This window comes from Colletotrichum orchidophilum, assembly GCF_001831195.1.
Source record: "Colletotrichum orchidophilum strain IMI 309357 chromosome Unknown Scaffold_86.1, whole genome shotgun sequence".
Lineage (NCBI taxonomy): Eukaryota > Fungi > Ascomycota > Sordariomycetes > Glomerellales > Glomerellaceae > Colletotrichum > Colletotrichum orchidophilum.
In genome coordinates, this window is record NW_019173042.1 from 1 (window position 1) to 65,410 (window position 65,410).

The 65,410-nt window shown below is 54.7% G+C and overlaps 20 protein-coding genes across 20 annotated transcripts; 9 read left to right on the top strand and 11 right to left on the bottom strand.

Annotated features, from left to right (window-relative positions):
- Nucleotides 1–768: 768 nt before the first annotated feature.
- Nucleotides 769–6,849, bottom strand: CORC01_09457 (Sec63 Brl domain-containing protein; the record flags this gene model as incomplete). The annotated part of the gene is made up of 4 exons (XM_022621086.1): nucleotides 769–2,867; nucleotides 2,919–3,107; nucleotides 3,157–5,902; nucleotides 5,959–6,849. The coding sequence occupies 4 exons, from the start codon at nucleotides 6,847–6,849 to the stop codon at nucleotides 769–771; spliced, it is 5,925 nt and encodes a 1,974-aa protein (XP_022472358.1).
- A 1,032-nt stretch (nucleotides 6,850–7,881) lies between these two features.
- Nucleotides 7,882–8,871, top strand: CORC01_09458 (synaptobrevin; the record flags this gene model as incomplete). The annotated part of the gene is made up of 5 exons (XM_022621087.1): nucleotides 7,882–7,902; nucleotides 8,014–8,092; nucleotides 8,215–8,347; nucleotides 8,423–8,479; nucleotides 8,568–8,871. 5 exons carry the CDS (start codon nucleotides 7,882–7,884, stop codon nucleotides 8,869–8,871), a joined length of 594 nt encoding a protein of 197 aa, XP_022472359.1.
- A 1,739-nt stretch (nucleotides 8,872–10,610) lies between these two features.
- Nucleotides 10,611–12,752, bottom strand: CORC01_09459 (uncharacterized protein; the record flags this gene model as incomplete). Its single annotated transcript, XM_022621088.1, has 1 exon — nucleotides 10,611–12,752. One exon carries the CDS (start codon nucleotides 12,750–12,752, stop codon nucleotides 10,611–10,613), a length of 2,142 nt encoding a protein of 713 aa, XP_022472360.1.
- Nucleotides 12,753–17,325: 4,573 nt separating this feature from the next.
- CORC01_09460 (profilin) lies at nucleotides 17,326–18,104 on the top strand (the record flags this gene model as incomplete). The annotated part of the gene is made up of 5 exons (XM_022621089.1): nucleotides 17,326–17,338; nucleotides 17,489–17,504; nucleotides 17,597–17,681; nucleotides 17,762–17,908; nucleotides 17,970–18,104. 5 exons carry the CDS (start codon nucleotides 17,326–17,328, stop codon nucleotides 18,102–18,104), a joined length of 396 nt encoding a protein of 131 aa, XP_022472361.1.
- Nucleotides 18,105–18,610: 506 nt separating this feature from the next.
- Nucleotides 18,611–19,400, bottom strand: CORC01_09461 (Got1-like family protein; the record flags this gene model as incomplete). The annotated part of the gene is made up of 5 exons (XM_022621090.1): nucleotides 18,611–18,907; nucleotides 18,970–18,985; nucleotides 19,106–19,154; nucleotides 19,248–19,274; nucleotides 19,370–19,400. The coding sequence occupies 5 exons, from the start codon at nucleotides 19,398–19,400 to the stop codon at nucleotides 18,611–18,613; spliced, it is 420 nt and encodes a 139-aa protein (XP_022472362.1).
- Nucleotides 19,401–20,659: 1,259 nt separating this feature from the next.
- CORC01_09462 (uncharacterized protein) lies at nucleotides 20,660–21,265 on the bottom strand (the record flags this gene model as incomplete). Its single annotated transcript, XM_022621091.1, has 1 exon — nucleotides 20,660–21,265. The coding sequence occupies one exon, from the start codon at nucleotides 21,263–21,265 to the stop codon at nucleotides 20,660–20,662; it is 606 nt and encodes a 201-aa protein (XP_022472363.1).
- A 278-nt stretch (nucleotides 21,266–21,543) lies between these two features.
- On the top strand, nucleotides 21,544–21,991 carry CORC01_09463 (uncharacterized protein; the record flags this gene model as incomplete). Its single annotated transcript, XM_022621092.1, has 5 exons — nucleotides 21,544–21,546; nucleotides 21,609–21,665; nucleotides 21,716–21,766; nucleotides 21,824–21,908; nucleotides 21,963–21,991. 5 exons carry the CDS (start codon nucleotides 21,544–21,546, stop codon nucleotides 21,989–21,991), a joined length of 225 nt encoding a protein of 74 aa, XP_022472364.1.
- Nucleotides 21,992–22,583: 592 nt separating this feature from the next.
- Nucleotides 22,584–25,020, top strand: CORC01_09464 (actin; the record flags this gene model as incomplete). The annotated part of the gene is made up of 4 exons (XM_022621093.1): nucleotides 22,584–22,767; nucleotides 22,829–23,149; nucleotides 23,201–24,924; nucleotides 24,988–25,020. 4 exons carry the CDS (start codon nucleotides 22,584–22,586, stop codon nucleotides 25,018–25,020), a joined length of 2,262 nt encoding a protein of 753 aa, XP_022472365.1.
- Nucleotides 25,021–25,761: 741 nt separating this feature from the next.
- Nucleotides 25,762–27,709, bottom strand: CORC01_09465 (bZIP transcription factor; the record flags this gene model as incomplete). Its single annotated transcript, XM_022621094.1, has 3 exons — nucleotides 25,762–26,220; nucleotides 26,432–26,877; nucleotides 27,634–27,709. 3 exons carry the CDS (start codon nucleotides 27,707–27,709, stop codon nucleotides 25,762–25,764), a joined length of 981 nt encoding a protein of 326 aa, XP_022472366.1.
- Nucleotides 27,710–30,424: 2,715 nt separating this feature from the next.
- CORC01_09466 (amidohydrolase) lies at nucleotides 30,425–31,810 on the bottom strand (the record flags this gene model as incomplete). Its single annotated transcript, XM_022621095.1, has 1 exon — nucleotides 30,425–31,810. One exon carries the CDS (start codon nucleotides 31,808–31,810, stop codon nucleotides 30,425–30,427), a length of 1,386 nt encoding a protein of 461 aa, XP_022472367.1.
- A 510-nt stretch (nucleotides 31,811–32,320) lies between these two features.
- On the bottom strand, nucleotides 32,321–32,786 carry CORC01_09467 (uncharacterized protein; the record flags this gene model as incomplete). Its single annotated transcript, XM_022621096.1, has 2 exons — nucleotides 32,321–32,516; nucleotides 32,755–32,786. The coding sequence occupies 2 exons, from the start codon at nucleotides 32,784–32,786 to the stop codon at nucleotides 32,321–32,323; spliced, it is 228 nt and encodes a 75-aa protein (XP_022472368.1).
- Nucleotides 32,787–33,115: 329 nt separating this feature from the next.
- Nucleotides 33,116–33,968, top strand: CORC01_09468 (pterin 4 alpha carbinolamine dehydratase; the record flags this gene model as incomplete). The annotated part of the gene is made up of 3 exons (XM_022621097.1): nucleotides 33,116–33,466; nucleotides 33,594–33,656; nucleotides 33,732–33,968. The coding sequence occupies 3 exons, from the start codon at nucleotides 33,116–33,118 to the stop codon at nucleotides 33,966–33,968; spliced, it is 651 nt and encodes a 216-aa protein (XP_022472369.1).
- Nucleotides 33,969–34,490: 522 nt separating this feature from the next.
- On the bottom strand, nucleotides 34,491–35,635 carry CORC01_09469 (fatty acid hydroxylase; the record flags this gene model as incomplete). Its single annotated transcript, XM_022621098.1, has 4 exons — nucleotides 34,491–35,144; nucleotides 35,205–35,348; nucleotides 35,416–35,560; nucleotides 35,622–35,635. The coding sequence occupies 4 exons, from the start codon at nucleotides 35,633–35,635 to the stop codon at nucleotides 34,491–34,493; spliced, it is 957 nt and encodes a 318-aa protein (XP_022472370.1).
- Nucleotides 35,636–39,260: 3,625 nt separating this feature from the next.
- CORC01_09470 (ATP synthase regulation protein NCA2) lies at nucleotides 39,261–41,357 on the top strand (the record flags this gene model as incomplete). The annotated part of the gene is made up of 2 exons (XM_022621099.1): nucleotides 39,261–39,277; nucleotides 39,365–41,357. 2 exons carry the CDS (start codon nucleotides 39,261–39,263, stop codon nucleotides 41,355–41,357), a joined length of 2,010 nt encoding a protein of 669 aa, XP_022472371.1.
- Nucleotides 41,358–42,798: 1,441 nt separating this feature from the next.
- Nucleotides 42,799–43,722, top strand: CORC01_09471 (Ras family protein; the record flags this gene model as incomplete). The annotated part of the gene is made up of 3 exons (XM_022621100.1): nucleotides 42,799–42,828; nucleotides 43,006–43,273; nucleotides 43,331–43,722. The coding sequence occupies 3 exons, from the start codon at nucleotides 42,799–42,801 to the stop codon at nucleotides 43,720–43,722; spliced, it is 690 nt and encodes a 229-aa protein (XP_022472372.1).
- A 681-nt stretch (nucleotides 43,723–44,403) lies between these two features.
- CORC01_09472 (uncharacterized protein) lies at nucleotides 44,404–46,113 on the bottom strand (the record flags this gene model as incomplete). Its single annotated transcript, XM_022621101.1, has 1 exon — nucleotides 44,404–46,113. One exon carries the CDS (start codon nucleotides 46,111–46,113, stop codon nucleotides 44,404–44,406), a length of 1,710 nt encoding a protein of 569 aa, XP_022472373.1.
- An 846-nt stretch (nucleotides 46,114–46,959) lies between these two features.
- Nucleotides 46,960–49,467, top strand: CORC01_09473 (ATPase; the record flags this gene model as incomplete). Its single annotated transcript, XM_022621102.1, has 2 exons — nucleotides 46,960–47,416; nucleotides 47,597–49,467. The coding sequence occupies 2 exons, from the start codon at nucleotides 46,960–46,962 to the stop codon at nucleotides 49,465–49,467; spliced, it is 2,328 nt and encodes a 775-aa protein (XP_022472374.1).
- Nucleotides 49,468–51,433: 1,966 nt separating this feature from the next.
- CORC01_09474 (squalene epoxidase) lies at nucleotides 51,434–52,936 on the top strand (the record flags this gene model as incomplete). Its single annotated transcript, XM_022621103.1, has 1 exon — nucleotides 51,434–52,936. The coding sequence occupies one exon, from the start codon at nucleotides 51,434–51,436 to the stop codon at nucleotides 52,934–52,936; it is 1,503 nt and encodes a 500-aa protein (XP_022472375.1).
- A 1,071-nt stretch (nucleotides 52,937–54,007) lies between these two features.
- Nucleotides 54,008–55,375, bottom strand: CORC01_09475 (glycosyltransferase family 2; the record flags this gene model as incomplete). The annotated part of the gene is made up of 3 exons (XM_022621104.1): nucleotides 54,008–54,409; nucleotides 54,472–55,191; nucleotides 55,298–55,375. 3 exons carry the CDS (start codon nucleotides 55,373–55,375, stop codon nucleotides 54,008–54,010), a joined length of 1,200 nt encoding a protein of 399 aa, XP_022472376.1.
- A 3,809-nt stretch (nucleotides 55,376–59,184) lies between these two features.
- Nucleotides 59,185–60,614, bottom strand: CORC01_09476 (uncharacterized protein; the record flags this gene model as incomplete). The annotated part of the gene is made up of 2 exons (XM_022621105.1): nucleotides 59,185–60,056; nucleotides 60,119–60,614. The coding sequence occupies 2 exons, from the start codon at nucleotides 60,612–60,614 to the stop codon at nucleotides 59,185–59,187; spliced, it is 1,368 nt and encodes a 455-aa protein (XP_022472377.1).
- Between the last annotated feature and the right edge of the window lie 4,796 nt (nucleotides 60,615–65,410).

Sequence of the window (65,410 nt, forward strand, 5' to 3'; positions counted from 1 at the left end):
GCTTTTCTGTTTTGTGGTATGTCCTTGCTTAATGCGGCGCTCCTCAGTTGGCGGATGGTGCTCGTTTCTCGGGGATCACCGTACACGGGAGGAGGGATTACCATGGGAGCAGGCAGCCCCTGGGAAGGGCATGTCATGATGTCGGTCGTCTACATTTTGGCGGGGTGGGCTTTCCTATCACTTGGCTACTATCACGCGGGGGGGGGGGGGCGGGGGGCGCCCCCCCCCCGGGCGTTGGGGGGTGGGGGGGGTTGGTGGGGGGGGGTTGGTTGTGTTTCTTTGTGGTTTGTTTTGGGGGGAGGGGGGTTGCTTGTTGCGGTGCGTATGTGGGGGGGGGGGGGGGGGATAGGGGGCTCAACTCTCGTCCGATTTTTGCTTCTTGGCAAGAGAAACGTTTTTTCTCTTGGATGCGCTTTCTTGCCTTTTTATACTTGTTGACATGGGATAGGGGGTGGGGGCATCATCTCTCGCAAGAGAGCATTGTTCACAAATTTTTCAAATTTTTTCTGGTTGACGGCTTTTCCCTTGTCATTCAGCATGAGGAAGGAATCTTTTCGATTCTTGTTTATTTTCTTTCATCAAAGTTTCCAGACGGACCGCCCCACAGCAGCAGCGTTTTCTCATCATCTGCATCCATAGGGTAGCGTTTCCTCCTTCTAAGCTGCATCTAATATAGCCCACATCTCGTTACTACGGCCAACAACTCAGTCTGGGTCCACCAGCGGACTTAATTTATGGTGTTTGTGTGTATGTATGTGAGTGTGTGCTTCAAGCCCGAGAAGCGCCGCCATCGCTATGCTGCTGAGCCTGCGCCTTCTTGGACTTGTCAATATCGTCGTCCACGACTGGGGCCGCAGGGACGTCGACGGCCACGCGGTACTCCAACCCAACATACGCGTCGCTGACGACAATCACTTCGAGCTTCTTGCCCTGCGCGGCCTCGGGGACCTTTATGCTGACGCGCGCGGTAGGCTTGGAGCCGACGGCGACGCTGCGGCCGGGGCCCTGGGACCAGCCCGCGCGCTTCACGGCGAGGACCTCGTCGCGGGCCGGGTCGGCGAGGACGACGAACCAGCCCTCATTCTGGGGCTTCGGGAAGCGGGGCGCGTAGACGTGGGCGTCACGTTCCGTCAGGGGGTTCAGGCGGCGGAGGTCGACAGAAACAGCGAGGGCTGTGGTGTCGGGCACAGAGACGGACAGGTTCGGGAGCTGGGCTGCGGCCTTTGCGAAGCGTGGTTGCTGGTGCGCTGGGACGGAGAGTTGTTTCGCGAGGGAGGTGAGTTTGCCTGCGGAGAGTGCAGAGATCTTTGCCAAAGTGAGGTTGGACTTGTCGTTCTTGAGGGTGTCGACGCCGACGCCGGGGAGGATGGAGGCCGGGTGGTCCGAGGGCCAGCGGGCTGATTTGATGCACTGGAGGAGGGTGACGAACTTGAGGCAGGTGGAGAGGTGGCCCAATTCCGTGGTGACGTCGATGGAGGCCTGGATGATGCGGATGGCCTGGTCGAGGACGCTGGTCTGGTCGCCCACGTAGTCGGTGATGGGGAGCGAGATGCGCGACATGTGCGCCTGCAGCAGGAGGAACGCCTTGACGTGGGGGTCCCACATGGGGAGGTCGAAGGAGCTGCCCGGGAAGAGGAGGTTGCGGGAGAGCTCCTCGTTGATGAGGTCCTCGTTGTGGCGGACGGGGAGCTCGTCGTACTCTGTCGCGCGGGACATCCACGAGAGGACGTTGAGGAGGGAGGCGCCGGGCTTGACGTGCTTGACGAGGTGGCGGATGGTGATGTGGGAGAGGTAGTAGTAGCTCATGATCTTGCCCATCGGGGTGGGGTCGACGTCGCCGTTGGGGAAGACCTCGACGCAGCTGGACCGCGCGAGCTCGTCGAGGGACTTGTCAATCATCTCAATCATGTAGTCGTTTGCCATGGTCTGGGCGGCGATGCTGTTGTGCTCCTCGGCTGAGATCTCGAGGCCGTAGTAGGACGGATTCTTGTGCAGGCGGCGGAAGAAGAAGGTCCAGGTCAGGTAGTCCAGGGCGTCCTGCTTCGTGACAATGGTCTCGGCCGAGACCTCGGCGCATAAGTGGTTGTCGAGCACCGTGTGCAGGGACGATTCGACGGGGAAGCCGGTGTGCAAAAAGTGCTTGTAAAAGTCCTTCTTGGCGTCCTTTGTGAAGATGCGAGCCACGCCCGAGTTGTCAAACTGCGGACGGCCGGCGCGTCCCAGCATCTGGAGGACGTCCGTCAGGTCCATGTCCTTGTACCCCTCAATCTTGGCGTCGTAGAACTGCGTGCCCTTGACGACGACGAGGTGGGCCGGCAAGTTGACGCCCCACGCGAGAGTGCTGGTGGCGACGAGGATCTGGATCTTATTGTTCAGGAAAAGTTCCTCGGCGAGCTGGCGATCAGATTCGACGAGACCGGCGTGGTGCAGCCCAATACCGAAGCTGATGGCCTCCTTCAGAGCATCGTCCTTGACTCTGGCAAGATTGAGCTGAAGGTCGTCCTCATCCATGTGCAGGAATCGGCGAGGGTTGTCTTCCATACCGCAGTAATTGATGAGGTCCTTGGCGGTCAGGCGCGTCTGTCTTCGAGAGGGCACGAAGACGATGACGGGTTTTTCGGGGCTGTGCGTCTTGACGGCGAGGAACGTTGGGCGGTTCATGGATTGCATCAACGGGCAGAAGCCTCTGGTCTCGGGGAAACCGTCAATGTAAAGCTCCAAGGGAACTGGGCGTACGGAATGGCGGAAGTTGAATAGACCTTCTTTGACACCGAGCCAGTTGCCCAGGTCAGTGGCGTTGGCGCATGCCGTCGACATACCGAGGAGGCGGACAGAGTTCTTGATGGATGCTGCAATGTAATTCATACCTCGAGTTGGTCAGCATCTTGCTAGGGTACAGTCACCGCTTGCACACTTACGAGAGACGATGATCTCCAGAATCGGACCACGATCACCAGCCAGGAGATGGATCTCGTCAATGATGACGAGACTCACTTGACGAACGTAGCCTCTCGTCTGCCAACTACGAGAAATACCGTCCCATTTCTCGGGCGTGGTGATGATGACGTCGGCATCCTTGATAGTGCGCGTATCAGGGGTATTGTCACCTAAGGAGGTCAGCATATTTTCCAAATTTCCATGTCCCGTGAGACGTACCTGTGAGTTCGACCAGCTTCAACCCAAGAGGCCGAGCAAGTCGAGCTCCCCAATCCTTGACACGCTCACGAACCAGAGCCTTCATCGGCGCAATATACACAACCTTGGACTTTGGCCGCTCCCTGAACGCCCACCACATCGCCAGCTCTGCAGCAACGGTCTTTCCACTACCAGTGGGAGATCCGAGGAGAACGTTGGCAGGTGTGTGATAGAGGGTGTGGAAAATCTGAGTCTGCATTGGATTGAAGTATTGGAAGCGCTGGGCATAAATCTCCTCGAGAGCCGGATTCTTGAGAGCGCTGATGGGTAGCGGTTGCAAGTTCAGGAGGTCAGTGTACACGCTCTCAGTGTCCGGGCGAATCAGGTGCTGGAAAGAAACAGGCGTCACCGTCTCAGCGCCAAGCCATCGATCAGAAACCGCCCGTACGTAGATCTGAGTGGGCAAAGGATCCGAGAGGGGAATGGTGAAGTTGAGTTCGTGATCGTCATGGAGCTTCCTCCTGTTAAGAAGGAAGAACTCGTGGTGGTAGATCTCAGACGTCTCCGAGTTCTCGACCCAAATATAGTACGATTCGGAAGTTCCGTGGGTGTGGTCGTTCCATCGGAAGTCAGGCTCGATGAACAACTTGATCCGGAGAACATCGCGGTTGAGAGGTGCAATTTCCGCTTCGACGCTGATAGTCGGGAAGTTGTTCAGGATCGCGGCAATCTTCTTACCCGCGTTCTGGTTGTGGACTAGACTACCGATCTCGGCAGACTCCATGTCTCTCATTGCCTCCACTGTCAAATTGTCCTTGGCATCGAGCTGGTTGAAGACCGACTTGGGAAGGTCGAACTGGTGTAGAGGGTGCTGGAACGGCCAGATTCGTTTTTCAATTGACTTGGCGAGGGTGAGCAGAACCAGACACTGATGTCCCCATCTCCTATTCAGAGCGATCATGAACAAGGCTCTGCAAATACGACCAGCCTGCTGAGCAACGTAGTTGAGATCGTTGCCGAGGGCAAAGTCCTCTGGTTGCGCCCTCGAAATGTATGCCTGCAGCAAAATGTTGGTCTTGGCCTGGGGCGTGTCAATGCCGCCGTCAACATCACAGGGCACGACATCGTTCCGCAGGCGCGTCAGCTCCTTCTCTTCAGAGTCTCTGGACTGAATGTTGTCAAACTCTCCACTCATGGCGATCATCTTTAGAATATCGGCCTCAGTGGCCATAGGGCGCATCATGGTGTTGAAGATCTGGATACTGGTGTGCAAGATGTAGTACTGGCTAGCAATGCGGCCAATATCCTTGCTGCGAAGCTCCTCGGTCACTTCGTTGAAGACGATCATCTGGCTCTGTTGGAGAGTGCGGGCTGCTTGTATAGCCAGTGTGCGACGCCTTTGGACAAGAGTAGGATCGTCTCTGATTTCAGCCCACTCGATACCGTAGCTCATTGGACTTCGCTGCATGCGTACAAAGAGGTATGAGTACCCAATCCACTGGACAGCCTCGGGAATCGACGTCACAGTACCGAGAGAAATCTCGGCATTCAAGTTGTCGACGAGCTTTGTGGAAAACTTGGACTCGATCGGTTGTTGCTCCGTGACCGTGGTCAAGTAGTGATGGAGTCTGTCTTGGGTGGTACAAATCATACCGATACCAGTATCCTCGAACTGGGGACGACCAGCACGACCGAAGATTTGCAACACATCAAGAATACCGAGGTCGACGAATTTACCCTCCTGAGCGCTGTACACTTGGGTTCCCTTGATAACGACGGCAGCCGCGGGCAAGTTTACACCCCATGCGAGAGTCGCAGTACAGCAGAGAACTTTGAGGACGCCCTCTCCAAAGAGACTCTCCATAAGATTTCTGTCAGAGCGCGCCATACCAGCGTGATGGATACCCAAGCCCTTGGGCACTAGTTCTCGCAGGTCTCGCGCCTTGGATTGTTTCATGTCTCGTACAGCGTTCTCATAATTCGGGTGGTCGGTCGGATCGAACAGGTCCACGCAGAAGTCTTCCACGGCCTTCTCGTACAGCATTTTGGCCGTCAAGAGAGTGTCTCTTCGTGAGTGAACAAAGACCATGACTTGGTGACCTCTCTGTAGCATGTCCCTGACCTTTTCGAAAGCAACGGCGTCCAAATTCTCTCTAGACGCCTTCGAGCCGGCCTTGCCTTTCACACCAATAAAGTGCTGCTCCAAAGGCACCGGGCGGAATGAGGCGTCAAAATAGAACATACCGGCGTGGCGGTTGACTTTGAGAAAGTCGGCAACGTCCACATAGTTTGGGAGCGTGGCACTGAGACCGACAATACGAATCAACGACTGTGTGCTCTCGACTTGGCGCTCGGTTCTGGCAACGAGCGATTCCAGCACGGCACCACGCTCATCGTGAAGCATGTGGACCTCATCAATAATCAGGAGACGGACTTTCTGTACCAGCTCGGTATCGCCAGTTCCCTTTCTCGTCACGACATCCCACTTCTCGGGGGTGGTGACGATGATTTGGGTTTGCACAATCTCGGCCTTGGTCAGGTGCATATCTCCGGTGAACTCACGGCACTTGATGCCCAACCATGCCAGTCGCTTGCCGAGCTTTTCAGTAATTTCTGCAGCCAAAGCCTTCATCGGGGCGACATAGACGATCTTGAAGTCCTGGGCATCGACTGCAAAGTCCGTAGCAGTCGTGTCTTCGATGGGGTTGGGTGTGCAGTAATGACCAATGGTTTGAAGAATGGTGAGCATGGCAGCATCTGTTTTACCCTATTTTCGGCACGTCAGTAACCCGCTTATATCGCAATGGGTTTGGAGTGACTAACAGCACCAGTGGGGGCACAGATGAGCATATTCTCGTTAGTCCTGTATGCCACTGGATGAACCAGACTCTGCATACGGTTGAGAGATTTGTAGCCCTTGAAGGTGCCGCGACACAGGCCGTCCATATCTGAGATCTTGACCAGCCTCTGCCCGGGGCCCAGAACTCCCTTCTTCCCTGCGGGAATAGCATACTCCTCATACTTGTCGAACTGAAGCCTCTCACTGCCGCTTGGGAGGCCGTACTTCTTGCCCGAATGACTGAGGGAGTTTCCAGCATTGTATGCCTTGTACACATGGGGGTACTGGACTTCCTTGGTCATGGAGGGAGCGAGAGCCGCATTCTTGTGCTCAAAATCCTGTCGCCTCAAAGCCTCTTCACGCTGTGCCTTGCTCAATAGTCTCCCCTTGGGCTCCTGGGCTCCCTGAGATGCTACGGCCGTGACAATCTCGTCGCGGTGGCCGAGCAATTCGATGATGAAGTCAAAGTCGTCAAACCCGACAAGATCTGCCAGCTGCGACTGGAGCTCCTCGTCGCCTTGGCCGGATGTCAAGATGCTTACGATCTGGTTTTGGAATACGTCTTCGGCTAGACCATTCTTTGCAGCAATGGATGTGCACTTGCTCGCGAACCAGGCGGCGCCATAGGCAGCGTCCCCGTTGGTGGCGTCTTGACCGTCTAGCTGGTCGCTGCTGTATTCGTCATCTTCGTCGTCTGAAATAAAGTCCCAAACGTCCTGTGCCCCGCTGCCTGAGGAGTACCCTTCATATGCATCGTCGAAATCTACATCGGAGGGCGGCTCAGAGGGAAGCTTGAGACCTGCCAAGGCTGTCTTCATGGCCTCGAACTGAGCTCGCCACTGGGCCTCGGCACTGTCGAGATTCGCAGACGCCATTGATGGCCTGTTGAGAGTTCCTTGTCTTTAGAGCTTCAAATTCTAGGTCGGATTGTATGGGTGAGATAGGTAGGAATTGTGAATGATGAAGTTTCTTCCCAGGCCACATATAGACGGCCTGTGAAGTCGAAAATGTCTATGATGACTAGCGGTGGTAAGTAAGCCGGGCCCGGTCTTGGAGGAGTCATTCACCGAGTCGCCGTCCGCCGTGGTGCATAGTGGGGCTAGAAAAGAAAAAGGTGTGGTACCTGCAGCTGCCAACCACAGGTCAGCTGTAACCTTCAGTGTCGACCAGATAACCGCTGGGGCGGCTGGGCACGCACGGCACCTCAGGTTGGCAGAGTATCCATCGATTTGTTCCCGTACCCAATGACGTCCGTCTTTGGTGGGCGTTCTAGACTTCTGCCCGTCTGGTCACGTCACGCATATCGATCTTTGTAGGCAATCAAGTACCTAGGTACGGGCTGACCGCCACACTGAGGACGGAAGAGGGGACCGCCCGAGCCTCCGCAGGCTGCAGGCCGCTACACGCAATGCGGCAGAGACAGCCCAGGCTGTCACCACAATGCTTAGCGGACCCGCGCGAGGTACGCGGGTACGCGGGTACATCAATGCCTTAATTACTCTGTAGCCTAGAGGGGCAGTCCGCTGAGCCAAGTTTCGTAGTGGGTGTAGGTGGTGCATGTGATGTATCGCCCCTCTAAGCCAATGGTTCCCCAAGGTGCTCTGTAAACCTTGAACGACGCAGAGACTCTCCTCCATCGTCCTACAACTCGGATCGCCTCCTTTCTCCATTATCCATTCCAATTCCCTCTTCCTCCCACGATAACCGACCCTCTCCCCCGAACTCGACGTCCTTGATATACACGCGGATTGCCCACGAGCCTCGACAAGCAGAGTCCACGACAATACCATACACTACCCCTCTCGCCTCTAAAACTCCGCCGTAAGTTGCAGTCGGATCCCCCCCTTTGCCCAGACCGCCTCAACGGCGACATCTGCGATTGGTGACTAACACTACAACTCAAGACAATGAAGCTGCACTACATCGGAGTACGTCTCTCCCTCTTCGCTGCTCCCTGCGCTCTTGAGCGATCCTGGAGACGCCTGCCCGTACCGCAGCATTTCAATCCGGACATCGCAACTAACGCCTGTGTCGCATAGATCCTCCGCAATGACAGCAAGCCCGCCGTCGAGCTTTGCAGCGAGATGGAGCTGTCCGCATACTCCCGATTCACCAGAGGTAAGCCATTCATGATGCGCCAGGAAAGGGGCTTCCCCCGCCCAGCTACGAGCAGGACGGCCGGTCTCGACCTATCGCCTGCTCTTGTGCTCGGCTTTGTGCTGACGATCGTTCAAACACAGGTAGCTACGCCGAATTCATGAGCCTGTTCTCTAAGAAGGTGGCCGAATCGACGCGTCCCGGCCAGAGGCAAGATATCGAGGAGGGCGACAACACATTCCACTGCGTGGGAAGAAGCGAGGGTATCTGCGGCGTGTAAGTGGGCGACTCTCCAAAAACGACCTCTTGAGGGGCTATACACGAAGGGCGGTGCTGACATAGAATGCGCAGGATCATTTCTGATCACCAATACCCGAGTCTCGTCGCTCACCAGCTTCTCTCCAAGATGTACGTTCAACGTCACCCCGGGCGCCAAGACCCCCCGCCTTCCCCCCTTATCAACCAAAACCCAGGCATGCTAACGAGAGCACCGCAGCGTCGACGAGTTCCTCACCAAGCACCCGCGCTCCACATGGGCGACGGGCGAACCCAAGCTCGCGCTCCCCGAGCTTAAGGAGTACCTGACCAAGTACCAAGACCCGCAACAGGCCGACTCGATCCTCAAGATTCAAAAGGAGCTTGACGAGACAAAGATTGTGCTGCACAAGACCATCCAGAGCGTCCTGGAGCGCGGGGAGAAGATTGACGACCTGGTGGCCAAGAGCGACGGCCTGAGCTCCCAGAGCAAGATGTTTTATCAGCAGGCGAAGAAGCAAAACTCGTGCTGCATCGTCATGTAAAAAGAAATCCGGGAACGTCCTGGAACCCACCACCCTTTCCTCGCCTCATCCTCCTCCCCCTTGATAATTGTCTTTCACGTCTGGCGTTGGACCCTCGGAACTCGTCTCAGCATAAACACTCGCTCCGGCCACGCTCGCTAGGTTTCGCAAGCAAGAACGACGTCATTTCTCATACTCCATGCTTCGTCTTCTATTTTTTTTTTTTTTGGCAACAATGTCCGGGCGGAGGCAGGTGACAGGGGCCGATGTTCATATTTTCCCCGACCGGCCTCCAAACCGTTTCTAGTAGCGAAACAATGGACGGCAAGAGTTTAGGATTAATACAAATCTTCTGTTGCAAAGTAAAGGCAGTGCGTGCTACCCGCAGGAAACGGTATTGAGCCGAGACATTTTGACTCGAATCTTTTCATGGTGAGACAAAAGAAAGTTGGGGGGGCGCCTAGTTGCTTTTATAATGACTACCGTATTATGGCTCACCAACAGATAACAGGTCTGTCGGATACGGAAACTACTCGTGGCCAGTTTAGCTTATTGCCGTTGGGAACTGGCAAGGCTGTTGAGCATAGATCAGTTTCAGTCAACAAGCATAGTTTTGGATTCCATTCTGAATCTGCTCTCGAACCGAACAAGCTTGGCATCGATGCTTGCGGGCGACGAGGCTGAAAAGATTTGAGTGTCCTATCCTCGTCTCTCCTCGGACATCAGGATGCATTTTGACGGACTGGACACCAGTTGTCTTTGACTCTAACTCCTACTCAAACAACAACTTTTTCCGTGTCATCGAGGTCGCTTTAGCCCAGTGTGGTGACGGACTTGGACGAGAGGTTCCAACGGCCACGCGGAATCCACGCGGCTTTCCATAGAAAACTGAGTCTCCAATGAACTCACTCATATCTGCTCAAGACAAGGCATCCACCCGTGAACAACACTCAGACTTACGACAGCCTATGGCGTTACACAAAGTGTGACTTCAAATTGAACCTGGAAAGCCTGGTCATATTTAATCTTAAGCTTTAGGATTATCCAAGAAAAGACACGTCCCAAACGCTTTCTGTCACGACGTGAACCAAACTCGACAACACAATAGTATCGAGTTGAGAACCCCCTTGCTTGACCTTCATTCCACTACATCCGCGCCGCGCCTCGCCTCTTACACGAAGCCAAAACAAACAACAAAAAAAACAAAGCATGTTCCTGCTTTCCATTCTCCACAGTGGTATCGATTGCACAAGAGAAGAAACAACCTTCGAGATAGTATCGCAGGAGGGACCAAATCAGAGCCTGTTGAAAATCCTTCGGCGTGTTATGATTTTCGTTTCTCGCACAGGGGAGGGAGGGGGGAGGAAAACTCGCTTGCAAGAGACCAAAGAGACGTTTGGAACTTTGCTTTTATGATAGGGGCATACAAACATGACAACCAACCCATCAAACCTGAAACCTGAATCAAGAAACCCCTTTCACCAAGCGCGCCAAAAACCCCGCTACAACAAACATAGTCAACAAAAATGGTCCTCCAGAATAATAAGGGGAAAAGTGTGATAAAAAGGCGGAGTAAAGGAATATAATTGGTGGAGCGAGAAGGTAGTTGAGTAACAAATGTGGTTGGGTTAAAGTCTGATGGCGAATCCGAGCACCATCAGTGTGTGTGGACGAAGAGAATTAGAAGAAGAATGTCCAGAGTGATGCGGTGGCTTGAAGGGGCCAGACTCCAAAATAATCGCACATAAACTCATTCGAGATCACACCTGGTCGTCCTCGACGATGATGCGCGAGCTCTTGCGGTTTTGCGCAATTTGCTGCTCGGATGTCTGCCCGTGGCTGATGAGCGTCGGCGTGGAGCTCTTTGTCGTAGATAGCCGCTCGTTCTTGCCCACCGTGATGGTCGTCACTGGGCTTCTCAGGCCGGGGCTACCGCCAGCGCGGACAGCGTTCGTCTTCAAGGGGCGGAGCATCCGGCGCTGCTGCCGGGAGATGCTGATTTGCCTGGCAATCGAGATCTCCACGGCGGCACGGAGCGCATCGTCGGGCTCGGATTCATCCAGGGACGGCTTTGTGACGTGGGTGTGGACCGAGGTCATTGAGGCCGGAGAGTGGTCTTTTGCGCTAGGCGCGGCGCTTGACGGGGCGGTGGACTCTCCCGGTGTGGTGATCATCTGCCATGCGGGCTCGTAGATGGTCGGCTTCAACTGCTCCGTCACGTGAATCTCCTCAGACTCTTTTTCGTCCGTGGGTGAGTCGAGCACGAGGCCGGATTGCTCGGGGCCAAAGACGAAGTCGTGTACGGCGGAGGAATCCAATGGATGAGACCGGGTGCTCATCTCAGGTGATGGAGTCTTCCTCTTGATATATTCTGGGCTCGTTTCCTCCGCGGCAGGCTCGAAGCTTGCCCTCTGAGGAGACGACAGGAAAGCGGGTGAAGTGTTTGCGCGGAAACGGGGCGACTGAGGCGGGTTATTGGCCGATTCCGATGGCGTGGCGGGGAAAAGTGAAAGTGAAAACGTGGGCGATTTGAGCGGCTGTGGCGATGTTGCACTCCGACCCCTCATACGTTCCCTCTCCTCGTCGTCCCTCGTAACCTGATCATTGATCGTTTTCAGTCTGTCCAAAGTGGCCTGCCGCCTTGCCAGGAGCGAAGACGAAGGCTGTAATCGTTGCGGTCCCGAATCCTGTGATCCATGTGGTTGTCCCAGGACGTTACTAAACATAACACTATACCTCTCCATCTGGATGCTGGGAATTTCAACGTCCAAGAAACCGCCCGACGGCTTCGGCGGCAACGCCGGCACTCCCATAGACACGTGAACGGGCGCAGAAATATCCGACTTCTTTACGCTTCTGGTTGATCTTGTGGATGCCATCCTGCTCAGTAGTTTAGGGGGCTTGGAATCTTTCGGGCTCGGCGGGACCACCAGGCCAGCTGTCTGTGAGCGCTTCATGGCAGGTTTGTTGTCCGCCGACCTCTTCTCCGTGTTCCGTCTTCCCAAGTTGGTGGCTTGGTTTGTCGTCGGTAAAATGTCAAACTCTGTCTTCGTTGGTGCCGGGTGTTGAAGATTCATGGGCTGTGATATAGCGACCGGGGATGAAGCAAGTCTCTTGCTTTTTGAACGGCCAAATAGTTTCCACCTTCCTGACTTCTGCTTCGGCGCCGGCACGGGTTCCGGTATGTCCTGCGTCGGCTCTGGCGTTGGTGAGGCCCTCATCATGGTGGTGCTTAAGCTGGATGCCTGCGGTTGCCACTCGTCTCTCGGTGCGGGAATCGGCGAGGGGAGGAATTCGCGCGACGCTGTGAAGTCCGGAGGTGGATGTGTCGGGCTCCCTATGGCCATGCCTATTGCTATCGTACCCATATTGCTATCCATCGAATCTGGCGTTTGTGTTCTGACTGTAAATGTGCGCGCCGGCGAGAAGTCGTGTGAGAAGTCGCCAGTACTCTCTACCGGAGATGCTGGATTGTCCCGTATTGGGATGTGATACGACTTGTAACCACCACGTGCCGAAGAATGAGGCCTGAGGTACAGGTCATCCTTGGACATACGTCGATCAGCAAAGGATCTGAAGCTGGTGGTACTGTAGTTATGAGGTGAAAGCCCTCCACTAGTGCTAGGCCGCTCAGCCATGGTCGAAGACGCCTTGGATGGAGGAGGTGTAGGCAGCGGGCGATGGCGGTATGTGTTGCGAGTTTCAACGGCAACGGCAGCAGCGGCGGCGGCGGCAACAGCGTCCTTTGCGAAAAAGGGCACGCCCTCGTTTTGAGAAGCGCTCGAGTCTTCCTTGGTCTGTTGGAAACTTGACACAAGACCCGGCGACCCCAGGACGGGGGACTCTGGGCCGTGCGTCTGCACACCACCGGGGGTCCCTCCACCAGTCCTCATGCTCTTCATAGATCTGGAACGGTTGACCAATTTGAACATGCTCCTCTAATGGCCCGGAACAGGACTTTGCAATGCTAGCGCTTGGCGGATCCTTGTTTACAGGGCTAGATAGCAGGAACCGGGCGGGATGTCCAGAACGTGGAGCGGGGTGATCGGTTTCGAAAAAGGAGATGATGGGAAGCGGTCGCAGGAACTAGTAGAATCGAAGGACCAGAAGGGCGTCTTGCAAGTTGCGTCAAATGTGGAGGCAGAGAAAGAGAAAATGAAAAATATGGCTGCTAGCAGAAAGGCAGTTGCTGGAAAGAAAGACCGAAGACCCGACGACAGAGACCCCACGAAGCCCATATGCAGAGAACAGGAGAGGACCTAGACGGGAGGGGGACACTCTGACTTAACTCTACTTTGATATCATCCCCTCTGATTTCGCCTCTGCAGGGTCGACCCAGAGCCCAGAAGCCCTCGTTCTTGACCCCCAGCACGCGACTCGCAACCTCGTCGCCTGTTTGAGATTGATAGGACGGATATTTTAGGGGGGGCTGATCAACACAAGGATGACGACCTTCGACATCCTGTCCTTGAGCCAGTCTGTGGATCGAGGGTCCCGGTCGTTGTGAACGATAAGTCGCGTATCTTCTGTGGTCGAGTGGAGGTCTTGCGGTTTCGTGTGTCAGACTAGCGAGAACTGTAGGGAAGGACGGCGGCGAAGCATGATTAACGGAGTCGTCATCTGCAGGGTGACCGAGAGGTCTAGAAACTCCGAATAGTCTGATTTTGTTTTGACACTGCCGTGCGGCGTGGCGGTCAAGGCTGGTCCAGGGGGGCTGAGAGTCGAGAGCTGAGTGAGAAGCCTCGGATGACTCCATCGTCTATCCGCGGCAGGTTCCGGCAATATCGTTCTGGAGCTGCTCCGTGGAGGGCTCATGAGAAGCAATTTGACTTCAATTTGACTACGCCCACATGCCTTGGTGTGCCCCCATCGTAGCGTGCCGTACCTTGCCGCTAGAGAGAGCTGCACTAAAGAGGGGAGGGATTCGAGAAGCACGAGAGAAGGAGGGAGGGTCGCATCCGTGCTTGGTCTGCGGGACATCCTGGAAAGGTTGGGTTACCCCAGCCCGGGGGAAACATGCCTCAGGGTCGTCCCTGTCTTATTGCACGTCTTCTCGCCTTCGTTGTCGTCTGCCCTCCAAGGCCCAAGGCTCGTCCGTCTATGTAATCGATTCGCTTAGCTGAGAGAGCGCCACTGTGTTCCCGCAAGTGACCGTTGATGTCGTCGGACAGTCGGACTGGTCTGGTCCCCATTGCAAAATCGGGCAGCCGGGATCCGAATCGCCTCTGCAAGATGGGACTGGCCCAGACTCAAGATGAGTAACACGAAAATGTCTCCTCTGTTGCCCAGTGCCGCCCAAGGTTTGCTCAACAGCTGCCAGGCAGAAAATTGCTTCATTAGAGGTTCAATCTCCCGGCCGATGCAGCCAGCAAATGAGAGTTGGGCGACGTTGCAGTGGCGCGGATCCTCTCCGCACCGCTGGCTAACAAAGCCCTGCCCACGTATGTCCCGATCCCCCACTCTGACATCAAACGGGTCTCTCGTTTTAAATGAAAGGATCAGAGACATTGTTGCTCATCCGGCTTCACACCAACCATGGTCCACAATCAAGGAAATAACCTTCTCATACAACGTCAGCTTACCCAGCGTGCCGCCAGCGCTGGTCGAAGTAATTTGGTCAAATCTTGGCTATTTCCTGGTCGATTTTCCCACCGCTTATTGGTTCCATACCCGCGCAGGTACACTAGTGTAGACGGTTGTTCTCGTACTTCGTACACTTCGTAAGACGGCACCCACGTTCCACGGGTATAAATGCCAATTGTACTCCGTATTCCCTGGTACAACCACGCAATGATGTTGCAAAAATAGTGCAAGTCTATATTATCTCTTGGGAAGTTAGGGAGTTGGAAGGCCGAGAACGCGCCAACTTACACGAGATTGGCAGCTTGCAAGAGGTCGCCGCTGAATAAGTCTGCCGCTTTATGTGTCATCGCTCGGGGGATCTGGTGGATGACACACCTTGATGCCTCGTATGCGTCTGCTGTTGGAGCTGACAGGCATAGGTTGTCCCGTTTTTTCAGGGAAAAAAACAACCCTCCGTCTTAGAAGGTGTCGTATTGAAACAGACTTCCCGGGACATGGAGAGCTGTCGCGGAAGGTAGGCGTCGCCGAGTGTGGGGATTCGGGAGAGTTTTGTTGTTCTCGAACTCTTTGGCGTGTGTGCTGCACGCTCGGGCCCAGGCGCTGACAAGCACCTCCATTTCTTCTCGGACCATGGTAGGCCCACCGTCAGATCATCCTCTAGGCCCGAGAATCGGCATCAAAGGATCGCACGCGTGACAAGGCTGACCAGGTATTATGGCAAACCAGGAGCGTAAAAAGGATGGGAGGATGTGGCAAGGCTGCCCAGCAACTGGGTTTCAACTGTCTGGTCCAGGATGGACAGCCGAAAGATCGTCTCAAGATTGCAAATCCACTAGCCAGTGTATCCGTACACTAGGGTGGCAAGACGCCTGTCATTCTGGCCGCTTCTAGGAGATATCGTCCATTAGAAAGATGTCGAGAAGACACCCCTGGAAACGCTGTAGCCAAACGTGCCCTTGCCTTTCTTTTGCGATAACATGCCCTGTTGCCAAGGGGTGATTGCATTGATGCCAAAAAGTAAAACCGGTATGATGAACAGCAGGCCGCATTCTGAAAGTTCGTCTGAAGTGATGACTCGGATTCTTTTTCTGCTTTTTCGTGTCAGTATTATAATAGCCGAATCCTCCGCCGCAAGTAAGTCTGTCGCAGCCGATGCGAGTCTAAGCAGTGGCACTCGGCTGACTATTCTATGAAAAGAACGAGTTTGGGCTTTTGCATATGCGTCTCATCAACAAAGCTCCGCCTTCGTGCCGATTCTTTCTAGACCGCGGATGGATTCATAAATCCGTGCAAGATGAGGAGCCCGGAAATTTTGTTGGGATGACAAGACGACCAGGGCGATCAGTTAAGGTGTGAGACAGTGGCGGATCAAGCAACGTAGGCAGTGCCCTAGATGACGATCCGTTGACAGTGTAGCATCCCGCGAAAGGCCTTGGATGGAAACAACTCTGATAGTTTATCCAGATGATCGGACGTGTATGCTGGCGGAATTCCATCTGATGAAGAGAGGTCAAAGCATTGGAACGATGTCGTACAGCCTGGGACCCAGGGTCACGGGGACAAGAATTTCAAAAACCCGATCGGTTGGATGGACGACTGCGTCTGCGCGGAACCGAGCTGAAGACGGAAACATCCCATGAATATTCGACCCAGAGCTGCGTTGCGGGCGGACCTCCGTCGGTGGCCGGGCGTTCTCGACATTGCACATGAGGCTTATGTATCCGTAGACTGCGTTTGTTGAATGCATGCAGACAGACGTAAAATCAGTAGGCGCCGAGCGCAAGTCAGGCTGAAGTAACTGTGGTGGCTGGAGAATCTCGTTCATGCATTGGCGTGCGTACCGAACATCTTTAGAAAGCAGCTACTTCCTCCTGATGTTCTCACCAGTCTTTTGCATCCCTCGCCAGCTGTGCGTCCGTGCCACTGCTTCTAAGCCTGATGAGAACCAAAACATGACGGCCATGCGGCGAAGACGAAGACGGATACGGGAGGGGCAGAATGAGAGCTCTGCTGACGTGATAGGCTTGCCGAGGCCGAAGGTGGGAAATCGGGACCGCTGGCGAGGCGCGTTGAATGTGACAAGCTGAGGCGGTGACGGCGGTGGGATCGCATCATTGCCCCAACGCTGTACTGTGCGTCTTTTTGGTGAACTCGCACAGTCACCCCGCCATCACGTGACCCAGAGATGCGTTTGGCGGGGCAGCTTCCGGAAGTGGTCCCTGGGACATAAGGCGGTAAGGTAAGGTAAGGTACCTGAAGCAAGGTAATGGCTACAAAGGCGGTGATGGGAACACCCGGCGGATCGTGTGGACTCATGAGCTCTCGCGAGTGGATTAGCTACCCAAGGTATAGATAGATAGGCAGGATGTTCAATTGAGAGGACGAGGCTGAGCGTGGCTCCGAGCCGCGCCATCGAAAGGAAGAGGACAGAGAAAGAAAATGGTGAGAATGTTTAGATAACTTGAGGTACAGCAATCTTTTTTGGCAGTCCAGCTGCATGACTTTGCTGGATTTCCTGAACAAAGCACATTGACTGGGGGGTGGAAGCAACGAGAAGCAGAGGTATTCGCCTACGTGCCCGAGATGCTGAAGAAAGTACCCCGCACCGCTACTCTGGCGCCAGCGACGACCTCTCAACAGGTAGCGCGGTACCCCGCCCGGCCCGCTGGACCTAAAAATTGATGTATCCTCAGAGAGGGGCAACGTCAGGCAGGAAAGAGGAACAAGAAACATCAACAGTCACAAACCGAATTCCTCCGCTCCATATCCCACACCGCGTCAAAGCTTGAGCTTTTGCACACCCCCTTTCGACACAGAAGCTTTCTTGTCTCTTTTTCCTGTATTTGCACCAGCGAGCACTAGTCTCTTATTTCCCGTCTTCCTTCCTTCATCATGTCGTGGCAAGGTAAGCTCACTCGCAATTTCCCCAAAAGAGGCCGATGCGGGCGTTGGCAGCTCCAAGAAGAGAGAGAGAGAGAGGGGAGGGGAGGGAGAGGCCAACCCCGAGGAAACCCCACCTCGGGAATGAGAAAGAGCTAACTGTCTCCCGTTACAGCTTACGTTGACACCAGGTAGCTTCCCACCAGCTTTTTGTTGCGCGGTTTGGCATCGCGAGGATTGTTGAGTTGTACAATGGCCAGGGAGACTGACGTGGGATCTGTAGCTTGGTCGGCACCGGCCACATTGACAAGGCCGCCATTATCAGCATCGCCGGTGACAGCACGTGGGCGTCGAGCGCCGGTTTCACCGTACGTAAAACCACCTGAAATTGCCAACGGCCACCCTTCCTTATCCGTACCGTGCTGACAGCTGCTCTTGCGCAATACAGCTCTCCGCCACGGAGATGAAGGTCGTCGCCGACATCGTTACCGGAAAGTCGGACGTCAAGGACAAGGCTTTTGCCGATGGTCTGTTCATTGGCGGCGAGAGATACGTCATGGCCCGTGCCGAGGAGGGCACCATTTACGCACGAAAGGTTGGCGCACACCGAAGCACAAACATTGCATCGTCCACGGAGGGCTGACTGAATCACGCAGGGCAAGGAGGGCATCGCTGTCGCCAAGTCTACCCAGGCCATCCTTCTCGGCCACCACGGCGAGAACGCGCAGGCCGGCAGCGCTACTCTGGCAGTGGAGAAGCTGGCAGACTACCTCGTCAGTGTGAGCTACTAGAATACCAGCCGGTGATGATGGCGCAAGGCGGGGCGGGGGTTTTGCAGCTCTAGGGACCCCTGGAGTTACTGTGTGTGAGGCAGGCTGGGCATCTCGCTCCCGCGTACACGAGGATTTTACAATACGAATCGACGAACACTAGATTAGCAAGAGTTACCAATGGCGGAATCTTTGCTTAGCCGCGGCCACGTTCGAGTTCTGAAATAGGCCAACCCTGCATGTCACTCTTGTCTGCTTCCAAACCGCGTATGCCAAAAGGTTTCAAGTGTCTTTCCGTTCAGTCATTATCTTTGAGCTAATTTTCCGCCTCTGGACCGTGGTCTCGCCTTGACCCATGAATCAAAATCAAATTCGCGTATAATACAAGCCTAATCAAATCATAGGCTGGGAACGAAGCTGCGCCGTTATGGTATATAATCCGTCTATACGCTGTTTCCCGTCCAAAGAGCATGTCACTCATCAATGCCTCAAAATCATTGACACGTCCCTGACTCACAACACCGCCTTTACACAGGCAACTCGGCGTTCCGGCGGCCGACTCCAGATCGGTCGACCGCGGTTCCGATATACGGTCCAATGACTGGGATATTCCGCGCAAAGGCAGCGATCGTGCCGAGGAAATCGCCAAAGAGGACCATGATGCCGTAGAGCTCGACACAGAAGCCGATCAGGGGCCAACGCAGCAGGATCAGCGCGAGCCCGCCGAAGAAGGCGGCCGTGCCCTTTGCCTTTTGTTTCCGCGCAAAGAAGAGGAGCGTCTTTTGGGGTCCGATGATGATTGTCAGGCCGATGAGGAAGAGGATCTGTAAGATTTCGTCAGATTAGTTCCTCGTTCTTGTGGGAAGGGAGATTCGGGTTTTCGTACGTTTCCCATAGCCAGCCTGGATACACGGTGTTAGCGCTGTCGCGAAAGCGAAAAGAGAGAGAGAGAGAGAGAGAGAGAGAGAGAGAGAGAGAGAGAGAGAGGGAGAGAGAGAGAGATAAATAATAGAGCGACCTACATTGCCCGGTCAAAGAACATCATCACTCCGCCGATGAGGAAGAAGCCTCCTGTGGAAGCGCAAAAAGTCGGCGTCAGCTCCTGAAACCCCCTTCTCGTACGCTACTCTATGCGCCAGAGCTATTGGCGATGCGCAAACCTACCTCCGGAGCAGAAAATTACTCCAATTTCTGTAAAATGCATTAGCGACAGTCCTTGACGGTGCGTAGAGCTGCGCAGATGGTCGAGCAGCATAGTCGTACGGCCCGGCGGCGCAAAGACGTACTTTGAGAGTCGGACATCCACATTGACGCCATCTTGGGTATAATCCTAGCTTCGTTCGAGTCGGGGTATGTGTGTACCGGGCTTGGTAGGTGGGGGGTTGAAGCAAGCTTCAATTCGGTCGTCGAGGGCAGATTTGGTTTTCTTTCGCTGTAGAATCACAGGATCCGAGGAATGTTGCAATCGCGAAAAGAGGACTTCCTTTTGGACGAGCACCTGTTTTTTTGACTAAACAAAGAACAGATCACCAGGGGGAAAAGGTGCCGGCCGCTGGCACGCGAGCAGGGGTCTTTGCTGCAGTCTTGCTGCTCGCCGCGCCGTCACAGAACGAACCTAACTCTAGGTGTGCCACGGGGGCGCGGTACGTGGAAAGGCCGCTAAGGTATCCAGATGGTAGGACGGCATGGGGCCCCAAGGTCAACCAATTACGTCCCGCCGTAAATTTTCCCTCGATGGATTTAACCTGCGCTGCAGATGGGAAAAAACTCAGCTCTCTTCATCAACCTACCCAATATTGACTTTCCGCCCTGGATCTTGCGACGACACGCCCGTAAGGGTCGGCCAGCTGGCGAGGTTGCCAAGATTCGACCGGCAAGCACTCTATATTGTCTCTTTGGCAGCGTCTGGTGTCATCTGGCGGAACTGTTCTTCTGAAGACGCTCCCTCTTGACATCTTCCTCGTGGTCAACTATTGCGTTCGACCTCGTTGACTAGGTACAGGAGACCTCGCGATGGAGATGCTCAAAGAGACTTCCCTATGAAAAGACGAGGATTGCCCAGACAATCAGCTCCAGTATGAGCAGGCGGGATCACCGTGCCGCCATCATCGGACTCTAGAGAACCTTGAGAGGCCCAACGATATGACGGTAGGCAACAACACAGACTGCGCAGCAGTTCCGCCACGGCGGCCGTAGCTTTCAAGCTACGGCAACTGAGTATCGTCTCCCATACGTTCTCGGTAATCTGTCGACTCACAGGCGAAGAACAAAGGTTTATCACGATTAAGCCGGAGTGTCATCTAACACCCTTTGCTGAAAGGCGCAGGGCTGCATAGGTGAGATTTGACTTTGTTGGTCGCACAAGTAAAGATTCCCATAGTAGCTAGTCCACATGAAATAGAACCGTCTTCTTCATTGAAAAGACTTGTTCCGCTTGACCCCAATGAATCCAAAACTTGGTGATGGCCATGATGTTGATCCCCAAAAACGCCTGAACCGTGAAAAGCTGCAGCATCATATCTCTTGCCGTCGTCGTCGTCCAACCAATCCATTAAGTGTCTAGTAGTAGAGACCACTCATTTGAGAACAGTGTGCGCACCGCGCGCTTCGAGGTACTGCTCAGCCGCACCCTGCGGCAAGGTCCGAATCAGCCCAAACACCTCCTTGTCGTGATATCTCAACCGCGTCTTGGGGTCAATGTAAGGCGCCGGCAGTCCCGTAATATCACAGTACCGCTTCGTGTGTGCCAGCGACGGCGCCGACTCGACGTTGGTGTACGTGACGCTCGGCCCCGAACCGCCGGCGCCGTTGGGACGCAGACTCTTCTCGAGGACCAGCTTCGACAGGCTGCGCGAAGCTTGCGCGAGGTTCGGGTTGTTGCTGCCGCCGTTGCTGGTGCTGCCGCCGGCGGGTGTCGAGGCGCCGCTCGTAGACAGGCCGTCGTCCCCTTGCTTCCCCGCGGGCGTGGCCGCGGCGCTGGCCTCCTCTTGTTGTGGGGTCGCCAGGGCCGAGGCCTCACGGCGGGAGGCGTCGCCGAGGATGGTCTTGATGTTCTTGTTGCGGCGCTGGTTGGGTTTCCACGACGGGTTGCGGAAGCTCTTGTGGATGGAGTGGATGTCGAGCTCGTCGAGGAGGGCCTGGTGGGCGATCTGCGCCTCTGTTGCTTCTTTGGGGGCGGCCATATCGTTTTTGATATATTATTGTGCGGTTTGAGAGTTTCTAACTACGACATCTAGTCTTTGCCGTGTGAATTGGAGGCGAATGGCTGGTTGCGACAATGCGAGGGAAGCAGTGGCCGGGGAGCTTATTCTGCCAGGTCTCACCGCTCAGGCAGCAGCTCGGTGAGGCCGGTGAGCGGCTCCCTAGAGCGCCGCTGGGCTAAGCCATCTACAACTGTAGTGGGGGTAATGAGACTGAGTAAACAAACACACCTACGGCCCCAAATACGAGCACTGACAAAATGGTATGATACCGAACATGGTCGCCCGCAGTGCAGATGAACTAGTATTCTGATTATGAATATAGGAGAGTCCTCATGAGCACCAGCAGAACCTGCTGCTTTCTCGCATCATAACCAATGTGGTATGTCGCCCTCCATGATCACGCTTACTGGATCATGCGGACTTACACAGGCCCAGGAGAAACTCAACGAGGCCGTCATGGTCATGAACAGGTCATTGCAGGTGAACTACTTCATGCTGCTTTGAATGATAAGCGCTGTGGCTGACGTAGGATTCCAGGAGATCAACATTGAGAACATGAACGTCGAGCTCGTCGCTCAGATGTTCAAGAACTACCAGTCCAATGTCTTGTTCCATCTTGAGGGTAGGTTCTCAGCTACGTAGTATCGTGACCGACCTAATGTTAACTCTGAGCCAGCTACGGACAACCTGAAGCCGCCTGCCTGAAGATGTTGAGACCAGTTATCACGCGCTGGGAGCATGGACGAGAAATGAGACAAGATTGATGACTACATTTCGGGCGCACTTCACAAGTCTTAAAGCAGATACCCATGGAGAGGCCGCAACTGGAGAATACCTTAGCTTCAGATTTCTAAATCGACTAGATTTTCCCAATGTTCTTCTGCTATTTTGAAATCATCATGACTTTAGCTTGACAGTCTGTCCAAACGCATTCATCGTTTCCAGCTTGAGTACTGCACTTATGGGCCAGGCGTTGCACCCGGTACCTCTCACTCACTACCTCTGATGCGCTAAGATCGCGTAGCTGCGCTGCAACCCGAGCAGTATAAGCCGGGCAGCGGTCCACTGAAATTTACAGCCTCGCAGCCTCGCAAGACGGCGCATCGCAACTTCATCAATCGTAATCAAGTAGACGCATTGAACGCGACGCACGTGACGTAGACGCTCCCTGCCGTAACCTTTTCCGCTGAGGACGTTATCAGCAGTACAGCTTCCGAGTCCATCACCACTGCCCGTAATTCCAAGCATGGTTCGTCGCACTGCGACACCCTAGACCTTCCCAACATACAACATCGCGATGGCGCCCTCAGCAACGGGCGAGCTGCCTCCTCTTCCAGGACCTCCCGAGAGGACGTACCCGCCCGCAAAGATCTTTCAAGTCAAGGAATCCAAGTTCGAGAAGCCAATTCCGGTGCAGCAGGATGGACGGGAAAAGGCATTGGCGCAGTCTTCGGGAGGCGCGGCCATTGTAATCGACAATGGTAAGCTCGCAAGCGTCTCAAAAATGTCATCACAAGCAGTTGCCTGACTGACTGTCGACAGGATCTTCGGCGGTCCGCGCAGGGTGGTCTTTCGAAGAGAAGCCGCGGCTGAACATCCCACCGATCATGGCCAAATACCGCGACCGAAAAGCTGGAAAGACATATTCCTTTGCAGGCAGCGACTGCTATGCCGACACGACAGCGAGGAGCCACATAAGATATGCGCACGAGCAAGGGACGGGTATTGTCAGCAACTGGGATGTCATGGAGCATGTTCTCGATTACATCTTTCTCAAGCTCGGCTTGAATGGAGATGATGCATCCATAGACATGCCCATCGTCATGACGGAGGCCGTGGCCAACCTACCTTATTCTCGGAAATGTAAGCTGGTGCTCCGAGGCATCTAAAGATCAACAGCTAACGCTTTCAAAGCCATGACGGAAATCGTCTTCGAATGTTACGGCGCGCCGTCTCTGGCATACGGCATCGATTCGCTCTTCTCCTACGCACACAACAAGGGAAACACGGGCGTCGTGGTCTCGTCATCCTACACTTCCACACACGTGATACCGGTCTATAACCACAAGGCTCTTCTGAGCCAAGCCACAAGGTTGAACTGGGGAAGATGGCATGCGGCAGAGTATCTTCTGAAGCTAATCCGGCTGAAATACCCTGCTTTCAACGGGAAGCTCAACGTGTCCCAAGCTGAACACATGCTCCGTGATCATGGCTATGTTTCAAAAGACTACCATACAGAAGTAGGAGGCTTTTTGGACTGGACCGGCCTCGAGGATCGGGATATCGTCATCCAGTATCCCTTTACGGAGGAGGTCATTGTGCAAAAGACGGAAGAGGAGCTTGCTCGCATTGCCGAGCGGAAGAAGGAGAGCGGCAGGCGGTTACAGGAACAAGCTGCAAAGATGCGCCTCGAGAAATTGATGCGCAAAGAAAACGAGCTCGAGCAGTACAAGAAGCTCCAGGTCAAGCTGGAACAGCAGACCAACAAGAAGGAGGTCAGGCGACTACTCGACAGCAATGACCTCAAAGACGAAGCGGCACTCGAACGAGCCATCGCCACCCTCGAGAAGGCGGTCAAAAAGGCGCGCACAAAGGACGTGGGTGGCGACACCACGGAGGAGCAGCAAGAGCCAGTGTTTGACCTGCTCGATGTACCGGACGAGGAGCTCGACGACGCCGGCATCAAAGCCAAGCGCCAACAGAAGCTCATGAAGTCCAACCACGACGCGCGCGCCCGCGCCAAGGCTGAAAAAGAGGCCGAAAAGGCGCGCGTCGAGGAGGAGAAGCGCCTGGACGTGGAGCGCCGCGAGAACGACCTCGACGGCTGGCTTGAGGAGAGGCGCCAGGCCCGCGAGGTGACCCTACAGAAGATGAAGGAGCGCGAGCGCCTCAAGCAGGACCTGGGCAACCGCAAGTCGCTCGCCTCGCAGATCCGCATGAAGAGCATCGCGAACCTCGCGTCCGACAACCCGACCAAGAAGCGCCGCCGCGGCGGTGACGACGACAATTTTGGCCAAAACGACGACGACTGGGGCGTGTACCGCCAAATCACCGTCGGTGACAACAGCGACGACGAGCAGGAAGAGGAAAACCTCGAGGCGAACCTCAAGACGTACGAGGAGGACCTCCTCCGCTACGACCCGGATTTCACGTACGAGCACACCTACGAGGCGCAGACGGACTGGTCGACCTCCATGCTCCACGCCTTCGCCCGAGGCCCGCGGCCCTTTGACGCCGGCTCCCAGGCCGAGCTGAACCAGATCCACCTCAACGTTGAGCGCATCCGCGTGCCCGAGGTCGTCTTCCAGCCGTCCATCGCCGGCGTCGACCAGGGCGGCCTCATCGAGATCGTCGGGGACATACTCAACCAGCGCCTAGGTGGGGTGCCGAACCGCGATGACTTTTTAAAGGACGTCTTCCTCACGGGCGGCAACACGCTCTTCCAGGGCTTCGACGAGCGTCTCCGCGAGGGGTTGAGGCCGCTTCTCCCCGCCGGCGCGCCGCTCGCCATCCGTCGCGCCGAGAACGCCCTCCTCGACGCGTGGAAGGGCGCCGCGGGTTGGGCGGGGTCAGCCGCCTGGAAGGCTGCCACTATCACGAGGGAGGAGTACCAGGAGAAGGGTTCGGAGTATCTCAAGGTCTGTCTCGCACACAAACACACATCCGTTTCAACCTACAAAAGCTGACCTCATCATCCTTAGGAGCACGACCTTGGCAATACATCATATGTATGATTAGTTTAAAAAGGGAAAAGAGATCAAGGGGCGCTTTGCAGCAGTGCGAGTTTACGGCCAGGGAACAAATTTTTTAGGGGAAAGGATGGAGATTCAATGCCAGGCTTTTTTTTATTCATTTTTCCTTGTTTTTACCACGAGTGTGCCACAGTTCTAACGAAAAGCAAGCTTTGCTACCCCTTCGTGACACATCACGTCCGACCCTTATGCTCTCCGTACTGCTTATCAGTGCTTCAGCGGGCGGAAGTTGGAGCTTGTGAGACAACATCCATTATAAGGCCATGCAAAAGAATTTTGCGGATACTATCTGCAATGAGAATCAAGTGATGCCTAGGTCTCCTCAGCGTCATGGCAATGAACGTTGTCAGAGATGACGACCGCGGCCCCCTCCTCGATGTATATCGCGTATGAACCGAGTAGTACAATTGACAATCCCCCCCAAGACAATGCCAGAGAGCTCGCCTTGAGGTTCGCATCAGGTTCCCATCAGGTCCTCACATCCCCTTGCTTCGACACGCTTGCCTCATCGTGTCAAATGTTACAAGCACGAACCCCTACTTCGTCTCTCTTTTGAAGAACTCAAACCCGAGGGCATCGCAATAAATCACCCATAACGGGTGGATAGAAGCCATGCCGGTAACGCCAGTCCACTAGTAATATCTTCACAAACCATTGTACCGCAACGCCAGCGACGTGAAAACCATGATTCAAATGCGACGCGTCCTCGTTTTCTCGGCGCGCTCACATGGACGCAGTCGGAGCCGGTAGGCTGTCCGGCAGCGATGGGTCGACGGGCCCATCACCCTCGCGTTGCGGTTCCTCCTTGGTCGCTACCTCAGACTGGAAACCCTTGCTTGTGAATTGCTCTCTCTGCGCAAGCTGCTCCTGGGCCTGCAAACCGGCCACTGCCTGCGCAACGGCCTCCAGAGGGCCAGCACCCGCATTGCTAGGCGCGACTTCGGGGCCACTTGTCGGGACGGAAGGGGGCGGGAGCGACGGTTGCTGGAGGTTGACATTGGGTGGCGGCTGGGGGATCTCGCTCTGCAGATCAAGCAAGCGTGACTGGAGATGGATCACGTACTCGCGCAACGCATAGTTCTCTGACTGCATTGTCTTGTACTGACCCTCCATCTCCATGTAGTCTCTAACTTGCTGCTCAAGCTTCTTGATGTATCCCTCCTTTCGCTGACGGAAAGCTCTCTGCAGCGCATTAAAGTCAGCTCAAACTCATCATCAGGTGGCATTGGGGTTTTTGAGGTGGACGTGGTGGTTTCGATCGGCATGGCCGCAGTGATTGGTCATAGACAGCATTGGTGATCTCTCATGTACCAAGAGCGCTGCAACAGACGCAATGCATACCACGCGCCATGGACCCAACGCAGCAGTCCGTCCCCCATTGTGATCGTCGTACCTGGGCAGCTCGATTTTGCGCGGCGCGCTTGGATTGTGACAATTCGCGCTTGGCTTTGCGACCCTCCGCGCCGTCGTCCAAATCCATTTCTGTAGGGGAGTGGATAGGGGGCGCAGTAGAAGGACCAGCAGCCGCCACGGGAGGCGCGATCTGTTGCTGCGGTTGAGCTGGTATGCCAGCGGGCATCATATTGACGGCCGGAGCGTGCGTGATTCGAGCTCGGAGATCAGGGTGGATGTGCGCTTCCGGGTCGGCGTGGTTATTAACTATCGGCGGCAAGACGTCAGTTGGCGAGGTCGAGCCGTTACTGTAGCCATGTGCCGGTGACGCGCTCGAAGGGTGGGAAGCTTGAGGGCGAGGTCCGCGGGCTGGGCCGGTCGCGTTGTCTGACGAGCTGGGCGCGGTGTGCTTGCTTAGTAGCTCAAGCTGCGCGCGCAAGTCGGCGTCTATGGACAGCACATATCATGTCAGCAAGCAGTGTCCAAGTTCGGTGTTCAATCCAGACTTGTCATTCAAGACCAGTGAGATTCAGGGACCGTTTTGACTTGAAGTGGCAAGATAAGTCGAGGCTCGAAAGGGATTTCAGATTGGCGTGGTCGCCGGAGTAGCAGGGATATGTAGGAACGGAAGATGAGCCGTGAGACGAAAGGGAAAGTTTGAATGCAAGCCATTGAACAGCCGCATAAGCCGAATCTCTGTCTTCGAATCGAACTGCCTCTGTTTCGAGCTTCTTTTCATACAGCAACAAAAGAGGGCAGTGTCATGTATCTCAGAAACCTGCCGGCCTGCAGTGGTCGATGATGGAAAGGAAGCTGATGGGGGAAGGGGAGTGATTACATATCAACGCTGGCTAGAGGTAGCCAGGTCTCTCCTGGGATGTGGCAGGTATTGATGATTGTAACGGAGTTTAAAGTGAGAATAAAGGTTCGTCTCACTCAGAGTACATGAGATCCGAGCCAAGTACAAAGTACTGAGTAATGAATGAGAGATGAGGTAAGGCAAAAGGCTAGGGCAGCTGCCGGAGGGCAGGTTTGTAAAAGAGGTAGAGGAGGGAGAGAGGAATGGAACGGGATCGACGTGGTTCAGCAGAGCCCTTGCTGGTCGGGCGAAACGGCAAGACGGTGGGATGAATAGGACAGGACATGAGGATAGGGATCAGAAAGCAGAGAAACGAGAAAAGAGAAAGGTAAACCATTACTCACCTGTGTTAGTGGTGGTATTCGCAGAGGACGAGGGCGAAGCGCTCTGCATCTTCAAGCTCCGGTTCTGACTCAGCATGAAGGGAACGGAGGATTGATTACTACAGGCACCCGACCAGGACTTATAAAGAGGGCCCGGATGATGAGACTGGATGAGACGGAGCACCGATGCGGCAGTTCAACGAATGTTTAGGTAATCGTCTGCGACCTTAGCGCGTCGTAGAGGAGGGGAAACCTGACGAGGGTGTGGGTAATTTGTACGCGGTAACGTAAGGTATTCCGTAGGTACCGTACCTGTTCCGGTGAGGTGAGGCGGAGGTAAGGTAAGGTAAAGAGGTCTGTCGGTCGGGTCGCGCAGCTTGGACCTCTTTTTTCGTGTGTAATCCGTGGCAGAAGCATGCAATCTGCGTCGGGTGGTCTGGTCCCCTTCCCCAGGTGTAGCCAGGTGTGGGAGGAACTTTCCGAGAGAAGGCGGTTGCGAGAGCACGTTCGACGCGTTGAGTGTTATCGAGTCGTCCTGTCTTTTGTCTACCAGTTCTCTGTCCAAGGATTTTCGATGGAAAAGATTCAGGATTCCTGCCGAGTGGGAAGAGGACAGGAGATTAAAAAAAAAAACCGAGTGGCTGGGAATGAAGGATTTGTTGGTTGTTTGATTGATTGAATGGGAAGAAGAGGAGGGACGCGACAAGGAGGAATCTCGGTAGGGCGGAGGCAGGCAGGTGCAGGCAGCTCATAGCTTCCAGGTTGTCGGGGGAAGGCAAGGTGCTTTGGCGTGTACCTGCTTTGAGCTTGCCATGTACCTTTCCCGGTACGTACCTCATTCCTGCTCCGACCCAGTGTGCCTTCAGATTGTGCCCCGGGATGATGAAGGTGACTGAAAGCGCTTCCGGAGCCGACGGAGTCCAGGTCAGACAACACCCGACCACCTTCAGTCAACGCAGGAAGGTCCCGCGTGAGCAATCAGCTTCATTAGAGATGATGTAAGAAGGGACACGGAGCTTCTAGGTTTCAAGGCAAGCTCTCCGCGAGGAAGAGACGAAAGACCTTCGCTTCGAGTCATAGGCTCATAGGCTACGAGTTGCTTGTGTACCTGCGAATCTGTCCGTCTTGACAGTTAATCTAGCTTATGTACCGGGCTTGGAGCTGAAAGCCAAACTCTGAGCTGAAAGCAAATGTGCTCGAACCGCGACGGAACACTTACATCTGCGGTGTAGCCTTACTTGCTCCTTCGGGCGTCGCTGACGAAGATGTTGTGTCAGGCAGCACGACTCTACCACGTGATTCCGACCGGTCTGCTTCGCGGTGCCTGCTCATGCAATGGCAGAAATAATACCGCCGGCTCTGCCAAGTCCACACCTCTTCTTGTCGTCGCCATACTCATCACCATCACTCCTCGTATTCCCGCCCTCCCGTCCTATGAGGGCAGGTTAGTCCTTGCCTCTAGCATTCAGAGGGCAAAGAGCACCAGAGACGGAGATAGGAGAACGGGGCCGGCAGGAATTAGATTGTGGGAACATCTTGTCATTAGCTGTCCGGAGCTTCTTGTCAGCCGCAGACCAACGCGACCTCATTGCCAAAGGATTCATTGCATGTTCAATTCGATGTCGTTCAAGCCCAACAGTCAGCAAGCTGGGTTTGTCAGCAATCAGGAATGTGACACCCTGTGCTATGACAACCTTATCCACAGGGAGGGAAAACATGGCCCAAATTGCCCACCACCATCCAGTAAGTCTCCACAGGGACTAACCCGACAGCAGACTTGCTTGTGATTGGAACGGCGAGGCGACGGACTTTACGATTTGGCCGATGACAGGCAGGGCGAGACGACAAGGTTGCCAGAGCCACTGCACGCCCTAGCAGGCCGCAGACTGCAGACCAGAACAATCGTGGAACAAATAGGAAAATCGATAATCGACATCACACCGAAATTCCGGAATTATCATGGCTCGCGTCAGCGTCGTCAGCTGCCTGTACGATACGGATGTTTACCTAATGTAGGGCAGTCGTACCGCCAGGAAATCCCTATTCCGTTCCGGTGCGAAAGCGGCGGGAAGGAATGGGTGTGCGGGCTTTCCTCGGTCAACACGTACCGCGACTCCCGGTGTTTGACTTACATAAGCCCATTGGCTTGGCGCGTCTAGCATGCGGCGCCTGGTGCCCTGTGCTGCAGCTTTGGCGGAGCCTGTGCGCGTTCTGGAAGACAACGCACTCGCACGCATTTTTGGCTAGGATGCGTACGATCAACCAATGGCATGTTGTTCGACAATGGCTTGCATTGGCGAATGATCAGTGCGGCTTCATGCAACTCGACGATTTGGAAAGCCGCTGGTAAAATACCGAGGCTGTCAACATGCCGGCAGCGACCAGTCTATCCCCATCTTCATCCAAGACGTTCTCGCAGATTACCTATCGTGGTTATATTCCATAGAGAATACACGGAATAGGCGAGCGGATAGTTTATATTGACAAGACATTTAATGCCGTCGACAGTCCGTGGAAGGCCAACGCATCTGCAGAACAAATCGCTGTTATCCCATGACTGTTCCAACAACGTGAACAACAACAACAACAAAAACAAAAAAAAGGACCAGCGATTGTGACGCTGGGCCAGATCTGGTTGGCAAGTGGTATCATTATGGGACCCGATGTGATTTAATATCAATGGCCTCTGTGCCTGATGACACCAGTTGCGTTGATTGCGCCAACACCAACCTGTAGGACGACACCACCGACATATGCACTAATCAGCTTTCTAAACTACGTACTCCGTCCGCGACAAGCACTTCTCATACGATCATGGAGACTTGAACAACTTGCCCCCCTTCCAGACATGGGTAATGTTCTCCTTCTTCGTCAAGATCTCAATATCCTTTAGAGGGTTCCTCGCAACAGCAATCAAGTCCGCGTCGTATCCCTCCTTGATCTGACCGCTCAGGGGCGCCATCCCCCCCAAGACCTCGGGGCCGTTGGCGGTGCCGGCCTCGATGGCCTCCAGCGGCGTCATACCATTCTTCACCGCCCAGTACAGCTCCCTGGCGTTGTTCCCGTGCGCGAGAGCCTTCGTCCTGTCGCTGCTCCACGTGTCCGTCCCGAGCGCGACCTTGACGCCCCTCTTGATGGCAAACTGACACGAGTCGGTGGCCTTCTGCACGAGCTTCACGAGCTTCCGCGCCAGAGGCGGCGGCAGCTGCGACGGGTCCTCGGCCAAGCTCATGATGGCGTGCTGCGTCGGGACGAAGACGGCGTCCTTCTCCAGCATCACGTCGACGGCCTCGTCGTCGATGTAACACCCGTGCTCGATGCTCTTCACCCCGGCCCGCAGCGCCGCCATGATGCCCGCCTTCCCGATGGCGTGCGCGCCGACAGAGCGCCGGCTGCGCCCGGCTTCCTCGACGATCGCCCTCAGCTCCTCGTCCGAGAACTGCCTGTCCTCCGGGTCGTCCAGCAGGCTCAGCACGCCGCCGCTGGAACAGATCTTGATGCAGCGCGCACCCCGGCGGACGAGAAGCCTCACCTGCTTGGTGCAGTCCTCCGGCCCGTCGGCAATGGAGCAGGGGCCGCCGCACTTTGCGAAGTCAAGTACTGTCTGAATGGGGAGGGTGTGCTGGTCGCCGTGGCCGCCGCTAATGGACATGGCCGCGATCGACGAGTAGACGTTGGGTCCCACGAGGCGTCCCGAATCGATGCCGGGGACCAGGTCGCCGGCGTACCCTCCCAGCTCGCGGACCGAGGTGTACCCCGCCATGAGCGTCGCCTCCAGGTCCTGAACGATGACGGCGCCGATGAGCGCGTTGGACCCCGGCAAGACGTTGAACATGCCGTCGAAGCCGGTCACGACATCGATGCCGAGAAAGTGGACGTGAACGTCCCAGAGGCCGGGCATGATGACGGGCACGTGGACCGATGTGACTGAATGGTACTTATCGGGGAGACTGTCACGCGGGCCAACGTGGATGATCTTGCCGTCCTCGACGACGACGGCGGCATTCTCCATTGGGTCGCCGCGGCCCGGGATGAGGATGTCCGCGACGATGATGGTGATGGCTGGGTCTGCTACCGACTCCCATTCTTGCGGCGAAGCCAATGTCTGGGCCGGGCGGGTGTTCGACGGCGTGTTCCCCGTGGGCAGTTCTTCTGATACGGACTGCTGCATCTCGGGAGGTCGATATGGCACGCGCATGTTGGATGACTTGCTCGGGGTCGTTCGTGAGACGGTAGAGGTAAATCAGTAGATATGTTCTGGATCCTCACCTGCTGGCAGGCGCACACAACTGAGCTGCAGCTCGCAAATTGGCCGAATCAAAGCTACTTTAGATGGACTTAAGAAAGAGTGAGTGCGTACAACATGTCATGAAAATACAACTTCCGGACGTCATTATTTAGAAGAAGTTCCAACGTCTGGTTATTGAGCGCGGGGTAGCGAATCCCGACATCCTGCAATCTACCATGCTATCAACCTTCCCCCGGCCCGAAAACAGGCAATACGTCCTGATACAGTCGCTTGAGCTGATCAATGGATTCTTGCTGCAGATACATGCAGGGGATGCGATATAGCGGCGCGGTTGACAACCGACCTTCCAAAAGTAGGAACGTAGGTAAGCTCAGCTCGATGTCCAAGTTCTCTTCGCATAAGCTGCATTGGCAGAGCGGGCGCCAGATAGTTCAAAGTGCTATTCCTCCCACCTCTATTCTATTTCTCATCGTCTCTGCTGCCGTCTTTGTCTTTGCCATATATGTTGCCCTTGATGTCGTTGTTGTCCTCGTTTTCTTCGTTCTCTTCAGTTGCCGCGATGTTATCGTCATCCTCGTTACTTTGGTCGGACCCGGCGTCCGGGTCTGTTTCGTCGCCCTCGCCGTCCTCTTTATGCTTGTCATCATGATGTAGCCTTGAAAATGTAGGATTAGGCAATGGGGATGAAATCGGTGATGGGAAATGCGTATCAGAAGGTCAAGTGATGTAGAGTTCGTTTGTAGAAGATCAGCCGTCAATTATTTTCCAAAACAGAATTGGTTTTTATGAGTGATGAATCTGTCTACGGATACTCAGATGTATATATTTTGGACTTTTGGGCTACTCCGTCTTGCAATTCGACTAGCACTCCTCAACTAGCGAATCAGTCCTACCTTTTAAGATTCAGCGGTTTTGAGGAGTACATCTTCCCTGTTCATGTACCCGGGCCCTTTGGGTTAAATTTCGACATATTGAGAGACACGCGAGTTATATACTTCTTCAAGTTCACCAAAATGCCGTTTACACGTTAGAGATATTGAGCAAGAGCAGCTGCTGTTATCGGGCGACCTGATCCACCTCCATAGACTCCACATAAGCTCGGCCACAAGTAGATCGCGGCAGGGGTCCTCCTCTAACAGCACCATCTCAAGCTTCAACCATCACATCTCTTCCTCGCACATTATGTTCAACCACAAAACGCACCTCGCCTCTCCGTGCAATCAACCTGGTCCGCCACAACTACATCCCTCAGCAATGAGCCCTTCAACCCTCCTCCTCCGCCGCCTCGCACTCTCAACCCCGCGACCTCTCACCATATCCTGTCGGCTCTCCAAAGCAACGTTCTCACCACCGACACACAGCAAACATAGCATCATCCAGCAGCAAATCGCATCGCGGCACCATAGAACTATGTCAACCACAACCGCCACGGCCGCCGCCGCAGCCACTCCCGCGCCAGCGCCGCGCTTCTCCAAGGGCTCCGACGAGCTTTCGCTCTCTTCGACGCTAGAGACGCTGCTGGGACAGGGACGGGGCTGGGCGCTGGTCAACGACGGCGTGGCCGTCGAGCGGAGCTTCAAGTTTAAGAACTTTGCCAAGACATGGGTGCGTTTGAGTCCTTTTCTGCATTTTAATCCATGTCTCCATTCGCTACACATCTGACTACTATGGAGTTCCATGAGATCTACCCAGAAAAGGTGAAAACAACCACTGACGACATGTGCAAATTTAGGACTTCATGACGGCCGTGAGCCTGCAATGTAAACTCCACAACCATCACCCGGAGTGGTCAAACGTAAGTCCAAGCCCCCGGCTTATACTCACAGAAACTCTCATTCTAGGTGATGAGCAAGTCTGACATCAGAGGCAGGTCTATAACACGATCTTCATCAGATGGACGACGCACAACCCCAAGGGCCTGTCGGACAAGGACCTCAAGCTCGCCCTCATCTGCGACGCCCTGGCCAAGGACTTTGGCGAGGTTGAGGGGCCGCCGGCGCCGCCGGCTTCCGAGGTCACCACTGGCGGAGAGGCCGTCAGCTGTGGCATTCGGGGCTTGGCTGACAAGGCGGCGGGCACAGCCGGCGACTGCTGTACGCCGAAGTAGTAATGCCTAGCCACAGCCGGCGGTGGCTAACTTCGCTTCGGATCCGTAGATCAAGTACCCGTTTCTTAACCGGTCTTCCGGGTCTGGTCCCTTGTACAACATTGTAAACACATCCAAATCGGCGAATATATGAAATGCAGGTGTTGAAAAAAAATGAATGCTGTGCTATGATTAAGTACTCTACTAAAATGCCAGTTTCTGGGTGGCCATCCCAATATATACGACAGAATTCGCATAGTATTTTTATTTTCGCACAACCGTCAATACCTCTTCAAACGCCGCTCCAATGATAATTACGTGACTTTGATGGCCTCGGTGTCGGGCCGTATCGTATCGCTTTCCTTGCGGTTTCTTTTCTTGCCGCGTCTATACATCGTATCATGAGTCACCCAACCGGTGTCCAGGACGCACTTAAACACCATGCATGAGCGTGCCCGTCCTCTCTCAGGACGCTCCCAAGGCCGGTGTATGGTGACGTGCGTGCGTAATATCGCAAAGATTTTACAGCCGCCGCGGGGTGGTTTACTGAGACTTTTGAGCCTTGATGGCCTGGATCTTCTTCTCGCGGCGCTTCTTGTGGGCCTCGAGGCCAGCCTCGGTGTCGAGGCAGTAGTCCCACCAGCGGAAGCTGGAGGCGTAGTTGCCGATGAACTTTTCATGGTGGAGATCGTGGTGGTCGGCACCGGCCCAGAAGGGCAGGAAGTGTCGCAAGCTCCAGGGGAAGTCGTAGCCGCTGTGGGCGTCGATGGCTTGGAAGAGACGGAGGACGATCCAGGCGTACATGGTCAGGAGGTGGAGGTCGCCGGTGAGGGTGACCCAGAAGATGGGCGAGCCGACGATGCCGATACCGAGAAGCATGACTTCGATGGGCGAGGCGTACTCGGCAGCGAGGCCGAAGGGCGCAGAGTAGTAGTGGTGAAGCTTGTGAATCGCCTTGTACAGAGGGCCGTAGTGCAATGCACGGTGGAACCAGTAGTGCCAAGTATCCTCCATGACGAAGAAGATGGAAATTTGCATGGCCATCTTCCAGAGAGGCGGGAAGGGGACGTTGTACGCCATGCCGCACCACGTAGCGAGGGGGTGGAAGAGCCAGATCTGGGGTAATTCGACGGTGAAGTGGCTGATAAGGACGACCACGGCGCAGTCCCATTGCTCCTTGAGTGTCGGCATTTTTTGCTATTCACATTGTTAGCGTATATCCAGGAGGTGTTGATGACAGGACGCGGCAGGGCTTACGGGTTGGATCTTGTACTTGTGGAACCAGGGGATGAGGTCGCAGATGATGAAGGGTAAACTGCGGCCGAAGTAGACTGTCTCGTGCATGATGAAGCTCATGATGCCGGTGGCGAGTGTGTCGTTTTGCATCCAAAGATACCAAGCCTAGAAAGAACAGAGATGTCAGTCACATCGCAAGGGCAATTGCACACGCGATGAGGTGTGAACGTACGGCCCAGAGACGCTCGAAGTAGTTGAGCTGGACATTGTACTTGGAAACCTCCTCGAGGACACTGAAGTATGGTTGTGTGTGGTTGAAGGCGGTGTTGATAACGGTCGAGTTGCTATTTGGTACAAAGCAAGTCAGTGGCTGCTGTCTTCGAGATCGGGCTCGAGTAAAGGGTGGCGAGGATCGCGGGAGAAACGGGGCAAACTTACATGAAAGCGGCCATGATGGCGGGGAGCGCAAGTTTGCGACTTTGGGGTTTAACAAATGCGAAATTACAGATGTTTGTGGGAAAGCCAAAGTTGGCGAAGAGTAAATTGAGAGGGAAGGAAAAACAGCCGGACTCTTGCAACAATGCGCCGAGGTGTTGTCCAGATAGGGGTTTAAAGGGAAAAAGGCGGCAGACAGCAAAGCTAAGGTTCCAGGGCCGGGTCTTGTTGAGGTTTTATCCATGGATCATTTCGGTTGACGGGGAAAGGAAATAGCACCTGCGTCCTGCTGTCACCGCAAAGGGAAAAAAAACCTAACGTTAGCTCTGGAATTGTGCTATGAAGACGCCCCTGTGCATTTCTAACCCTTTTGGGACAACAGCATGGGGACGTTTGCCCATTCTTGGGCCATGAGCCAATGAGAAGTTGCATGCGAAAATCGAACCATGCAGGTCGTGGGTCCTTCCGTCTTCCGTGGTAGGCTGCGACCAGTAGAAAGCAGGTGTGCCTTAGCGACTGGGTCGGGCGGTGTGCGAGATTTCGGGAGGCAAAAGGGTGTGTGACAGTTGCGCCTGGCGTAGGCTCTGCCAATGGCAGGGGCCCCGAAGGGGAACGTCAACGAGATGCACGGGGCATCGAAACGTCCATGAATGGGACAAAGCTCCTTTTTTCTCCTGTCGTTCAAGCTTCCACCAAAGCTAGGTACCCAAGGTACTGAGGTGTAAAGATATCAAGAAAGTCGAGCGCCCGATGTATGGTGGCGGCAGTTTAAGTCAACGTCAACCTTGGCACCTCAGTCAGCTTTCAATGGGGGCATCATCTTCTCATAGGTATCTTCGGAAGAGGAACTTATTATGCATGAGCCATAGGTAAGGTGAACACTGCCCCCGGCCGCGGGCAATCAATGGAAGCCGATATCAGTGGCCCTCCAGGGCTGTCTTATCGCCGAGCATGCAATGCCTCGCACCTCGACTTTTTGGCTGCTGTGAGGTAGTCACGTTGGCGCGGGTACGTACCGTTCCTCAACCCGAATACGATGAAGGAGGGGCACATTTGCGCGTCGCACGTCTGAGGTAATGCTTTGGCCTGACGCTACCTCAATAGCTCAGACACTGAAGCTAAAATGCACAAGTTAAAACCGCCTTCGGTATGACAGTGACATGCTCCACGCCAGCGAATATACTACATCCGATTGCCGATGAGATCCATCTGACGTCCTCCACGGCGCAGCCCTGGGCGCAGCTGTCAAAAGACCCGGATGTATCCACTGTTGGGACGCTCCAACATGGGGTGCCGTGGATGCTCATGTCAAGATGGCGTGTTCCGGTCGAGCTTGACCCGACACAGGCCAGCCTTGAAAAGTCTAGCTCGGTACTGGCTGGCGGGTGCAAACCATGTACATGCTCTACCTAACCAACAACAATTTGGAAGTCGTCTTTGTCCTCGTATGTAAAGTACAAGTTGAAGCTGGGAACTCGCGAGGCCCTCCCGCCTTGCCTGAAGCTAGCCTGACAGTCTCGGGCACGCAGGCTTGTGCTGCAATACGAATTCTTCTGCGCTCGTCCTCCTTTCCCCTTTTGAGTCATCTTGATATCAGAAAGTTGACCCAGGATGGAAAGAGCCAGAGGGAAGTCGGTGGCCTGGGGCAGCTCATCCAGGCTTTGTAGCCTCTTTGCAATAATACAAAGTCTTTACCGAATTCCCGGGACTTGTTAAACTTCGGGAGTCAGCCAAGGTCAATCAAAACACAAAGGCTTCGAATTTGCAGACTGATGACTCAAAGTAACGAGTACTATGAAGCTTCCAGGGGACCTCGTGTGACATCAGACTACTATCCGTCCTGCTCCTATAACAGGAACAGTGCGAGCTTGATGTTCGTGTTCATGCCTGTGGCATTAGTCTTGCACTTTTGCGAGGGAGCTGGCACCATACCAGGCCAATGCAACCATGTGGTAGTAGACGTGCCTGTGTTCATAGAATGGTAGAGCAACATCCAGGCCACGCGTGAGGAAACCCGGCACACTCAACATATGTGATCTGGTATTCTGTGCTACAAGCTGCCACCAGCCACAGCTTCCTTACACGGCTGGGGTAGAATCCTAGAGGCATATTGTCAACTCGTTGAAGCTTACAGGTCCTTTGACTGCTCTTGACCAAGCTTGTAGAAACCACGAATGCCTTGCTCCTGATTTGATCAAGCTTTTAGCCAGATCATGCTGGGTTTCTACGAGGAACCTCCAAATGCCACTAGATCCGCCGTATTTCATAATGTCAAAAATCCAAGTTTTGACAGCTTATCGACGCAACCAAGGCGTGCACGTGGCGTGATGCAGATCGGTGATCTCAAAGACTTATGATCAAAATGATTCTGTCCCGTTCTTGAAATGGAGTTTGAATCGACTCTACAGGGATGCGGGGATCATCATGAACTACCTACCTTGGCATGGGTAACTCTTCAGATACGGCGATAAATCTCTATTAACGACATCCTGGCTTCACTTGAATTTGCTATAGGATAACTTCATCGACATGAAGTAAAAGTTACCATCGACGCAGACAGGCATGCAGTCAGATCTTTTTACTGTTCGACCAAGCTTGGGTACGAGTCTCAAATTCTACAAGACCTGTCTTCTTGTCGTCAGCTGAAAAGTCCAAGGGTAGCACCCAGCATAGAGTGCAGCACCGCAGGGAACGGGGAATGAATTCAGCCTCCAGGTTTATTTCTTCGACCTCCTCAGATTCCCCAACTGCTGGGACGATGCCAGCGCTTTACTGCTTCGCATCAAAACGGGCGTTGGCTTTCATAAGTATAGGATGAGTCGCGACCTCTCATGACTTAACATTCCCTCCCCAGCGAAGATTTCATGTGTGATTGACCCTTCGGCTGCGAAGATGGATATCTCCTCGCGGAACTGCTTAATATAGGGTTCACAACCACGCGAGCTTGAGTCCGGGCGGTCCCGTTACAGATCGCCGTTGCTGAATCGAATTCCGCAAGCGTAAAAACTTGCAAAGGCAGTCGCGAATCCTAATGCAGCTGATAACGCTCTTGTGTATTTTCAATGACATGGACGGCTTGGCAACGTTTCTTCCTATCGGTCCGCCACGGATCATGCGAGCCAACTTTACTGATCTTTCTATACATAATTGAAATAGACCTGAAGCATTGGGGGAATGTCCGTGAGAAACTGGTATTACCGAGACTCTTTTAACATCAAATTGTGCCCTTTCATAAAAGTAGACGGACGTCGTATGCAAGTAAGTCCTTCATGGAGAAATCCAGCACGGAATCTAGCACGTACACCCACCAAGTTATCCAGCAGGTTGGAAATAAGCTCATTCGCACCAATATCATTCTAGCGGTCTAGCTCCGTCAGTGGCGCTTGCTGACTAAGGCGCACCCAAGGGACCCCACCTGTCATCCCACGTTCTCTCCAACCACTCACCGCGTTGTTGGCCGCAGGCGCTGGCCCAAGTTGCCCGGTGCACTCGCTTACCTGATGACGTCTAACCCAAACTTCCACTGCATTCTCTCCATCAATCCCATCCTCACCGGACTGCAATCCTCACAGCCTCGAGAGTTCAACGCGAAGAACGACCCATGAAAGTGGAGGAGGAGTGCTCTCTGAGTGAGAAGCTATAATGTCTGTTGTTGCCGAGTCAGTATTCCGTCCCATCTTTCCTTGGCTTCCCGTCATCCCAAACAAAACATTTGAATGTTGACATCAACTCTTCCCTGCATGTAGCCAGGTCCGCCGCTTAGACGCGCAGCTGGATCGGATTCCACTGGGTCTAAGTCTATCTCAAGAAGATGGCGAGCTCTCTGCCGAAGAGCATGGCATTTTTCACTCAGCCACCGTAGACGCACTGTCGTCGCCAAGAATTGAGGAGCTCCTGCATATCGTCAGGGCTCTGTCTACCACCTCTACTTCGCTTTCCCTGCTCCCCGCCCAGAGGATTCGCACTCTACTGCAAGAATCCAAACTTGCGGAATGGGACTTCCAGGCGGAGCAGGATGACGAAGCCAGACGAGGTCCTTACCAGTCGGAAATCGAGTGGCTGCTCGTCAGCAAAGCTACCGTACAGACTTACGGTATCATTTTGAACACGCTCCTCGACCAGATCATCCCTCTCAGTGATGAGATGTGGTACTGGGATGAGGTTTTGAGCTCTTATACTTATAGCAGTCTCTACACTGTCCAGACGTCGCCATTGCGTTTGTGGGCTTTGACTAAGGACGTCTACCATGAAAGCAAGCACCGCATTCGAAATCTCAGCCAGACGCCGGGAGACATTGTCGCATCGACGCGGACAGGATTATCACAGCAATGGAAACAATTTTACGGCATCGTACGGGACAGCATTCGGGACTCATCGATCACGACCCTTCAGCGCAAGGTCCTTTCGCCTGTGGCTCTTAGCCGGGGCGAAGCTAGGAGGAAACTGGCACATCTCAAGCGCTTGCGGGATATGATAGCAAGCGGTCTTGGTGTGCTCGTCGACGAAGGGCTGACCTTTGGAGGAGACGAAGATGACGACAAGAGCGAAGCGGGTGTCAACAGCCATGACTGGAAAGGTGTGGTTGAGCGAAGCGTGGCTCTCATGGACATGGTTCTTAAGGAAGCCTTGACTCTGGAGTCTGGCGTCAACGATTTTGAGGACAAGGTATTCGCCGGAGTCGAGGAGGACCCCGAGCTTAGCATTCACATCGAGGACGCCAACGCTCTGGAGAAGCCTTCCGTGCTGGCTAGACGTCTTCTCAACCTCCTGGATAACGGCCTTCCCAACCACGTCATGTCTGCGCAGCTGCTTGTTCGTGAGAACGGTCGCCCGTCGAGATTCATCCGATACTGGTTGCCTGCAACAGCAGCTCTGCTGTCATCGACGACTGTCCTTCGACTTCTTGCCAACAGACGAGCTGAGATTCTAAGCTGGGTTCGGGACATTGGATCTACGGTACGAGACTTTTGGTTTAACTGGGTCATCGAGCCGACACGGAAGATTGTCGGAACTATTCGACACGACTCGAGCAGTGAGATCGCCATCATGAGCCGAGATAGTCTCAAGGCCGATCGGGAAAGCTTGGAGCGCATGGTTGTGGACTTTGCTTTGGATAAACCTCACTTTGCTGGCGACGGCTCGTCGCTCACCGACGCCCAGATCGAAGTAATCCGCACCAAGGTCAGCGAGGGAGACGTCACACCGGTTTTGCGTGCATACGAAAAGGACTTGCGGACGCCCTTTGTTGGGGCGGTGAAGGGCGACCTCGTCCGATCACTCCTCATCCAAGTCCAGAAGACCAAGGTCGACCTAGAGGTGGCCATCAGCGGCATCGACTCTCTCCTCAAGAGCCAGGAACTGGTGTTTGGGTTTGTGGGTCTGACACCTGGTGTGCTTGTCTCGATTGGCATTGTTCAGTATCTTCGCGGCTTCTTTGGTGCTCGCAAGGGAGCCAGGCAGAGCCGCAAGACTGGACAGAGCATCAGAGTGTTGCGCAACATTGACAGGATCTTTTCAGAGGCGACGCCGTCACAGAACAACCTCCTCTCTTACAAGGATCACGGCCTCCTGCTGTGCGAAGTCCACGTGCTGCGCAACCTGATGCAAAGAGTGCTGCCTCGCGACAGGCAGCGAGAGTTTCTCGAGGATTTGGATGATCTTGCGAACTTGAAGGGGATTCAGGTGCAGGTCAGAGCTTTGGATCGCATTCGCTGGGCGTACGCCAAGTGGCTACAGTAAAACGACGGAGAACCTCGGGCGCAATAATGATTCGCATGGATACACGGTCTTACGGATTTGAGCTTCAGCATTCAGATACTTTACTACGCACAGCGGGAACGGCCTTTCTCGGTGGAACCTGTACCACATCTGTACACCACTGGAGGCATCATGAATTGTCAACGGAGCATCGCACATTGGTACCGGAGCTTAGCAGGCGGCATTTGTCACTAGGAAAGGTGTTTAGATCAAAAGTTGAATTGAAGCGCAATTGGACGGGTGACGTATAGCAATAAGCGAAAGTGAGTGAGACTCAACAACGTCTCTTGTGACCATAGACTGGCCGCCACCCAAGATGCTCGGGCGACGGACCCGTGACCTAGCTCTGGACCTGAACCCTGAGGCGAGACAGTGCGATGACGTTTGGTGTGGCTTCGTTGGTAGCCTCCTGGCAAGTCTGACGGAGGCGGGAGACCGAGCACATTTGGCAGCGAAGGGGTGTAGTGCCACGGCAAAGACAACGCATCAAGTTTCGAGATAGCAGCTTGGTGGACATGTATCTGGTGGCTGAGGTAGCATGTCGCTCTTCGGTGAGCGAGCCTGGCATGCCCGGGTCCATCCCTTTCCCCCCATATCCGTCATGGGAGGACGCTGAGGTGTTACGTGTTGCCCAAAATTTCACTTGCTTTTCTGCAACAAGGTGCTTGGATCGACCAGGGGAGTTTTGCTTCTTTTAACCTTTCGCTCCCCTCCGACGCAGATCCGACATCTTCGGGTCAATCTCCCTTGGCGGGCACTGTATCTACCTTGAGGTGAGCATTCACTATCTCATTTCACTTCGACCTAGCGCCGGAAGCAGTTGATTGGTATCACTACGGATACCTACCACAGATATCAGCAGTGGACCTAATTACAAGATTTTGGGCGGCGGGATTCACCTTACGTAGGTACTGATTTCCAACCTACCTTACCCGGGAAGACGTTAGCCTGCGAAACCCACCGCCAAGTCACCAAGTCTCCAAATCCCTCAGGCCCTGTCCCAGCACGACACAGGTCAATCGGGTCGGTCAAGCCAGAGGCTGGGTCCAGTGTCTTACCCCAGACGGCAGGCGCCACACTTCTCCCCCCAAAAGACCAACCGATTCGACGCTACGTACCTCCTCACAGTGTGGTAAACTGTACACCGCAGTGCCTCGCCTCGCCCGTAGCCCAGCGCTTGTGTGCCTACCTTCACTATTCGTACATACTACTACTACGACACATTACCTAGGCCCGTTTCCTACCAACATCCCAATCGCATCTTCCCCCACCGTTGCCCGAACCCGACCGACAAGATCACGACAATCGCCTCCCTTTGGCATCTTCGATCCAACTTGCCTGGCACATACGTCCCCCGGAGCAGAAACGCCGCCCCTTCAGATCGGCCCCTTCGGTTTAGTCCCCAACAACACCCGCCGCCAAAATGTCGAGCAACCGCAACTACGACTTCCTTGTACGTGTCGAATGCCGTGCCCCTCCTAGCCTCGTCCCGCCCTTTACTTAAGAACCCTCGCCACCTATGAGCCCGTCCTTCGAACATTTCCCTCGAGCATGGCTCTTTTTCTCCGTCTGCAATCGTTACGGGGGCAAACATGACATCGTGTTCACATGTGGCTGACCAGCACCCTAGATCAAGCTTCTGCTGATCGGCGACTCGGGCGTAGGCAAGTCCTGCTGCCTGTTGCGCTTCAGCGAAGACTCATTCACGCCGTCCTTTATCACGACCATCGGCATTGATTTCAAGATCCGCACCATCGAATTGGACGGCAAGCGTGTCAAGCTCCAGATTTGGGATACCGCCGGCCAAGAGCGCTTCCGTACCATCACCACCGCCTACTACCGCGGCGCCATGGGAATTCTCCTCGTCTACGATGTCACCGACGAGCGCTCCTTCAACAGTACGTCGATTTCTCCCTTTCGTTGCGATCCATCAGTACGGCTGCTGTCCATGGCAGTCGCCATTGCGAAAGGAATCCTGGATGAATGGGGACAAGTACGTGAGAAGAGAAAACTAATCTGGTACTCCTTTCACGCAGACATCCGCACCTGGTTCGCCAACGTAGAGCAACATGCCACCGAGGGCGTCAACAAGATTCTCATCGGTAACAAGTGCGATTGGGAAGAGAAGCGTGTCGTCTCGACCGAGCGCGGCCAGCAGCTCGCCGACGAGCTCGGCATCCCCTTCCTCGAGGTCTCGGCCAAGAGCAACATCAACATAGACAAGGCTTTTTACTCTCTCGCTGCCGATATCAAGAAGCGCCTGATCGACAACCAGAAGAACGAGCAGCCCGCCGCCTCGGGCGTCAACGTCGGCGAGTCAAGTGGAGCCGGCGGAAAGTGCTGTTAAAGTGACGGAAGGCGTGGGCACGGGACCCTCGATTTTGTGCTCTGGTTATGTTCCAATGCAAGATTTGATTATTTTGGTTGCTTCCGCGCTGCCACCGGGGACAGCGTCGTCCTACAAAGGCAGAAAAGACGTGCATGGAAGGAGAGAGGGAGAGTGAGCAAGAAGAGGGCATAGGGGGCTTTACAGCGGACCTCACCGCCGGAGGACACAGAGAAATTCGGTGAGAGGAGGACCTGACAGGGGCAACCAGGAAGGCAGGGCCGGGGCTTCCGGTGAGGCAATTGGCTGAGAGGAAAACTTCACGAGAGTAGGGGGTTGAAATCGCGATGGGCCGGCCGGCTGGGTATCTGTGTGCTCCACGAGAGAGTGCGGCGGCGCTCACCTCCTGTCTCCTTGAATACTTCCTCATTGGACCCCACGGGAAGAAAGTACTGTGTGGTTATTGTCATGTGGTTTCTTGCCGACAGCGCCTTTTCATCCCCCTAGAGAGCAAATATCTGGTCTGGAGTTTCGGGTTTTTATTTCTGGGTTTATAATACATCCTTTTTTCCTCATGCTCCTCCATCATCTACAATCGAGGTCTTTGCCTCTTGAGATATGTGCTCCCCATATTCTTCCACAATTTCAAGGCGGATAAGCCATGTGATACACTCTTATCGACGGTCGCTGCTACCTGCGGCATCACCACACAACATATGTGTTTACAATTACGCTCTGGTCATTTGTTAAAATAAGCTCCTTTTTGTGCCACGCACGAACGAAACGCCTCGCCTCATGCACGTCCGGGAACGAAACGACAAACCGAGCAGACGGGGCCGTCTCATCCAGAGCGTCACCGCCGACGCCGGGGCCGGGGCCGGGGCCGGCTCTCCGTCCCGAGTCGGCCACCATCAACTCCGGCGCCGCGTCGTCATCCCACTCAGGTTCCGGAACCTCCGTGGGCTCCCCGGCCGTCACCGTCCGTCGGTCCACCTTGGGAGCAAAGTACGGACGCAGGTGCTGCACCGGCCAGCCCAGGTTCCGGTCGCGGGCGTCGCGGCGGATCCAGTGGGAGAGGCTACGCTGGTCGAGGGTGCCGCCCTCGAGGGAAAGGACGACGTGGGAGTTTGCGCGGGGGGGCGGCTCCGGCGTCATGCTCAGGAGACCGTGGATGCTAAAGGTCTCGAGGCGGGCCTCGGTGGCGCGGTTGAGCTTGTAGAGATGCAGGCTCAGGGACGCCTTGGAGGGGGGCGCCAGGCTGAAGGCTGACGTTTTGGAGGGCGCTGAGCCGGAGGAGGAGGAGGAGGAGGAGGAGGAGGAGGAGGAGGAGGACGACGACGACGCCAGGCCGGCGGCGGGGGACGCGAGGGAGCGGCGGGCGAGGGCGTGGAGGCGTTGTGCCTCGCGCTGGTAGGCTGCTGCGGCGGCGTGGGAGTCGAAGAGGATGAAGTAGCGGTCCATGGGCTCCAGGGTGCTGTAGTCGTAGGCCTGCATGACTTTCCGGATGGAGGCGCTCCAGCCGTCGAGGTGGTGGCCCTGGGGCCCGATGCGGTAGAAATCGCTCTCCAAGAGGTTCGGGCTGGCGTTGGAGAGGATGAGCATGGCGGAGCGCTCTGCCTTGGTCGTCGTTGTCGCCGCCGCTGCCGCCGCCTCTGGGGACGCTGCCGGGGAGGTGGCGGTCGCGGCGTCGTCCTTCGGGAGGGAGTCGAGCCAGGACTGGAGGTCGTTGTGGTTAACGGATCTTTCTTCCGACTGGTGCTGATCGGCCTGAGAGCTTCCCAGCTTGCTTTCGGCACCTCCCCCTCTCAGTGCTGCGGCAGCAGCAGCAGCCGCTCCGGATCCCGGGGCCGAGAAGAGCTCGTTGAAGATGGACGAACTCTCTCTGTCGGCCGCCTTGTCCTGTTCCTTCTTCGCCCTTGCTCGCGCCTCGAAGAAGTCGGCAATCTGCCCGGACGCCTCACGTTCTGACTTGCTGGACCTGTTCTTGCGCTCCAGTAGCCTCATCTTGTACTCTGTCGACTCAGACTTGTCCGGGTCGGTGGAGGTTATGAACCGGACCTTGACCTTCCCTTTACTGTCCCCATCGTCCTGCGCCCTGGAGTGATTCGAAGAAGGAGAAATTTCATCGTCTGGGAACAGCTCCTCGAATAGCGAAGGCGACTTCGACTTTTGCTCCCTTCGCGTTGGTTTCTTCTTCCCCCCATGGTCGGGGAAACTGAGCCGAGGTTGGGTCGAGAAGAGCCGCACGCCGCGGTCTTGGTTCGCTCTAAAGCACCTTCGGGGCGCCGATGCTGGCGCATGCAGGGACGGCAGCTGTTGCAACAGCGGGAGCCGTCGTCGGGCTGCGATCGTGCTCATGCGGGCAACTCTTCCGGTCGAGCTGCGCAGCCCTCGGAGGTCAGCCCATTGCATGGGCCCGGAGGGACTTGGGCGTCGTCGGGTCTGGGGGAAAGGTGTCTAGGGGAACTTCTTGTTTTGTCAATTGGCCTGTGTAGTCGAGACTTTGGTGGTTGGGGCGGTAGAGGCTGTCGCAAGTGAAGAAAGATGTTCAGAGTTGGGTCTGACGTTCTTCCGCGCTGTGATGCGACATTGGGCAGGGTAGGTACTTTTGCAGAGCTACGTATCCGTACCCTTCCAGGTTGGTTTGAGCTGGTGTGGGGCCGATATGTGGACTAAGGTGCGAGGAAAATTGGTAGGGACCTGGTGGAGGGAGGGGTCTTTGAATTTTTCATGGCTCACTTACACGAAGGAAATCTCGGTCGACACACCCAGCAAAGGTATGTCTACATGCTATGAGCTCGAGAAAATTATAGAAATATTTCGCAACTTTCTCGGGAATTCAACAGAGACTGTGATACTATCCGAAGGCAGAGGATAGAAAGTTGTGTTGTGGCTGCCATAGTTCCCTCTCAAAAACTCATCGTTTCCGGATCTTGTCGCAGGGTTTTCTCGATGCCGTACCCCGGTCTGGGCCCTACACCATTGTCAACTCATGTGGGCAGTGACGGATGAAGAACAAACATCGTCTGAACAACCCAGATTCCTCCGAAGGGCCACAAGACACCAAAGATTCAAGAACAGGGGGCTTTCAATTTTCCTTCCTATTGGTCTGACGTTCTTTTCGCGCCTCCCATTGGATCACTCTACTCCGCGATCTGCTTGTCTCGCGGATTGGGCATTCAGTGAAAGAAAGCTTCACCGGGGGTCGAGACGACAGCAACCGCGACACTGACGGTGCCGCCGGCTACAAGTAGAAGAATGGTCAAAGCCATCGACGGAAAGGTCCGCCCTCTGGCGCCTTTCGACAAGACGCTCGAAAAGTCGACGCTCAAGGGCGCCTCGAGGATCTACGTCAACCGGGACTCCCTGATCCAGCTTACGGGGAGCGTCGACAATGGACGGCGCTGTATTGTCACGAGAATCGCCGCTCAGGACGCGGCCAAGTCTGCAGCGACGGAGCCGTTGCGTCGGGAGGCCGCTCTCTGGACACTCGCTGACAAGAACATCAGCCCCAACATCATACTCATGAGCGAGGCGTACCGCGAGGCCTGCGGGTTCGAACTGGGTGACCAGATCACGATCACGATGACGGAAAGTTCTGTGGTTCCTGACGCCGAGTCAGTGAGCATCCTGCCTGTGACGACGTCTGAGAGGGAAAAGGCCGAGATCAGCGCGTGGGAGGGGGCGTGGGTGGGAGTGATTCGGTTCTATCTTGGTGAGTTACTTAGTTCCTCCTTCTTTGTATTAAACTCGGTTGTCAGCAGTCTTTACCGTAATCTTCTCCCGCAGCCTCTATCCAAAACAACATTTTTACTCATTTTTACTCATTTTTACTCGCAATGATATTCCCTTGTCTGCTCAACATTGGCACGATGCTGATATTGCCTGTCCTCAGGACGAGCTGAGCAGGTCTTTCCGGGCATGAAATTCGAGTGTGTGGCGCCTGGCTCAAAACAGATCTTCAGGATTACATCCGTAGATGGCCAGACACATAACGTAGCCCGTTATGTTGTCTCAACAATACCCAGTATCGTCTCCGGTGAGGAAGAGGAGCCTGTCGAGGAAGTGCGTGACGTGACGAAACTCATCGTCCCGAATATCCCTGGTTTACATGCAGAAGAGAAGAAATTGCGGAGCTTTCTCCGCGGCTTCAACACCAAGTTCGTCTACAAGGGCCAGCAAAAATCGTGCGGAATCGTCATCCACGGTGGACGTGGTACCGGCAAGTCGTACATCCTGAACCGTATAGCAGGTACGGGCTGGGGTCGGGTCTTCCGCATCGAAGAGAACGACAAGTCGTCCACTGTTGAGGAGGTCTTCAAGCAAGCACGGGCGATGAAGCCCAGTATTATTGTTATTGACGGCCTCCAGGCCCTGATTGGAAAGGACAGGGCAAACTCCACCGCCATCACCCAGCGGTTGGGCCAGCAGCTTGACCAGCTGGCCGAGGATGCTCTCAAGAACGGCACACTACCAAAGGTCGTGGTCATCGCCACCTGTCTGGACTATATGACAGACGTACCTCCTGAGCTACAGAAGAGAACAAGATTCGAGCGGAACATTCCCCTCTCGATACCCAACGCCGAGGGTCGACTTGAAATACTAAATTCATTTGAAATACCCATTCAGCCAGAGGTTAAAGACGTGATGCTGGCTAAGCTATCACAACAAACACACGCTTTCAACGCAAGTGATCTAGACAGACTCATCGAAAACGCAATGATCATCTCAGCAGAACGCCTTGATCCAGACGAAGCCGGCTACGACGAGGAGGCAATGGGACCGGCGTACCTCTCACGGGAGGACCTGGAGCAGGCCCTCCGCTCCACTAGGCCGACAGCTATGCACGACGTGAATCTCAAACCGCCCACGATCCACTGGCAGGATGTCGGCGGCCAGGAGAGCCTCAAGCACGCCCTGCGCAACATGATCACCCTCACGACGACAAACGACCCGACGGTCCAGAAGCTCATCCTCACCCCGCCCAAGGGCCTGCTTCTCTACGGCCCCCCCGGCTGCTCGAAGACGCTGTCGGCGCAGGCCATGGCCACCGAGTCCGGCTTCAACTTCTTCGCCGTCAAGGGCGCTGAGCTGCTCAACATGTACGTGGGCGAGTCGGAGCGCGCGGTCCGCCAACTCTTTGAGCGCGCGCGCGCCGCGAGCCCGAGCATCATCTTCTTTGACGAGATCGACTCCATCGGCGGCCAGCGCGCCGGGGGTAATGGTGGTGGCGCCGCCAAGAGCCAGGGCTCTGTCAATATGCTCACGACGCTGCTGACCGAGATGGATGGCTTCGAGGCGCTCTCGGGCGTGCTCATCCTCGCCGCGACGAACCGGCCCGAGGCCATGGACCCGGCGCTCCTTCGCCCTGGCCGCTTCGACCGGATTGTGTACGTGGGCCCGCCGGACGCCCCGGGGCGGGAGGCCGTGTTTAAGTTGTACCTGCGCAAGCTCCCGCTCGCGGCGGACGTGGACGTGGCGGAGCTGTCAAGGCTGGCCGAAGGCTTCTCGGGCGCCGAGATTAAGCAGATTGTCAACGTGGCGACGGAACCAGCGTTGAGCAAGACGCTTAGCAGGACGCATATTGGCGGCACGGAGGAGGGTGGCGGCGGCGCCAGGCTGGACGGGGCGGCGGAGCAGGTGCAGGTTTGCATGGAGGACATTGTGGACGCCATCAAGTCTGTTCCCAAGGGCATCACGCATCAGATGCTGGAGGGCTACGAGAGGTGGTCGAAACAGTTTATGAAGCACCAGAACCAGAAATAGAGAGTCATGATTGTTCACGGTTTCTGTCTCTTGGCATCGTTGTAGATCTTCCTGAACTTACTCGACGACTGCCGCTGTGTAGCTGGTCTTGTCGGCGGCTGTGATGGGCCTTATGCGTCCATTCTATCAATATTCAACTATGGCTCTCAACGGGTGAAATAAGAATCTTGTCTCTATCGAGCCACTTCTGAATGATGTGCTGGATGAGGCGTAATGTAAATCCACACCGTCGACTAGCAGTCACTGTCTACCCAAGAAGCCAAGTGGGTAAGCTCCGTACACTTGGACCTGAACTGCTTACAATGCTCTTCCCTAGATTGTTGGAAATTGTTGACATTTTTGAAAGAAAATCGTGCTGAGGGTGTCGCTGCTAGATCCGAGTTTCCTTTTACAACAAGGCTTCACGGAACTTGAACCTTCAAGTTGCATGCTGTAGAGGCTTCATTACAATAACCGGGTGGCTTCTGCCTGCACCTTGGAGGTTTGTTGGTTCCCGTTTGCATCTGGTACGCATATAGGCACAAGGCGCATGGTCTGATGTGACGGCTGGTTGAACGTCGGGTGGCTGCAACGCATGAAGCCAGGTCTCGCGAGACATGATCCCAAAAAACTTTCACATGCTGCGAGACGCATGCTCAATTGAGAGAGTGGAACTAAACTTTTTGGATGTTGATGGTGCAACTTCTTGCAAAGTCTCATAGTAGAGTTGTGATTGGCTACCGAAAGATCGCATTGAGAGGGGCGCCGCAGCGCCCCTTTTTGTGCCAGTCTAGGGAACCCACACGACGGGATTTCAATGGATCATATCGGCCAACATCTGGTGACAGCCAAAGCGAGTTTTGGGGGTCCAAGAGGTGACAGTGTACGATTTGGGCTCAGCAACATCAACAGGTGATTCTCAAAGCAGCTTGTGAAAGGGGAGCATCAGCTCACTCTCCCTACCCGGCCCGGCTGAAGTGTACGCGGGCAACGCTGGGCTTCTAGATGCAGGGTTCTACCCAAGTAGATCTGGGGGTCCTGTCAGTGTCACAGAAATAAGCAGAAGTCAGGAACGAGATACAAAGGGGTGGGGACTAACAATGCCTGATGTTTGGGCCGAGCAGAAATCTATTACGCATGACCGTGGTTCGACACGTGAAATGGGCGGTGTGTGGGCACTAATTGGAACGTGGCAATTGGTTCGATTGCAACGGCGGGAGCCGCCATGGAACGACTTGTCGTTGAGATCGCCTTCTGTAATTTTTCTGGATCCTCCGAGAGCCTCGAGCGGCTGGTTTTCCTGCTGTCTTCCAGGGGTCAATGTCTTTTGCACCTACCTACTGTACCTCCAGAGTAGCGGATGATTAGGTATGTACCTTAGGTAGCTCGACAAACGAACCAAGCGCTACAAAGGTTAGATTAGGTACCTTACATTCCTCTAAACCTTGGCCAAGGTTCCTTCTTACCGTTCGTACCTGGCTGCATTGTCTGTCAGTCTGTCAGGAAACAACCAACCTGGAAAGAAACATTTTACCCCCTGGCAAAAACTACGGTGCAGGGGCCCCAGTGAACTGAATCGACCACTCATCACGCTTCTTTTCCTTCTTTGGATTCGTCTGCCACCATATCGTTCGAGGCGGGACACGAACGACGAGTCTAACCACCTCCCACCTCCCACCCCTCGACCTCGACCAATCTCGCATGGTCTCTCATAAAACCCGATAACGGCAACCAGTCTCACCTTTCTCTTCTCCCCTCCCGTTCTTCCTGTCATAACGCTCCCCCCAACGGTTCCGAGCGCATTCCCAACGACCGGATCCAGGCTTCCCTCGAAAGTGACTTTCAACACCACTTCCGCTGCCGTTCCTTCCAAAGTATCTTTGACGTAAGCCCATAACAGCAATCAGCAACACCACGATTCTCCCGCTACCCTACGCTTCAACAGCAACCCTCATCCAGCGAAACAGTCCCTGAGAGCCAACTCGAAATGATTGAAAGTCCAACAGCAGCTGCCGACGCCCGCGCCGAGCGGCGCACTAAGTACCATGAGGCCGATGTCGTTGTTGTCGGCGCTGGCGTCTTCGGTTGCGCTATTGCATACGCATTGGGCCAGCAAGGAAGAAGTGTGATCTTGCTCGAGAGGTGGATGAAGGAGCCGGATCGCATTGTCGGTGAGCTGCTGCAGCCCGGCGGTATCGTCGCACTGCGTCAGCTGGGCTTGGCCGACACCCTCGAGGGCATTGACGCCATTCCATGCTACGGCTACAAAGTCAGCTTCCACGGAGATGGAATCGACATTCCCTACCCTTCCTTTGACGAGAACGGTCGCATGATTCACCCTTCAGAGAACGACTCAGCATCCGCGAGCGCGAAGCAGAAGGAGGGTAAGTGCTTTCACCACGGTCGGTTCATCAACAACCTCCGCATCGCTTGCATGAGGCAGGAGAACATCACCATTGTCGAGACCGAGGTGACAGCTACGATACGAGGCGACGACAAGGACACGGTGCTTGGTGTTAGGTCCAAGACGACAGACGCCGCGACGGGTCAAAAGAAAGACGACTATTTCTTTGGTCAGCTGACCATCATTGCCGACGGTTACGCTTCAAAGTTCCGCAAGGAGTACCTTCCGCAAGAACCCGTCGTCAAGTCAAAGTTCTACGCCCTTGAACTCATCGACGCCCCCATGTTGTCGCCTGGCTACGGCCATGTCTGCATCGGCAATGCCTTCCCTGTTCTCCTGTACCAGATCGGCACGCACGAGACCCGCGCGCTCATCGACGTGCCCGCCAACATCCCCGAAGCCTCGCCTGCCGCTGGCGGTGTTCGTGGCTACATCAAGAACGTAGTCATGCCGACGTTGCCACCCCAGATGCGGCCATGCTTCGAAGCTGCTCTTGCCGACGGCAAGATCCCCCGATCCATGCCTAACTCCTACCTCCCTCCCTCACGCCAGACGGCGAACGGCATGCTTCTCCTCGGAGACGCCCTCAACATGCGTCACCCCCTCACGGGTGGCGGCATGACCGTCGCCTTCAACGACTGTGTGATTCTCTCCGACCTGCTCCACCCCTCGCGCGTTACCGACCTCGCCGACCCTGTGGCCCTAAAGGGAGTCTTGCGCGAGTTCCATTGGCGGCGCAAGAGTCTGACGTCCATTATCAACGTGCTGGCGATGGCGTTATATGCTCTGTTTGCTGCAAACGACCGCCAGCTGCGTGCTCTGCAGATGGGATGCTTCTCCTACTTCCAGCGCGGCCACGCCTCCGAACCCATGGCCCTCATGGGCGGCCTGCTGCACCAGCCGGGCAAGCTCGCTTATCACTTCTTCAGCGTTGCCTTCCTCGCCATTTGGCTCAACGCTCTCAACCTTATGGGTGGCAGCGTCTTTGGTTTCTTGAAAGCGCCTTTGGCGCTGATTGACGGCATTCTCATTCTTTGGAGAGCGAGTGTCGTGTTCTTGCCCGTCATGTGGCGTGAGCTGAGATGAGGACGCTAGACATGAGATTTACATGGTTATTAGACATGAGCAAAAGAGATGTTGGCGGAATGAGCGATGAACCAACGAAGAACAACCAAAAAAGGGGCAATGCCCACCGCGTCGAGGTCTTCCGTCAGGAGGTCTCGGGCTGTCTGTATATATATACTCAGTTACGACACAACCATAGTTGGGATGGAAGCGGATCATTGGATCACCGAGTGTAGATACAGGTGCATCAGACCATATTACAGTTTGAATATTCATTTTCAAATACCCCTACTACCTCAATCGGTGCCTGTTGTTTGTTTACACTTTGCACATCGCCGCCCTGCCATTTACACAGCGCGTCCGTATTCTCAATGTGTTGTAGGGACACTCATGTTTGATAATGGGAGGCTCTTCGTAAGCGCCACTGTCGCATCATCTTTCTTACCGATTACGAGGTAGCGGATTCAAGTAGGCGTAGCTGGCCACTATCTTGTGTCAATCAACCGAGGATACAAAACACCTGATGTCGTCAAGTGCACTTCTGAGCAAAGCCATCGGGCTCTAGGCTATAGTCATTCGTCAGGCCTTGAGTGTACGGTCTGCCGCCCGAGGTTTACGTGTTGTTCGGTTCTCCAATGGTATCTGCTCGTGGATCGAGTCGGTATCCGAAAGGCCTCGACATACATCTTCTTCGTTTCTATTCCTCAACAATAAGGGTCACGCCTCTTAGTCGCTTGGTCTGTAGGTCTGTATAACGTCCTCCCAGACACTTGCCCAAGCAATTCCGCTGTATGACGTTATATTGTGTGCATATCTCACATGCGCATGAGGGTTCTAATCAAGGGCCTTTATACATGGCTGGAATTTCCTAGGCCTAGTCAGAGTGACTACTAACGCGATGATGTTGGGCAAATCATCGTTGCCCTGTCTATATCAGCAGATTCCAATATCTGCATCAGAACTTTTTGTCAACAACCTTTTTTACCTCTTTCTAGAATAGGAGAACCCTGAGTACCTTCCGTCATCTCAAAGCAAGATCAATAAGAGGGTTGGGAATAAAACACAAAGAAGCGAACCCCAACGCAGATGCAACTATGTCAGTCTCCGACGATAGACGCCCATCATCCAACTACCCCTGAGAATCGCTAGACCAAGGGCCATCTTGATGCTGTCCGAGATGACACTGAGCTTGCTTCCGGGGACCTCGTGCCAGTCGACAGGCACCTCGGCAACGCGGATTCCGGGGCTGGTGCCAATAACACTGCCGTCTTCTCCGAGGACAGGCGCCGGCGGGGCCGACTCAGCGAGCAGCAGCATCTCAATGTCGAAGATCCAGCCCTCGGCGTGCATGTAGGGGACGATGTGCGGGAGGGCGGCGCGGGTGAAGAGCTTGAAGCCACATTGGGTATCGCGGAGGCGGGAGGTGGCGGGCGGGGTCAAGATCATGAGTACAAGGTGGAAAGAGCGCATGAGGAAGTTGCGCAGGGCAGATCGCTTGGCATTGTCAGCATCTAGAAGGAGGTGGGGGGTTTGAGGGTATCGTAAGAGGGACGTACCTTTACAACAGCCTCGCTGCCGACAAGGTGAGCGCGACTGCCAATAGCAACACCGCGGTGTGAGCCGTCAACAACCTCCTCGCAGCCCTGAATCAGACGTCCCAGGTCGCTGAACTTTGTAGCGCCGTCGGCGTCGGCGAAGAGCACGTACTCGCCGCGGGCGTGGCGGAAGCCGTGTGTGACGGCGCCCCCCTTGCCGCGGTTGCGCTCGAGTTTGATGACGCGGATGACATCGTGGAGGCCCTGCTTCTGCGCAAACTCGAGGCAGACGTCGACAGTGCTGTCCTTGGATCCGTCATCCACAATCAAGATCTCGTAGCCGGTGAGGGCCTCGGAGGGCGGGTTCTTGTAGCGTCGGCGCGGGGTGGTAGGGCTGAGGAGAGGCTTGGTTGGGGAGGAGGGGCGGCCAAAGTGCTCGTCGAGGTATTCTACTGCCTCCTCGAGGGTGGGGAGGATGCGGGTTGCTTCGTTGTAGGCGGGGAGCACGACGGTTAGGCGCACATCCGCGGGGTCGATTGTCGCGCCCGAGTCGGGGACGTCGCGGGGATCGGTCAGGTGTGCGCGCGCCTCGGAGACGCTGCGTTCAGCGAACCAGCGGTCGAACCACGAGGGAGCCGCAACCTTGACTGGCTTCCCGGAGGCGGAAGAGGTGAGGTAGACTTTTTCGGAGGGTAGGACGGCGCGGGGCTTCGGGGCGACGAGGTGGAGGGTGATGAAGATCTGTCGAGGGTAGATTGTTAGCTTTAATTGGGCTCAATTGGACATCTTTGGTAATCTTTGTTGTGAAAGCCGCGATACCGATTCTTCCAGGGAGGAGGTAGCTTACTGAAAGGAGACCGATGGCAGCCAGACTAACCAGCGCGACGCCAAGGGCCGGCCACGAGGCCTGAGTTATCTGATCCATTGTTGTGTTTTGGTGGTGACCATGGGCGCTGACTGGCGCCGGAATTGCCTTTGGTCACGGCCAATGAGAGAAAGAGTGAACGTTGTGAGGAAGGCAATACAAGGAGGTTTCCGTTGCACGTACGAGAATAGAAGAGGAAAAAAGAAAATTGCTGCGACTGCCGCAGCTGCAGCTCCAGTTCAGAGACAATGAGACGAACGCATCGATTGAATTGACATGCAGCAGCATCGGCACCAGCGTTTCTGGGGTTCTGGGATACGTAATGCGGAACGCGGCAGCTCTCGGCAGCCAAACTTTTGCTGCTTAACGAGGCTGGCCAATTGGATTGAAACATTGGGGCACCTTTCAATGGCAAGAGCCAGTCGGCTTGGAGTGGTACCTGGGCAGGTCCCCTGAGGGGAAGCTCTTGCCCGCTATTTTCGGCTTGTGGGGGAAACGTTGTAGCCTCGCATTAGGGGAGGCATTAGTACTTCTATTGCGAGTTCAGATGGGACCCAGTATCCGCCGGATCCGTAGGTGCGTTGCAAATGCGACTTTGGCACGAATCGCATTCTCTATTACCTAGGTACCTATTTTTGGGAGCAACAATCGTGTTTGCTCGGCACCAACCGAGAGGGCGTTCTCTTACATTTCATCAGCGTAACCCTACCTAGTCAGATTTCCACTGTCTGCATACAAGTAGCGACCGAAGCGTCTCCAACATAACATAACCCTCGAGTCTATCGAGATTGCCTCTTCTCTGTACTTTTACCCACGTGATTGCCCATGGGTCAACAGAGGACGACAACGACGCGCCTTGAGCCGAGCCACAATCAAAGCAGATGCTGCGTCAGTATCCGACCCAAGACATCGCCATGTTGTGCCTGGGGCAATCCCATTGCATTCGGATCCAGCCCACATTCCAGGAGCGTGGCCCAAGTCTTCCCCCACGCTTGCATGGGGATCGCCATGCCTGCGCAGATGTCACTTCTTCCATTACCCTCGTCTCCCACTTATTCTGGACAAATACATGATATCTAGGTGGTAAGTGCGTTGTCGTCTCAATCAGCGGCACAGCGGCACCTGAGCCGCTCGCTGCAAGCCGCCGTCACCAGGTGCCGGTAATTGCCATGCATTCCCAAAGCCACACGACGCCACATAAGCTCGGCCTTCGCTCGCCTCGCCAAAGGGTATCGGTACCTCATCCCGTCTTACACCACCATGTTATCACCTCCCGTGCCGCCCAGACAAAACACAAGTATGGCCAGTCACCAATGGGCCGAATACTGTCCAATGGCAGTTCCCCTGGCACGCCTCTCAACGAGCGCCAACGACCATTGTCAGCTTCAAATTGAGAAACCCCAGCCCCACGAGGAGCGCACGATAATCGGGGGTATCCAGAGCCGCCCGGACGGCTCCTCCAAGCCACGGCTTACCAGAGCTGAGCGCAGTTGGTCTCCTGTGGAAATTGCACCCAAGCCTTGCCCGTCTCTTCCCCGACGCCTCCCATGTCCAGGTCATCGAAATTCAAGGAACATACTACGGTACCGAGGGCACAGAAAAGAGGCCGGTCTGTACCAAACGTCCGAGAACCTGCATGCAATCTGTCCCAACGGAGCCAATAGACGGGATTGCATTTGCCCTGTATCGCTATCTGGGAGCTGATGAGTACTGAACGGAGAGGAGCTACAGGATAAAGCCACCGAGGCAGGGCATTAACGCCCGAGCTGCACCGCATATGCCATGCGGCGCACAATCCTCCGCCATCACCCAATATTTCATCGGCCCTGCATGCGTGTGTTCGGCCGAAGACTGTCTGACAGACACGTCAGCTCAACGCCATGAATGGCCGCTGCTCGTGCCCATGCCGTCCATATTCAGTACCCACAGCGCCGCTCCGGACGACAACCAAAATCTACAGCCAACAGAGGTGCTGAAAACGAGCATTCAATGGATAGATTGACATCGCGTCATTGCAAATAGAGCGACATCTACCCCAGGGATCAGGTGCTGTAAAGACACGCAAAGTCTCCCATGGCCCCAAAGATGAGATGGACATCGACCTTGACAAGACAACGTTTCGTCAAGAGGTCACCGACTCGAAGTCTGCTCTGCTCAGCTTTCTCAGCCGGCTTCGCCAAAACATATGACCCGTCACATCTACAGAGGGGGACCTTCCTCGAGCTGTCTCTGGCGCATATGCAAGGACTCGATAACGCGTGTGTTGGCGTTGGCATCTCCACCGCCAGCGTCCAAATCCACGCGCATGGGGGGCTGAGGGTGGGGGGCTCCCTCTCATATCGACAAACCTCAACAAGCTCTTGCGGCCTTCATTCTCGTCATCTGCATCAGACCCTCACGCCAAAGCCTTCGTCCCTGACGATCCCTGGGCATGCCAGCCGGCGCGTCGTCGACGACGCAAAACCTCGCGTGGACCCTGATGATCTCTTACTCTTTCCCCTTCCAACAATGCACTATAATAGTACTTCTTTGATAATTGGCATGCCCGTAGTCCTAGGCCTTAGGGAATGGAGAGCAGTCCGGTCTGGACGGGAGTAATACTTTTAGTTGCTACTAGATATCTCTTGCAGCGCCGAATGATTCGACAGCACTCACGATCGCCATTCGCAGCCGCATCGCCGTCTAGATTGGCGGGCGTCCCAGCTCTCGTCTGCTCTATGGACCTTACTAGGTAGGGAACGCACTGAGTGCACTAAAGCTTCCTCCTTTAGGCCGCCTCCGACCCGACGGGAGCTTGTTTGCCCAAGGAAAAGAAAGAGAGCATGACCAACACCGAGTACATCAAGGCTGTTCCGCGTCGCGTTCAACGGGGGCCTGGCTGCCTTTCCAAGAGGAGTACCTACTCTTCCAAGATATCAATCGAGGTTCAGGTCTGCCCCCCCGGCCTGTGAGGCCATGTCTGACTAAGGGAGGTAATGAGCTTCATGTCTCTACTTTTCTCTGCCGTGCCGTGCCCCGAGACATCCATCTTGTCTCACCCAAAAGATTCAACCTTGCCAGGCACACCAGGGTGCCAGGCAAATAAGCTGTGATTAGTCTATCCTGGATGTCTTTCCCATCCGATTTGTCTCGCCCGCATAACACACCGCTAGTATTATGATGTAAGACTCGTAGCAATGTTGTACTAGGCACGTCACTTGAACTAGCAGGGAGCAAGCAGAGGATGATTGTGAGCTTATTTTTTGTCATTTTCTGTAGTTTCTTTTTTTTGTTTCCCCGTCTCATCTGAAGGACCTGGTTCGGCGTCCCCCCATTTGAATGCGGATCTTGTCTCGAGTCGAAACAATGCTCGACATCAAGTCAAGCAGGGAGTAAAAAGCCAAGGTATATACGCTGAGACCCTGAAGAAGCCTTTGCTATTTCATTTGGTTGGTCGTTGTTCTGCCCAACAACGTAAGGTAGTGGTAGTAATATGAGAGGTAAGAAAAATGTCTATGTTATCGGTATAAGTGTGGTCATGATATGGTCATCAAATAAGCAGAAAAAATCCACGTCAACCTTGAACCCGATCCTGGAGATAAAACAAGCTCTTGTAGTAGTATCTTGGAGATATTTCCAGTGTTGCTGAGGTCCAGCGGCAGCAACTCTAAAAGAAGCCCTCTGTCGATCCTTTTTCGGTTCCCAAAGTGTTGCATGGTGGATAGCCAAGAGAACCCAGTCCTCATGGCGTCATTGTAATAAGACATTACTCTTCAACGCCCGCACACGTTTTGAAAATAGGCTATGGTTTGGCACCAGAAGCCATGGGCGAATCTTAAACGTAGGAAAATTGTGTGTATGTGTTGTAGACAGTGTCTTGCTATTGCCATTTAAACAGCAACGGCAGAAGAGTTCTTTGTTGACCAGCGGCTCTTCTTAGCCAACTTAGAACCAGCCTGCTTTGAAAGGCGCTTCCCGGGCTTATCGTTAGAAGCGACTTCGGAAGGTGCGGCGCTGATCATCTCCACGGCGACTGCGTTGTTAATGACCTGCGGCGGCGTGGTATCGCGACGGGTGTTTTCGTACGGGATGCTGATAACGCTGGCTGCCTTTTCAGTGTGGGAGTCGATCCTCTCCAGTTCAGAGAAACGAGTGACCTTGGACTTTGAGTTGCTGCGACGATCCTTCTGCTTCATGGCAGAGGGCGCGGCCGCAGCGGGTTGCGGGGCGTATGTGTAAGAACCCTCTTCCTCTTCTTCGACAGACTCGTAGACTGGTTCGGGGGTTACGCAAGCTGCTGGTGTAGTGGCAGCTGACGATCTTCCGGACATGGGGGCCGAGAAGGGCGCGCCAGTGTTGATGTTGAAATTAAATGAAGAAAATCCTGACGAAGAGCGGACGCTGACAGTCGAGGCGGCTGATGAGGCAACCAAGTTTTGTTGGGTGGGTGGGGAGTTGCCAAACTGCATGGGCGGAAGAGATGTCATTGCTGGGATTGCATTGAAACCGCGCATCGGTGGCGGCGGCTTGATTCGGTCGGTGGTAGGCGAAGAGTGCTCAGCTTTGGGTGAGCCCTCAGCGCGCTCCGATGCGTCTGATGCCCGACGAGAACTTGGGTGAAGCCGGTGGGTGTGGACGGCAGCAACTGGGTTTCGGTGCCCTTCCGAGGCAGCAGGTGGCATGGGCTGATGACGAGCGGGCTTCATCTCCAAGTCCTCCTGGGAGCTGGTTGAGTGACTTGAGCTACCCGTTGGAGATTCGGCTGCCGCGTGTTAGTCTCTCTAACTCCTCTTATAGACTAATAGGTCATCTTAGACAGCTTACCTTTGGCGGACGATGGGCTGTTACGTCCCGAGGCATATGACCTGTCCACCTCCTTCCCCTTGAGTGAGCCTTTGAGTGAGATGCGGCTGCTATCGGGGACTCCATAAATGGACTCCTTGTTGCGCTCCTGCCAGTAAGGCATTGGTGGTGCACCGCCGCTGTAGCTGTATGCTCTGGGCAAGTTACCCATTGGAGTTGCGTGAGCGGAAGGATAAGTGACGTGTGAAAGACTGCTTGATACGCGAGGCAGGCTTGGCCCGGGCATTTTGCTCAAGCCGCTGGCGGCCATTGCACTTCGCCGCCGGTTTTGCTCCATGATCCTGGGCCGGTCCTCGTGTTTGAAGGCTGATGGTGCTCCGGAAAGCGCGTCGACGGCGGCATGAGTAGGGATGTGTCGGTAAGGCTCTTTCGGAGCTTCCGCGGCCTTCTCTGCCTGCTTTTGCTTGAAGTCCTTGGCTTGTTGCCTGGATTTCTTGAAAAGAGAGAAGACAGCCATATTCTTATCTGCTACGCCGCTGGGCCAACGATGGCAAGGCTGCTAATGGGGAGAGCCGGTGTTAATCGGCAAAAGGTCACACCTCTACCAAAAATCCGACGTTATTTCTACTGAAGAGGAGGAAACAAGGTCCTGTACGAGTTGGTGTTGTGGGAGGCGAAGTGATAATAAAAACAACGGCCGGGGTACTGTTGTTCTTTGACGGACGGGATGCCGTATAAATCGAGCCCGGGCAGCTGGTTTGGGCAATACTCAGGCGGCACAGGTGAAACTCAGGCGGTGTCACAGACCAAATTCCAGCTCGGATGGCTCTCTGACTTGACGATATGGGAAAGGGGTCGGCTTGGCGAAAGTCGTCCGTTCACTAGCAGCGGTCGTTGCGGGAGATGGCTCGTGCCTCTCTGGCAGGTGGACAAATGGAATTCGGGAGGTTGAAGCGGGAACTGATGTGATCGTACTACGAATAAGGCAGGATGGAGAGGTATATAAGCAACTGTAGAAACAGTCTTAGGTAATGCTGCTCCGAGAAAGCCGAATGCCAAAGTCAAAGGAGATGAGCGACAGTTGGGAGGAACACCAGGCAGCCCAGAGCAGAAGCTGGGTTCGGGAGCCCAGGTTCTTAAGGCGTGGCGGTGGTGTGTGATTTGGGGTTGACATGGGATATGCATGGGGGTGGTGGCAGAAGGAGATGGGATAGGTGCATGGACGACGTGGGTTGGGACAATTCCCAAGCGGGGGTTCAGACGACGTGCAGCTCGCTCGTTTTCTCTGCAGCTTCTGGCTCCCGAGGGCTCCCATGTGTGTCTTTTCTTGGCAACCAAGGCGAGTCCAGCCTTCAGGATGATCCCAACTAAGACGCTGGAAGATGGCGCCGCCGTCCGTCCCGCTTTCTTGGGTAGGAGAACCCGTACGATAGTGTCAATGGCGTCGCTGGGCTGCCGTCACTACGTCTTCGTTCGTCCATCTGTCGATACCCCTGAGTCGCATGGTCAGGTCCAGGTCCAGAAGCTGACTGAGATAGCGTCCTTCGACGACTCGCGACGGTTGTTCAACTTAGGACGCGAATCAACTGACGAGAAGGCCACTAGTCCAAGCTTTTGACAGATTTGGAACCAGCACTCGGCACCGGCTTCTGAGGATGTGTAGGACTGTCAGGAAGCCTTGGACAGTGTCGCGTCCTCGAATCAGTGACAACAACCTTCTCAGGCTGGTATCGGCCTCGTCTCGTTTGGTCCTAATACCAAAGTCAGGATAGGTAGTACTGCCTTTCCTAGCGCCGCACAGCAAATCACAGCTACAGCAGCTCAGCATGGATTCGCCTGGTAAGACTGGCGGCTGTCCTTTATGCTTGGCTTGAATGGGTCTGTCGACTTGTGCAGAGAAACGCCTCGCACTTCGGTGCCTTTTTGCTTCACCAAACGGCCCTCGTATTCGAGAGCAGGTAGCGGTACCTTGCTGCAGGGATGCGCCAGCGACAGCACGAGCGTTGTGATCGTGGCAGCAAAAGAAAGTCTTTGGTTGGAATTCGATAGCGTCGGTGGGAGACAAGCCGCTAGGCGGCGCCCAGGTACCCTGTACCAGATCACCAACACGGAGACTTGCGCGGACAATCTAGGGCATGATTGAAAGCGTTGGAGTCGGCGTTGGCTTCAAGTTTAGGTTATTCCCCATGGACGGAGGACCCAGCCCAGCCGCACTGAACAGGGGCACGTCGAGCTAAAATCGCTGGTCCGCTTCAGGGGAATCAGGGCCCGTTGGTGGATACTATGCGAGTGTGGATGATGCCGATGATGAATTGGCGAATTGCTGATGGTGTGTCAATATGCCCCTCCCTCGTCCGTCCTGTAAGTCTCATCCTCCCACCACCACCTCTGTCCAGGACCACCACCACACTTCGCCCTGGCCGCCGTCGACTAGGCTAGGTCGAGTAAGACCAGCAGTCATTGTGTCTGACGTTTTGCCAACGGGTCTTTTGCTCTCAAAGCCGACCATGGCAACGGGCGGGGGAAGTAGAAAGCTACTGCAGCGTTGTCTATCTTTTGGTTTCCCTCGTAGGTATTCCCAGACGCCACTCGGCATGTCTTCCCACTTCGTCAACGACAATTCCTCTTGTTTGTTACACGAAACCGAGGCTTTTGTTGGATACGGCGATCCTTGGGCCTATTTCCGTATTCGTCGCCGTCGTCGTCATTCATTATCGTCAGTCTTTTTCATCACATCGAGACTGTTGGCGTCCCAAGAAGGGAAAAGGAAGTAGACTTGTGAAGCAGAGGATGACAACGTCCGGCGGCAACGGGATGCTGAAAAAGGCTCCTGCTCGTGTAAAAAAGGCTCGGGTCCATGCTGAAAGCAAAGCCAACATGTCTATGGGCGGCCAGGTCGCATACGAGACTACGGAGAGGCTGGACATCGCAAATCTCCTTGGTCGACGGCGGTTTGTCATTTCTTGCTTTTTTGTGGGCATCGTTGAAAGTGTTTTTGGCGGTACGGAGTGGGAGCGTGGGAGGGTGTCATGTATGTAAGATTGTACCCCTGTCCAAAGCTTGCCCGCGGATGTTCTGGCAGGGCTACCTAGGCAGCTGGTATGAACAAGGGTTACATTGAGATGTGAGACGGGTTGGCGGTACGGAGAAGAGAATATCGACAATTGTAAAGTTGTTGGGGGTCGGATGGCGGGAGCCATCTGCCGCCACGGTCTCTTCAGTGTCCCCGGCTGTCTGTAGTCGTGGGCCTGCTGCAGGCAGCAAGGGCAGGCGAACCGAACTCAACCTGACGAGGAAGGAATTATCGAATAGCAATCTTGCCTCCTTCCATGTGCTGCGATTGTATTGCATCTCACCGGTACGTACTTACGGTCTTCTTACCTTAAGGAACCTCACTGCCTACCTTGAGATTAGGCACTGAGATAAGGCACTGAGATAGCACTGTAGTATTATGCAGCACTGCGATCAAGTGATCGTGCTTTTCCTGGTGGAACGTTTAGCTGATCTTATCTTCCCATCGCCTTGATTCAAGCGTACGTTATTGAAGTTCGGATCAACGTACGCACCTGCTTGGACGATCCGTTCCCCGTGTTGAACTGAGAATAAGTGTCTCCTAATGGCAGGGCACACCTCGCCAAAGCGGAAATGACAGCCAAACTTACGAGGATTCCGTGTCCTTTAGGTTGATCCGATTAACTCGCCTCATATGCCGGTACTCTGACTATCGAGTGCTACACGCGGATAACACCTGGTTCCTGGCGCCAAGTCATCCGTTCCAAACTCATCTTGATTGTTGCTGTCATCCGTTCGACTCCCTCCCTCTGAACCCCGGAGAAATCCTAACTTCCCCAGATCATCCCATTACACGCGGCCAGGATAACTCAATAATTCCGAGGCCTCATCTCACGCCCTTCATTTCACTTACAGATGACCAGCCTTTCTTGCCGCACAATCTGTAGAAACGCCCAAACAAGCCAGCATTGCGTGCTCTCACCGGCACACACACACACACACACACACACACACTCACATACTTACACACACCGCACAAAAAAACTTCCGACCGCCACCGCGATATTCTTTCGCGTTCCGACGCACATGCTCTTGCATGATACTTTGCCCGACCCGGTTGCTTGGACCAAAAGTAGACAATAGACAACACGCGCTGGACCGGGGGTTGTTCGAGTTCGGCCACCTGAAAGCAGCAGCAAATAGTTGTCATAGTGCTTGCAGCGCCCGCTTGGGTAACGCACAGCTCGGCTTAGGAAAAGAAGCCTTTTCAGCTATCTTGACCCCCGGCAACCTGCCCGAGCCCTGGGAGTATTGAATTTCACTGCCCCCAATCCCGCGCTGGAAAAGTATTGAGGTTTGCTATCGCCGCCAGCTTCGAAAGATAAACTCGCCATGCATGGCTACTGTTGCATCACCGGCGCCAAATCACCCCCCTTTTCTTATTTCTCCTTATCTCTGAGATCCCTGCCCTTTGCGGGAGTGAGCAAAAAGCCACGGGCTCGTGTAAGCTTGAAAGTTAGACCCTCGACGTCGAACATGTCCAGTTAACTGACTTCAGAATCCCACGGTTAGCGTGAGAGGGCTTTTTCAGCCTCACATTCAAAATGTGACCGCGAGTCTGGACCTAAGCGACCAACCTCTCATAGTCTGTTGCTGAGTATTGACGAATGGTCGACGAAGTGACGACGTATGCCCTCAGCCAGCCGCACCCAGCTTGAAAGCCTAGCCAGGACCGCGGAGAGTTTCGAAAAGGGTGAAAGGGTTGATGAGGCTAGACTTGGAGTGAATGGAGCTGCCGTGATAATGCCGGACGGACGAGCAGTGAACCCACAACTCGCACGCTGCCACGCACCAAAGTCAGCCGCCGAAGCCATCCAAACCTGGCTAGCCGCTGTTTCCCACCAGGGGAGGGGTGTATCTCCTCTGGCCATTTCAAGTTCGTGGCTGGACCGTCCCGATCAATGCATGGGTGCCTATCAATATCTGCGCCGTCAATACGACCCTGCCATGGGATTATGTTCCGTTGCATACCATCCTCGCCGAGCTGTATCATGCATGGGAGAGGCAAGTCGTAAACGCTTCATCGGCAATAACATGCGAATATATAAGACACGCAGTGGAGAGTGAGGTGAGAGAGTTCACCTCGAACTCAGACTCGCATGCTGCTGCCACGTTGGAATTACTCGTCACACGTGCTTCTGCGACATACATCTGAGCGGCCGTATCCTGACGACTCCTGTCAACCCGCACTGGGAAATTAACGAGATAGTCCTGCCAGTCTGACATGCATACCATTGATGG